The 72,089-nt window shown below is 35.1% G+C and overlaps 1 protein-coding gene across 1 annotated transcript; it reads left to right on the plus strand.

Moving 5' to 3' along the window:
* The first annotated feature begins 22,680 nt into the window (after positions 1–22,680).
* Positions 22,681–59,889, plus strand: Zpld1 (zona pellucida like domain containing 1). Its single transcript, XM_026403558.1, has 10 exons — positions 22,681–22,786; positions 36,854–37,074; positions 39,793–39,974; positions 40,941–41,013; positions 44,804–44,901; positions 46,262–46,342; positions 51,998–52,169; positions 53,250–53,358; positions 59,283–59,312; positions 59,714–59,889. The coding sequence occupies exons 1-10, from the start codon at positions 22,681–22,683 to the stop codon at positions 59,887–59,889; spliced, it is 1,248 nt and encodes a 415-aa protein (XP_026259343.1).
* Positions 59,890–72,089: the final 12,200 nt, after the last annotated feature.

Below are 72,089 nucleotides of genomic sequence, written 5' to 3' on the forward strand. Positions count from 1 at the left end.
GTTCCTGTCAACATAATTAGGCAGACTTGAAAGAGGTTTCTTAGATTGTTTTTATGTTTTCAGTCAGAGTTATTAGCTTAAAAAATATAAAAAAGTTTATATTACTGGTATTTGAAAAATCAGTACATTCCTGTGCCCTATATTTACTAATGGATAGAACACGTGTTGTTTGTTTGTGAAGTTGACACTTCCCTGAAAAACAGAAGCCTGGATTTGTTTGGTGTATAAAGTGCCAAACTCTCTCAGAACACTAAGCAGAGATAGAAGGCAATGTGGATAGCCTGTGGCTATTATTTTTTTAGTACTTACATTAGCTTTAAAATCACTTACTGTTTAGGGAGTTTGGTTCAGGGGCTGAACTTGGGTTTTAATCTTGGTTCACAATAGCTATGGGCAACTTGCCTCTATCACAGAGGTAACTGAAGACCTAAATGTTGTTAAAGTACTCTGAGCCAATTGAATGAAATGAAGTGTTATAAAGATATAGGCCAGTAGTATTACTGATGCAGCACTGTGCCTTTTCAGGGTAGCCATTATTACTGAACAGCAGATGAAGTAATATAAACCAACACCATGAACTTCAATCTGTACAGTTATCCCTAAATACGAGAGTGCACAAAGCTTGGCTGAGGCTGAAACATCTTAAAAAGTGTTTCCCAAGGTACCTGAATCCTAGCTTCTCTCTTTATTTTTCCAGTGAGAAATCATATCAGCTATTCAAGAGGAATGCTTAGGTGACTTCTAAACTGGGTTCAAGGCTCCAAAGGCTGGTAGGAGTGGGAGTTGTTTAGAAACCCCTAAACAAAAGCAGAGATTAAAGCAGATATTATGCAGCAGGGTCAGGGTCAGTGTGTCTAGCTTACTCTTCACAATTGGGTCCTGTTGATTTTTTTTTTTAATTTTAATTTTTTTTTGCATTGATGCCCTCTTAATCATCATTATCCCAATAAAACCAGTTTTCACAATGACATTCCATATCCCATTTTCATCACTCCATGAAATGTGCTATTGAAAGGGCCAGGTGTCTTTCACAAAACACAACAGGACATTGAGAGCGATGTAGATTTGCTCTCAGCCCAATCTGGGGCCTTATTTCTTACTTTATGATTTTTTTTCTAGAGCTGCAGGCTTTCCCTCATCGGCTGACGGTGGCTCGCTTCATGCATACCATTCAAGACTTCTGTACAGTATAAAATAGAAGATCAAAAGGAGGTGGGGGAAAAAAAGGAGTATGAGAGCGAAGTGAAAATAGAAGAGACATAGTTGGAAGGAATCAAAGGTCTGTAAAAGAGGAGCTCAGGTTTCATGTTGGTGATGATTAGTCTTGCAAAACCTTCTGAGTCCTGTGGAAGCATTTGCTTGTCTAAAATTCAGCTTTTTCTTTCTTTTCTTTCTTTCTTTTTAAAAAGAGACTGTTCATAATAAGCAACTCTTCTCTCATTTGAAGATTGGAATCTTTTCTGAAAAAGTTTGGTAAGGCCAGGCATTTGAACACGGTCAACTGCGGTGAACCAGGCACATGGAGGACAGCTGACTCCACAGAACCAGGGTCTTGGGTAAGTGCCCAGCTCTGAAGCCACCTAAAGTGACTGAAAATGCTGCTTTTTTAGTAAGCATGGAACACTCATTTTAAATTAATAATATTTTCGTAAATCACACAAGGCAACCTTTGGTAAAACTCTTCTAAGTGGTTGTGGTTCCAGTAATAGGTGAAGACTTGGGATGGGAAGCCTCCTAAAAATAGCAAAAGGAAATGAAAATATCTCCCTGAATTTTGGATCAGAAAGGTAGAAACCGAATTTTACTTTGTGAACTGCAATTCATCCTGAATATCTTAATGAGATTCAGAGAAGTTGATTCTGCAGCTGCTTTAATTTTGAGGTTAGTCGAAAATTATACAGCATTTGCCATACTGTTGTATTTCCAAAATAAATCCTACTTACTCTCCACTGCCAGTCAACTACAGCCCAGAGATGTTCCATTAATGGAGGCAAACAATTTATATTGGAGATTTCTTATTAGGGTTCCATTGCACCAGAAAATCTGGCTGAATATGGGTGGCATCATCTCTAATTACAAAGATGATATGATAATTGAAAATAATTGTGGCCTGGTTTTCTATTAAAAGAAAATCACTTTAACGATTCACCTTGTATTGTTAGAATTGACACAGAATATCATTTGGGAGTATAATTTGGGAGAAGTCACCATGACTCAGAGGAAGTGCTGGGATTTCCAATTCTTATGTGATCTCTAGGGCTCCTTCCATTCCTCCTTCTATTTTGCCTTTGGTGAAACTAGTTGCTTTTTGGTGTTCAAGAGGAGACCTTACTTCTCAGGATCCTATATTCAAGATAATAATCTTTTTGGTTCTCATGATTATGACATTATTTGTTTTGCTTCTTTGAACTGGCTTCTTATGATCAATTTCAAGGGTCAAAAAAAAAAAAAAGCCAGTTCTAAACTGTTGGTTTAAATAAACTTAGTAGAATCCACAAAGAAGTGGAATGTAATTTGAACACCTAGTATATTTAATACATAATTGAAAATCTCTTTATTATTTTATTTTTTAGTCACTAACTTTACCTCATTGTGACACATTTCAGAACCTTTATCTGAACTATTGCTCCTAATTAAAATTTTTTAATGTCCTAAAATGATTTTATTATTATCATAATAATTACATAAATAGAAAAATCTAGAAATATGCTGTATGTAGTTTCATTTAAGATATTTTCAGAAATGTCCTTGAAATAAGATATAGACATCATTATTCTTAACAGCCACATAATGTGGGAACAAGTTCAGGGTGGACATTGCAACAAATTTTGCATTTCTTCCAAGATAGTTAAGGCTTTCACCCACTCTTTAAGAAGACGTACAATGATTCAAAGCTATTAAACAACTGAATTTTTCTGTTAGAGAATTATATTTTAATGGTAAATTTTAACCCGCTGAGCCATGAGTCCAAATAATTCATCTAGACAAAGAGTAAATTACAAGATTTATGCTTTTACAGTCTTTTCAGTAGCTTGAGTAGCATTAAGTTCATTAGCAGAGAATGATAACCCTTTGTATCATATAAGCACATTTGTAATGTTTGCTTGCAAGGAGTTCATTTTTTTTTTGTTCTTGTTAATTTACCCAATCTGTGCTTTCCCCCCCTCTATCTTTAAATTAGAGTGTAAAGTAGGTCAAGATTACAGATTAGACTTGATCTGTTTTGCTCTGCTTTGTCTTCATTACAAAGCAGTATAGCTGGAAGACAAACACAATGGCTTTTCCCAGACATGACAAGGTGAAGTATTAGGCTGAATTTTATAGATTCAGAGTTATTGTTGATTATTATTAGATGTCTAAGTTGATTTCAAGTGAGAAGTTACAGATTTTCTAAATTCTCAAGACTTCAATGATCCGGTAAGAAAGTAACACCTTACAAAAAGCAGCCCTTCAATTCTGCCAGTTCAAGGACACCTTTCCAAATGCTGAGTGAACATCATGGTAAGTATTTTGTTGTTAATAACCAGTGACCTTTACCAAGGCACAATAAAATAATAAAAAGATGGTATTTGATGAAAGAAGTCCACTCAGAAATATATTAAATGTCTTATACCCCAGAGATGTTGCATGTGTTTATAGTCATATACTAATTATTTATAGCAAGGTTCATCAAACTTTTCCATAAAGGGCCAGATAGTAAATATTTCTTTGTGGAACTGTTATGACTACTCAAATCTGCCGCTGTAGCTCAAAAATACCCAAATGAGCTTTATTCCATATATTCTATATGTGTATAGACACTGAAATTTGAATTTCATATAATTTTAACTTTTTGAATGAAATGCTATTCTTCTTTTTTTTTTCCAAACATTTTTTAAAAGGTGAAACTATTTTTAGCGTCTGAGCCATACAAAAATAGATAGTGGGCAGAATTCAGCGTCTAGACCACACTTAACTATTCCTTTGTTTAAATTATTTATTTTCTACAACTGAATATATGATATAATAGTATGTCAAAATATACAAATATACATGGATCTTTATGGAAATATTTTTCTTGAAAAGTTAACAAAAATGTCTTTGAAAAAAAAAGCTGCTTAGTCACAAGAACAGCAAAGTTAAAATTAGATTAATAGGACAATTTTTAAAAGTTTATTTTGCTATATATGTGAAAAATCCAGATGTTAAATACAAAACCAAATATTTTTAATTTAGTTAAGACCCTTGGGGCCAAATGCAAATTTCAATGGCTTTGTTTGTAAAGTGAAGATTCTCTATAAAATGAAGCTAACGTGAAACTTTCTCTAACATTATAGTCATTAAACTAAAAATGGCATCATTCAAAAGAGTAAGGCAGAATAAGTACCACTTATTGTCATATATTAGAATTTAAAGTATGATAATTGCTCAAAGGTGATTAACTGAGAAATAGCCAGAGTTCATAGAGCTACACTATCTCTTGGTTGAACATACCTTCATTACACTGCCGAGCATAAATCTTCTTTACATTACATGAATTATACTTTCTAATTAGACTGTTTTTTCTTAGATAAGAAATATTATGGAATTGGAAATAATTCATGACTAACATTTTATTTCAAATGCAATTTATCATGATTTGGGTATAATTAGTTACAATAATTGCATAAGTTTAAAAAATTACTAATCTTTTACAGATTTTAAATCATTCATAGAATATACACATTAGGAAAATCATGCATATTTGGTTTTTTACTAAATTTATTTATTTTAATTAGGTATATATGACAGCAGAATGCATTATGATTCATTGTACACAATTGCAGCACAACTTTTCATTTCTCTGGTTGTATATGATGTAGCATCACACTATATGTGCAGTCATACATGTACCTAGGGTAATAATGTCCATCTCATTCCATCATCTTTCGTGCCCCCATGCACCCTCTCCACCCCTCATATGTATTTGTGTATTATGTATATTCGAGCTTGTGGGTTTGAATTCTGACACAGAAACTCTAGAAACTCATTTTGAATAAGAATTTAAAATTAAGGTATGGTAATATATTTCTGGTTTCTAAAATTCCTTTCTTTATCGATTCAGTCTAAATGTGTGCCATCATATTCATGGAGTGAATGGTGAACAAGAAATTATACTATTTAAGTCTGATTTTTTTTTGGTACCCAGGATTAAACTCAGGGGTACTCAACCACTGAGACACATCCTCAGCACTATTTTTGTATTTTATTTAGAGACAGGATCTCACTGAGTTGCTTAGCACCTCACTGTTGCTGAGGCTGAACTCGCCATCCTCCTACATCAGCCTCCTGAGCTGCTGGGATTACATATGTGTGCCACCTTGCCTGGCTTTAAGTTTGATATTTTTAGCTTATAAAAACTGAGATTATTTACAGGGTATAAAAAGTACGAGCTGAACAATTTTTATAAAAGCGAACAAAGTGATCAAAACCATTTATAAAGCATAAAAATACTAGTGGAACATCAAAAAAACTCAACCAATTAGCCACTTAAGTTTAAGCAATTTTTAATTCATGAGTTTTACATACAGGGATAAAATTTCAAATCAATATCCAGACACTAACTGTCATTTCCTCTCTTTTTAAAAAATTACTTTTTGTTACCGGGGATTGAATGCAGAGGCACTCAACCACTGAGCCACATCCCCAACCCTATTTTTGTTTTTTACTTAGAGATATGGTATCACTGAGTCGCTTAGCACCTCAATTTTGCTGAGGCTGGCTTTGAACTTCTGATCCTCTTACCTCAGCCTACCAAGCTGCTGGGATTACAGGCATGTACCACTACTCTCGGCCTTCGTTTCCTTTCATATTAAAACACATAAAATCAATATAAATTATTTATAGTAATGGGTGATCCAAAATGATTTAAAATTTATTGGTATTAAGATAGATTTGGAAATTTTAATTTTATTAGTGATGGAATATCTCAACAGTAGAGATTTTCTTACTCCAAACTAATTGTCTATCCATTTAAATCATTCACCTTTTGATGGTATGGCACTATCCCTTTTGTAATGTGATAATCATGTGTTAAGAAATATTTCTTGAGGATCTACAGTGGATCTCCTATTTTGCTAGATCCTAACTATAAAGATTAATATGTGCTTTTATTCTCAAGAATCCTACAGATTTATTAGGGGAGAACAAAGTGTAGGTGTAGCTTCCCCTCAGACAACCAGCAACGTCTGGAGATACCGTAGAGTGTCATAACTTGGGGAGGGGAGAATGTTTCTGGCATGTAGTGGGTAGAAGCCAAGGATTTTGTTAAATATTCTACAACAAAGAATTATTTGGTCCAAAATATCAATAGTGCCACCTGTGAGAAACTCTGTCTTAAACAGAGCACAATTTTAGAAATGCTGTAATTCTACAAGCAAGAAGGTTTGTTTTGATGGAGAAATGTCTTGAAAGAAGAGCAATGTGTGAGCAGACTCTTGAGAAGCTGAATAGAGAGACAGTCCTATGGGGAAAGGGAGCTGGGAAGAGCTGCTTTCCAGGCTGTGGTAGCAAAGTGAGCAAAGACTTGGCTATGAAAAATAACCTACTTTGGGGAACTATGCAAAGTCTCTAGTGGATAGGAGGGGTATAAGGGAATAGAAACCTGAGATTTGGCAGATGAATAAGAATTTTTCTTTTTTCTGCCATGTCATACAGTTGGGGCTTTCTCCTGAAAGGTATTGGAAATGATGGTGGTTTCAAACAGTGGTATGGCATGATCAGATAGTCTTTATACAGGGTTCATCATCCTTGGTGTGATATATCACAAGTACAAGGAAACACAAAATCCTTATCATTAGATCAGTGAAAAGCCACAGGGGATAAAGTCCACTAGTAGGAAAGAAGGATTCCCTACTTCTTTCTCTACGAATGCTCTAATTTTAATTCAATAGCTTTCACTTTCTATATCAGAACTCTATTCAAGAAATAAAACTTAATTCATTTCCAGCAGTTCATACATGCTGTATGTGCCTGACTGGCTAACCCCTTCTGAGGCTAAGCTGCCTTGTTAGTTAGCATCAGGGAGCACTGTCATTCCTTTGGAGTTTTGTTTTTCAATTCCTTCTGTGATGTCATTGTAGGAAAACATGAAAAGTGCTTACCAATTTAAAACAGACAATTAGTAATGAAATCTCAGCTAGCAAAATCTTGTTCCTCTGACTCAGTAGTTCTTAATCCTGCAAGTTTATTAGAACCACTATGGAAGAGATTTGGGCATCTGTGTTTCTTAAAACTCCTCAGGTAATTTGAATGAGCAGTCAGGGTGGAGACCACTGTGTTATTTTAGCTCAAGGAACCGTCCTATGGATATAGAAGATTAATCTACTATTTTTATTTGGCTTCCTGATGATTTTTGAAGAAGATTTTTCTCCAGTTAAAAGTTACATTTTGAGGCTGGGAATTTAACTCAATGGCTGAGTTCTCACCTAGCATAGCATGTGTGAGGCCCTGGGTTCAGTCTCTAGCACCACAGAAAAGAGAGACAGAGACAGAAAGAATTCATCTCCATTTAAAGTTAAAATGGATTTGTACTTTCTGACCATACACAATTTTCAAAGGGAAGCTTTTTCTGATACTGTTACTGAACAAGTGAGAGCTAGACTATTTCTTACATAAAATCACAAGATGGATGAGTTCCACTCAAGTAGCAGAGAGATAACTAGAGATTTAAATATGGAGTTTTTGAACAGAGATACTGAGTTCACACATGTATACTTTTAAAAAGGTCTTATTTTGTGCTGCCCAGCACTGTGGTTGATTAATGTGATACACAGTATGATATAATGAAAGAAAGGCTGGGAGTTTGTCTTCCTATAGTCCATCCTCTGTTCTTTGGTTACAGATCACATACATAGCTGCCTTCAAAATGGGGGGTTGCTAAAGTGGTACAGGGGGGACTGTGATTGTAGTGTTGCCATTATATCTCTGGAAAAAAAAGAAAAAACAAAATAAAACAAACAAAATAAAACCCTCAAAATGTCAACCCTAATCCTTTATTGACTCAACAAATAGTTATTAATTATCTGCTCTGTGTAAGACTTTTTCTTTTTCTTTTTTTTTTTCCATCTGTCTGGAAACAGAATGGAAAACATTAGAGTGGTTTAATTGTAACATTGTATCTGTGAGCAAAAGAGAAAATACTGCTGTTATTGTTTTAAGTTGTCCTCTTTAGTCTCTTGACTATTTTCCTTTACATCTTTTTTTTTTCTGCCATCAAAGATTTTCCTTTGTGAAAAAAATTTCCTCTAGAAAGAAATTCCCTTCTCAGTACCTTCCTTTTTTTTCTCTTTCAATTGACAAACAAGTGTCCTATCTGTATTCCCACTACCTCCTTGCTATTTATATACTATGTATAACAAATACCCTTCTAAGACATCAATTCATAAATAATGAATCAGACTCTATAATCCAACTTTGAGTTCTTACCCAGATCCTGGGAAATGCACATTCCCTCCACATTGTTCTCAAGGGCAATTCAGTATTAGAATGCTAATTTCTTCTTCCCTGCTTTTTCTCTCAGGCCAATCAAAACTTGTTGATGGGTGGGGAGGTTCAGCCCATGAGTATCTTTACAAGACATTCTGTCTTGCTCTAAAATAGTGGATTTCAAACTTTTTGCCTGTGACTCACTGTAAATATTTGGCATTGTGATCTAATATCTATACACATCCATAGGCAGCACATATATACACATTTCATGAAAATAGTACACCATAGTGATTTCTGATATTTTCTTTTCATTCTGCTTATTTCCATTACATACCATTCTACTATATTTCATTAAAATTGCTATTTTGACTGGATAACTGAATATTCTAGCACAATATTTATTGTGAAGTATTGTTCTGATCTAAACCCATGTTCATCAGCAGGTCTGTAGAACATTCTCCAAGGGGATCCATAATACTCTTCAGGGGTGTACAGATACTTTGAAGAGAAACAAAAGAGGGGTTCTTTTTTTCCCTATTGCTTTGGTTTGTTTATAATGAAGAGAGTTATTTTGATTTTCCAATGTCACATACAGGAGAAAATGATATCGTTTTATGTTTTTGAAAGACCTACTCCCTACTTTTCTTTAAGCCCCACTTATGTATTATTTTTTTTCATGGAACTGTCCAATAAAAGGACTAAACACTAAACAGTCATTGCAATTCATTTGGAAATTAATTATCTATTGCTGGGTAACATCTTTAGTTTAAGTCTTGGGGTAGAGACAATTTTGTCATGATAAGACTTGGTTTCTACATTGTTCTTGATAAAACAGGTAGGGTCTCTATGCCTATAAGGATTTATGTTCAAATTTGCAGAAGACCCCACTTATTAGTTATAATGCAACATTACTTGCAGTCTTGACCATAGTAACATCCCTCTATTCACTTCCTTCCTATTTCCCCTCAAGGTCATCTTATCTAAGACTGAGATTCACTGCTTGGATGGCTTACTTTGCTAACTAGGGCCTGTACCCTTTCCAGTGCTTGCCTACTGCTTCAGATCACAGAGGGTATTTTTGGTTAATGAGACAGGACTGGAAGTTATGTTTTAGAGTTATGTCTCATATTCTGAACTCTGGCTATTACAAGGCTATAATTTTGTTAGAATTATGTTCATCTCATCTAGACTCAAAATCTCATAAGCTGCCTTCTTAAGAGCTAATAACTCTCCTCTGTTTTGGAGCTCTGTTTCTCCAATCCCTTGATACCATTGACTTTGATCCTCTAAGCTAGTCTGATTTCTTCATCTTTACCTAACCCACCTAGTTAAAAGATGGAATGCCCTTTTGCAAAGTTCTGTAATCTAGTTAAACTTAGTAGTTATTTAGATTATGTAGGTTCCCATTTTTTTTATAGACAAGAGAGTTTAAGAAAGGTAAAGTGAGCTAAAAAATCACAATTAGAAAACACTATCTGTTGGTCACCTGTTTTTTTTAATTTTTATTATAAATTTCAAATATATAAGAGTTGAAATAGTCTAATCTTTAATATTTGCCCTTATTTCCTATAGACATACACTTTTTTAAATTTGATGAACCATTTTAAATCAGAAATACTGCTGTACTCAAAAGTTAAGAGCAATTCTTACCTTTTAACCACTGACTTTTAAGTAAGTATTTGATATAATGGCTATCTTCAGTGGTCTATGAATGATTTCAACAATGTTTCTTAAGTAACACTTGTGATCTAACTGGCTAAAACATTTTTGTATCTGATTTCATTGTGTTCATAAGCACCATATTCTGTAGATGTAATAATTGTTAACACATAGATAGGCTCAAAATATTAGAAATTATTATTTCAGGAGCTGTTTTTGTTATCTCCTTTTATATTATTTATAACAATCCTGCAACTACTTGGGAAAAACATTTGGCCACTTGGCATCTATCCCCACACCTAAAAAACAAAGGTGGCTCTGTTTGCTTCTCTGTATTCCTCAGAGTGATGTCGTGAAGGTTAATATTACATCTCCTGAAACAGTTCAACAAATATTGAAAGAAATCAGGAACTTTAATGAAAAGCAGGGTTGAAAATGTATTTCAGAGAGAGTAAGGTATTATTGTAAATTATCAGCACCCTGTTTTATTGTATGATTATTGCTTCCTAAAGGCTTTTAGAAACAAAAAAGTAGTCATGCAGATAAATAAATAAAATTGTAACGCCAATAGCAACTTATTTTTTTTTCTGCATAATTTTACCATTTTTATCTGTGGAAGGAAGGACCAAACTGTCCCAAAGTGGAAGGGATGTTGCTTTTCTTTAGCGCCACTGAGATTAGACTGTGAGATCTCTTGATTATTTTATTTTTTACAATGAGAAGTGGATATGAGGGTGCTTTGATCTACCATTTGCTACCGCAAAATTGTGGATAGAGCAGGAAGGCAGTAGAACATCTCCAAAGGCTTCCTTGATGCAGAAAAGTTTAACTTCTAATAAAGAAGGTGATTTTTTGAAAGAAGTCCCTAGAGAATTTATCATTAATTTTTCCTGCAGTTGTCACAGGCTCTTTACAGCTGGCGTCATCTTGGACATCCTGTAGTCTCTAAAACTTCATTTTGAACATGAGGTAACAGGGTAAGGCCCATCATAACACTTTTCCAAGAGCACACAGGCAATTGGTGACAGAATGAGAACCAGAGCTAAGACAGTCCATTGTCATATCTACTCAAAGGTGTCTGAGTACATGTGGCATGTGTCATATTACATGAAACACACAGACAACACAAAAACAAAACCACCAGCCTCTAAAAGGAAGTTGTTTGGAGTCCAGGCCACAGTTTCTGATGGTAAAGCAGTTTTTTTCTAGGAAGTCTTTCAGTACTCCTATTTCATAAGGATAATCTCCTATATTCACTTCTAGAAGTTTTAATATTGTGAATGCAATTAATAAAGCTGTTTCCTTTTGAATAAAATCTTTCTGAGGACAGAAACAAATCCTCTGTGCATTTAGTGAAGTCAAATCAGACTGGCATTTAGTGTTCACAAACTCAACTCTGTTTTCTTAGGGGGAAAGGAAGGATAGTGTATTTAATATTAAAAGTATGCATTGTCTTTGCTTTCATTGACTTTAGTTCCCATGTAACTCCTTGATATATAATCAATGAATTTTACATTGAACATGGCTTCTGATGAAAAAAATACCACTTATTCTGTGTTTACTGTAAAGCATTTATGATGCCCCATATTGGGTTATTGGAAAATATATTCTAAAATTTTTAAGAATTAATATTCAACTAAAGTTATAAATCCCCAAGCCCAATTACTCCTCTAGATTTAAAGTTCAAATTCTGAGTTTTTTAGAATTTTAGAGTTATTGTTAGGTAACTTTTAAAATCTTAAATACATAAGAACTTAATTGAGGTACTGAAAAGGAAATCCAGTATACTAAGTTTTATAGGGGGTACTTTAATATATTTGAAGAAATTTAATTATTTGTTATAACAAACCGTCTCAAGTGTTTAGGTAATGCTTGAAAATTAAAAATTATATCTGCTCAATTATAAATATCTCAGTACTATATACAATCTCAATAATATTTCTATTTTATACAAATAGTGTAAAATTTTTATTCAGTTACAGATTTTAAGTCAGATTTTATTTTAAGAATAAAAAGACTATTGTTATTTAAACAGGCCTTATTTGAACTAACCAAAATACCAACTTGCATATATTCTTTAGCATAACAAAGAGTTTCTCTAGTTTTTTATTAAATACTTCTGTGCTTACATATTTCTGGGGTAATTTACCTGAAATATATTTATCTTCTAAGAATTCTGCAACTTTTATTAGTCAAAGGTTTTGACTGGCAGAATGGTTAGATTCCTTTTCGCAGTCATCACACAGAATAACTCTGTGGACTACACGAAGACGTGATAAAATTAAACAAGCTAAATGTGTAGAATAGTGTCTTGCATGTAGCAATCTTTGTACACCACCATGACCAAAATGAAGTGATGGAGTAAAATAGAAAGATGAGAAAAGTAATATTTGCCTGGAATCTTCATATCTCAAGGCTGTGTTGGCTCTAGTGGTTCCAGCTTCTGAGAGTAAAACACAGACAATGTTGGTCCCTGGGTTAACTTTCTGTCACTGTGACCAAATTACCTGGCCAGAACAACTTAGAGGAGGAAAAGTTTATTCTGAGCTTGTGGTGGCATAGGTTCAGCCCATCATTAGTTGACTCCATTATTCTGAGATGAGGTAGAACATCATGGTGGAAGGGCATGGCAGAGGGAAGCTTCTCAGATCATAGCAACTGAGAAGGAGAGAGAGAGAAAGGGGGCGGGGAGGAAGGGAAGGGAATGGAAGGGTATGGAAGGGAAGTGGACAAAATATACAATATCCAAGTCATTTCCCTAGTGACCCACTTCTTCCAGCCACACCCCACCTGCCTAGTTACCACCCAGTAATCCATTCAAATTATTGACCAATCAAATGGATTAATTTACTTAGTAGGTTATGACTCCCATAATCTAATAATTTCACCTCCTGCATTAACACAGTAGATTTGGGGGGTATATCATACCCAAACCATGAAAAACACATTTCTAAAGATAGAGATCTCATCCTGGGAAGGAAAAACTAGTCCTGAAGATCTCATAAGAATCTGTGTGTTTCTGTATGAGAATTTGTATAGAAAATTAGTTTATATCTTGTATATACCTAAATGAAATTTTCATTATTTCTTTTTAAGTAAACTCAAATTACATGAGTCTGTTTTGCTGCCCATGGTAGGAAACACTTAGTATTGCCAAAGTAGTACTGGTTTAAAATTTAGCTTCTTTGGGAAATAACTATTAAGCCATTGTCAACATTTTCCTCATCACCCTTCTAATTTTTTCATGTTTCATGCATGGAAAGGAAAGATAGGCAGATAACAGAGCACAGATTTAAGGGCACAGACTCCAGAACCAGATTACCAGTGATCCAGTGCAATCCCTCTCACCTTCTAGGTAAGTGGCCTAAAGCTACTTAACCCTTCTGCACTTCAATGTGTTTACCTGTAAAATAGGGACAATTATAGTACCTATTACATAAGTTTTCAGCAAGAAATAAAATGTAATATTGCTAAATGTGTAGCATAGTGTCTTGCATGTAGCAGCAATCATTTTATACACTAATTATTTTTTTAAAAATTTGTCTTATCCTGGCATTGGTGAAAGTATTTATTTCATTTCCCATCTTGTGGTCCTAACTGACCTCATTAGAGGCTTCCCATCAGTTTGGGCTTTGGGTATCACCCAATGCCATTATTATGTCCACTATGGCTGACCTGACTTATAGTCTTTTTTCTCAGAATGAGAAGGTACAGTGATTTATCCCATCCCATGCTAGGGATATACATCTCTACTGGTGATTACACGTGATTTGGTACTACCAGTCCTTAGACCTTCTAGCACATTCCCAGCTGTCCCCTGACCTTGGACCCTCCATCTTGCAGCTATCCACAACTCTTGGCTTCTCAACAAGGTACAAAGCATCTCAATTTTCTATTATCTCTCTATCTCTCTTGAGGGGTTATGGGGGCTTCTGAAGGTAGTTTCCATGTCAGTGGGAAGACAACAGGGGACACTCTCAAGCCTTCTCTCTATCTATATCTGTCCTACCATGTTGCCACTCAACTCTGACTCCCCCATGTTGGCGCAGGTTCTTGGACAGATGCTTTCTACCAGGTTTCAGACCAAAATCAAGGCATATGACCCTTTTGCTTCCTGATTTTTCTTATCTATCTGGGTTATTTTTATCTCAAGTGGGGACCAGAAAGAATGAATCTAACCACTCTGGCTTTTCTTTTCAACTTTAAGCTGCTTCTTCATATGGGAAAGAGCACTAGATTTATGACATATTTTCTGTGGGTTTTATTATATACTCTGTGTTCAGTCCTCTAAGACTTGCTGTTAAAGCTTAGATATTGCATGGCCAAACTATCCTTTATCTCTAACAGTCAAAAATCATGGGTCTTTATGTCTATTTTCTGTACTTTGAGTTTAAAATAAGACTCTTTGCAAGTCAGAATTAGATAATGTTTTCCTTTTCAGATAGGCTCCGATCTCATTTCCCTCAAAAGGTTGACAGCCAAAGGACAACAGAAATGATCAGGAGGAAACCCATTCAAAATATTATTACATTACTCATGAATTCTAGACAAAGGTGTACAATTTGAGAAATTTCAGGGATAATTTTGGCAGTGTGGATGGCTGTAGAACATAATTGCTCTTTAGGATGCTATCCCTCTGAATGTATTAGAAACATTTTCTGGTCAGTACATATTTTATTTATGTAAGACTCTAAGTGAAAACCAACATAGGCTCACAACTTAAAACAAGATTGCTGTACTGCCTCTTAATATGTTTCATATTTTATGATATCTCTGTTTCTGTTTAGAAAAAAATAGGTTTCTATGCATTTGTCCCTTCTTCATCCCTCCTCCCATTTCTTTGAGGAAGAACTTCCATCAACATTCTGTTTATCTGACTTGAAAGCCATTCTTGATTCCTTTCTTTTGCTCACTCGGCACTTTAAATTCAACACAAAATTCTGTCATTTCCTGTCCTAAGTAATATTTTAGATTTCTTTATTTCACTCCACCTTTGGAATTACAATCCTAGCCCCCAATCTAAAGTGTTAAACGGCTTCTCATTCATTCTATTTAGGAAAATAATGTGTCAGGGCATCTCTGCCTATACCTTGAGACCTATCTTATGTCCCTCTCCTCCTTGCTTAGGACCATGCACCTTCTTTCAAGTTTCACAAAATACTGACCATTCTTAAATTTGGGGACCTATATAGTTATGCAGTGAACTCTACCTAGAGTGATCTTCTCCTGTCTTCATCTAACCCCAAACAATCTTTCAATTCTTATCAACCATGGAACTTCTTAGAGTATCTCTCTCTGACATCTCTCATCTAAATTAGATGACAGGACTGGGAGGATATAGCTCAGTGGTAGAGAACTACTTTAGCTTATGCAAGGCTCTGGTTTCAATTCTGAGCACTGCCAAGAAAAACAAAAGAAATTAGGTTATACTGTTACACTTTCTTGAAGCCCCCTTTACGTTTTTTTCCATATCATTACCAAATGTATTTGTAAATATATTTTTATGTGTGTGATTGTTGGTTTAATGACTGTATCCTTCTTTAATCTGTAAACACTGTAATGGTAAGAACCATGGATGTTTTCCTCAGCACTGGGCCTCCAGCACCCTAAGTCTGTCACTTAGAAATGGCTCAATAAAAATATTTAGAATAAATGAATAAGGAATGAGTTGATGCAGGAATCTAAAATAATGGAATACTATTAAGAAAGGGCTCATATACTATTAAGCAAGGGTTGACCAAGGTATGGGGTTACTTTTTCATTATTTGTTATTGGTATCCACAAATATACTTTAATTATTGGGAAGTGGGTTATATCCAGCCATAATATATCAGCATGCTGTCCCTTGTGATTGACTGACTTCTGGGCTGTGCCCTCATATATATATATATATATATATATATATATATATATATTGTAAATCATCTCTATTAAGAAAGAAATATTTTCATTGTCAAATAGTCATACTAATAGTCAATTGTCTAGTTAGAGGGGAATGAACATTTAGATAACTAGTTAAATTATCACTTTATTATTAATTTTCTATTAATTACACTTCATGAAGAATGGAGGAATTCAATATACTATAATACACCCTCGAAGTTGCTTTAGAATAATAAAGTGTGTGAGTATCCTAAAATGTAACCTAGTGAATTATTAAGAAAAAGCTTTTAAAGTGACTAGTTTAATCTGTCAGTTCCCCTCCTTCCCCAAAACTAAGGTACTAGAATAAATGTTCTAAACAAAACACTGTAGATCATTTAATCATCAGATTACTTGAGGAAACCCACTGTAGAAAGACAAATGAGGGAGGCAGGCAAAGGGAAATAAATGAGCACTCACTTTGTGTCAGAGAAAATTGCAGTAGGCTCTTCCCTTAGGAGCAGCCTTTAGCATTCATATTTCCTTATGGTATACATCAGCATCTCCAGAGCCATAAAATTTCTGAATGTCTTTTTGATGACTAAACATATTTCCTTCTTTAAGTCATTATTCTAAAGGTACTTGGTGCTTTATTCTTTGTTTAGCAAGACAAGGACACTCTAAATTAAAGAATGTTTATGTAGATAATAATGGATATTTCAGATGAAGATTTTATATTTTCATTTTTCTTTTAATATATATGTTGCCTCTAATATCCAAGTGCAACTTAGAAATAAAGAATATAGAGTTTTAGTCTAGACACTCCATCGGAAACCATGTTTCTTTATTAAAGAGTTATGGTCTCCAGTACTTTAAAACTAGAGATTTTGGAGAGTGAATCAATGTGTCCTTTTTTCTCCAGAGGGAGGGCTGTGTAACCCCATGATGCTTAACTCAGCAAGACAGTTGCCTACCTGTAAAGTGGCAGTGCTTCTTTCCCTAGGCCCTGATGGTCACTTCTGTAGCCTTCATTTCTTTAACTTAAAGTGATCTCCATTGAAAGCACACATTTCTTCTTCTCCTTTTCCTGGGAGTGTTTTAAACAGCTTCCTGTCCTTTAAAGCTTACTGAATTGCTTCTGATCTTTCCTGCAGAGTAGACTTGGATGGCTGATACAGAAGCCCTGGGAAGGAGGCTATGCCTTCAGCAGGGAGGACATACATATACAGAGTAGTTGAGTGCAGGTGCAGAGGAAGCCAGGGAATGAGAGGACTGGGGCATCACCAGTGCCAAAGAACCTGTTTTGTATTTTTGTGAACCCATTTCTAATTTTTATAAAATCAGCGTTAGTTTAGTTTAGGAAGTAGATCACTGGAAGCCTGCCTGCTGGACTCTATCTGGTCTCTGGTCCCTTCTTTCTCTCTTTGCTTCCTGGCTGCCAAGAACTGAGCAGATTTACTTTCCCACAACCTTCTGCCCTAATGCTTCTGCCTTGGAGCCAGCTGACCATGGGTCATGGGCTGAAACCTAGTCTCTATAAGTTGATTTTGTCAGGTATTTTTCACCTCAGAGAAAAACTAACAAACACATACCACTAGAGTTGGGAAAGGGAACTGGGGGCTGGAGAGGAAAAGGAGAAGGGAGGGAAAAGGAGAGGTACTGACTGGGGAATGAAATTTGCCAAATCATACTGTTCTGCTGGGTGCATGTAGAGTATGTAACAACAAATCCCACTATTTTGTATAATTACAATGAATTAACAAAAAGGAAAAAATGGAAAAGGAATGATGTTTGGTTTGAATTTGGCATTTTTCCTCTGGACTCGTAACAGTATCCTATATATTGTCCTAGACGAAGGCAATACTATTAAGGGAGCATGAAACCTTGATAAATTGTTGAGTCTATTTGTCTCAGCAAAAGTTATTTCTTGAGTAGATAAAGATACTTTTGAACATGTTCACTTTTCTTTCAGGTCACAGGGGTTCTATTTAATAAATTACTTTTCTCAGGCACTAAGAGCCACCTTTATCCATTTAAAAAGGTTAATGCAGCTTTCCAAAGTGTCTAAGTTATTCCCAGAGAACAATTTATGCACTGAAAAAATCTTTTTATTTGGGAAGTGCCTAAATAGGAGGGAAAAAAAAAGGTGAGGTACAAATTGAAGACAGAAGATTTATTGGCTTATATCTGAAGATTTTTCTCCCAAGATTTATTTATATGAATTGATTATAGATCTCTGACTATCCCAGGTGAAATTTCAATACTCCTTCCCTTCCACCCCAGATCATCCTATTATTTTTCTTGTTTTATTTTTGTTCACAGCATTTATCACAAATACACTCTATATTTAACTTATGGAGTTTGCTACTTTCTGACTTATTTTACTGGAATGTAAGTTCTACACATATTAAAACTTTTCTAATTGCTACACTTCTGCCCCCTTGACAGTGCATTCAGTAATTAGTTAATAACTGGATGCAAGAATAAATCTACATTAATCAATTCACCAAGTAAATATCAAATTTCCATTTGATCAGTGCTGCATGCATCATTTTCTGGAAGGCAGTTTCACATATGGTTGGGGTGCTTTCTGGCCCTGTCTGGCCATAAATCCTGCTTTTCACATGAGTTGGATGCTTAGACCTGGGAAATTTCTTTAACTTTTCAGGACCTTTGTTTTCTTTCTCACAGAATAAGGAGAACAAATTACCTGTTTCATGGTTATAAAATAGGTATGAAATCCTTAAAACATTCTGGTCAGTCCTTAAACATCACTGGTGTTATCATAAAATCAGTTTGTGGAAAGAAGCATATTCTTTATGCACTCATCGCCTAAATGAGAGAGTCGTGACACTTATGTAGATATTAAAAATATTTTGCCACAGTCATCTGAATCATTTAGTTCAAAGCATATTTAAACCCTACATTTTTCATATAATTTACTTTCTGAAAATTAGCATGGCATTCATTTTATTTATTTAACAAACTCCAATGAAGTCAAACAGAGTAGTGTAATAATTCCAAAGGTCAAGCTCAGTTTTGAATTCTGCTCTGCCATTTAGTAGGTCTGTGACCCTCGGCAACTCAATTAAAACCTTTAAACTTCAGCTTTCATATTAATAGTGTGAGCAAAAATAAAATCTGTGTAGTAGTTGAATATTAAGCATAGCACTGTGCCTGATATACAATAAATCTCAATTAAAAGAAGGTTAAAAGGTTATAATAAAATACAGAGAACAGTATTTATAACAGAACTGTATTAATGTGTACAAAATTTAGTGAGTGAGAGTTGGAAGTAAAATTATATTTTTCAGACTCCAAATTCAATCCTAAATAAATAAATTTAAAAATCATATTTTGGAAGAAGTTATCTTTGGAAAAGGAAATTTGAATGAGAAATGATATCCTATTTGACAGCAAATCTCTTAGCATATGACTTCCTTCATGTTGCTAAATATAAAGCACAGTGCCTATCAGTAACAGTTTAAGAGATGTGGTTGTCTCTTTAAGTCAACACTTCTGAATTTTTAAAAATTCAACAACTTATATACCATCCTCTTCTTATGCTCTATACTCATCAATTTAAATTCATGAAGATACTAAGTAAGATAAACAAAACCCTATGTACACATATCTTCAAGGTATTATCTAAAAATGTTATTAATATTGTATAATATTGGCTGTGTTAGGAAGTCTTGTAAACACCACTGTTTGCACCCAAGTCCGGGTATTGGTTGCTACATTTAGATACAGTGGAGTAGATGGGAAATGCTTCAGCTGAGATTCTTTAATAATTGCTGGAGCCACGAGGGTGGGAGGGAGGGGAAATGAGTTTCTCAGGTCACCCCAGAGTAGACCACAGAAATCAGTGTATCACTAAGCTTTTTGGCCAGGTTGAGATTGGAATAGGTGTGTCTATAACTGCACCTACGAACTAGGAGTAACCAGGACAATATGCTTTGATGAGTGTAAAGAGTCTCAAGATTGTCCTAAAGTCCTAAGCAATTATTTTTATTTCAGGAAAAAAAAAGGAACTTTGGTAAGGTGGTGTCTCCAAGTTTGCTGCTATTTATCCATACCTGAGTTTTCTATATAGAGAAAAAATGATGGAAGTAAGGTTGAACATGGGAAATTTTCAAGTTAGTAGTTTATTACTTTTATCACTTTGTTGTAACTTGTAGGTAGAATACAAGTTAAATGTATTAACTGAAAATGCCACAAATACTGCAAACATTATATAGAACCAAAATATTAATCCTGCCCAAATAAGAGATGGGAATGTCTTTTAAAAATTCCATTTATTCCCAATTTTCAAAAAAATCTCCATACTTTTTTCCGTATTGGTTGCATTAGTTTGCAGTCCCACCAGCAATGTATGAGTGTACCTTTTCCCCCACATCCTTGCCAACACTTATTGTTCTTTGTCTTCATAATAGCTGCCATTCTGACTGAAGTGAGATAAAATCTTAGAGTGGTTTTGACTTGCATTTCTCTAATTGCTAGAGGTGTTGAGCATTTTTTCATATATTTGTTGATTGATTGTACATTATCTTCTGAGAAGTGTCTCTTCAGGTCCTTGGCCCATTTATTGATTAGGTGTTTTTTTTTTCAGTGTTTAGCTTTTTGAGTTCTTTATATACCCTAGAGATTAGTGCTTTATCTGATGTATGATGGGTAAAGATTTGCTTGCAAAATGTAGGCTCTCTATTCACGTCAAAGATGATTTCTTTTGCTGAGAAGAAACGTTTTAGTTTGAGTCCATTCCATTTATTGATTCTTGATTTTAATTCTTGTGCCAAAGGAGTCTTATTAAGGAAGTTAGGGCCTAATCCCACATGATGTAGATTAGGGCCTACTTTTTCTCCTATTAGTTGCAGAGTCTCTGGTTTTATTCCTAGGTCCTTGATCTACTTTGAGTTGAGTTTTTTGCATGGTGAGAGATAGGGGTTTATTTTCATTTTGTTGCATATGGATTTCCAGTTTTCCCAGCACCATTTGTTGAAGAGGCTATTTTTTCTCCGATGCATGTTTTTGGCACCTTTGTCTAATATAAGACCCAGCTATATAAGGAGGCTGATTCATAGTGGGATAGGGAGAGGGAGCATGAGAGTCTAGAAACTCCAGCATCTTCTGGGGATAATTGGGACCCATCATAAGGAGCAGTGGTAGGGTATGGAGTAGATACTAGATATGTGTGGGTGCAGTATTCAGAACCAAGTTGCTCTCTTCCTAGCAATCTTCCAGAGACTCCAAAATGTCAGGGCTGTCTTATTTTATTTTCAGTGTCTTGAGAAGCTAGACAATGATGGTATAGATGTGGTCAACAGAACACAGGTGTGGGTCAGCCATTTGTGTGAGCCTCCTGTTTATAGACTGTCCCAGGAGCTCAGAACTAACCAGAGTTATGTATGTTCTTCCCAAAGTCATTACACTTATGACTGAGAAGTATGTTATAATGCTGAAGGAAGCAAGCTCCTGTTGACATTATTTTTTTCAGTCTATTTTTGAGAGTAAACTCCTGCCTTCCTTTCCCACATCCTCACCAACGTGACTTTGTTCACCATGAACTTGCTATTCTAAAATGATGACACAGAAGCAAGATATATTTCCTTCCTTTTGCTAAAGACTTGATTAATTATTCAGGGCAGATCTTTAATGACAGCTAAAATACCATTTTCACCCTAAAACCCAAGCTTTTAAGATGCACTCAATTGTTTGCATAAACCTTTACAATTTTATTTTCTTCTTGTTTTTATGCATAGACCAAACTACCAACCTGAAAGACTTTTTTCCAGCACACAAACTATGCTGTGAGAGCAAGTTTTGCCCTTCTGGAAAGTGTTTTAACTAATCAGGCCAATAAAAGGGCATCCAGGAAAAACTTACTAAGTATGAGACTGACTGGTATTTTAAGGATTAAAGATAATTTCCATTTATTTGTCCAACCTACATCAACATCTTTAAAACCAATTTCCATCACTTTTTCCTGAGTTCCATGTTTTCACACATTCACATCAGACCTTATTGCTCATCAAGAGCCATTATTAAAAGATTCTCATCTTCACCCATACTTTTTTCCTGGTCTCCCTTTTGATTTACCCATGTATTTCCTGAGAAAATTATACCCAAACCATTGAATTTTGAGAGGCTGGAGTCGTCTTGAATTCCTTTGCTAAGAGATTTTTTTTAAATATTACTTGGTCATGAAAAGATTGAAAATTCTCTTAGAACTGTGGGTTGAGTGTTGGAATCCTCTGACCTTAAGTATGTTGATATTACAAATGACCAGCTGTCTCTAAATTGGTGAGTCTGCCTCACTGTGCTGCCAGATGTTTGGTTTGAGTTCTTCCTATTTATAATACCTTTTTTCTGTTTCAGACATTATGATTTATACCTTAGTTTTTCTAGTACAAATGTCAGACTTTCTTACCCTTAGCAAACTGAAGCTGAATAATGAAAATAATATTAAAATATCATAACCAAAATCTGTGCTTTTGTTTTTGTTAATTATTTCTGATAATTCATGAAGCCTTCGGTGAGCTTTGACTACATGGCTATTTGAGTAAAACTTTATAATTTTATTTTCTTTTTGCTTTCTGTGCATGACACCCTTATCCAAAAGTACATTGAGATCAGCCTCAGTCCTTCCAGCACCTTGGAGTGAAGGCTGGTGAAATCCACATCATAAATAACTCTTTTCTAGGTGCTGCAATGGAACAAATATGGTTGCTGCTGCTTCTAACAATTAGAGTGCTTCCGGTGTCTGCTCAGTTCAATGGTTACAACTGTGATGCCAACCTCCACAGTAGATTTCCTGGTAAGTTGGAACCTAATCTATGCACTAATTGCTTCTGAAAGGAGTGATTATGTTAAAACAGTAAATCATTTAAATACATAGGGAAGATGGGGGTCTCTCCTTTTATATTAAGCAGATATTAACAAATGCAAATGACAAGAGACATTTTTCTGGAGTTGTAATTTATACCCACATTAACATACAAAGTGTTCATCAAAGTTAATATTATTATAATGGCTGTTCACAAATGTAAAAAATATTGACTCATAGGTAGTGAAATTGGGAGAGGCTAATTTCATTCAAAAATTTGCTGGAGGACGTTTTTATCTGCAACTAGATTTATTTAAGAATAATGGGTAAGAAAATGACTGTGAAATATTATGTGACACCTTCAAAATACTCTGTCAATGAAATGTTGGTCATCATCAAAGTACACAGGTCAGCTACAGAATGAATTTCACAGAAACCCATTAAGTTGTGACAGACATGAGATTCTGACCCTATTGGTGGACATATTCCCCAGCTTCCTAAAATCTGCACTCAGTGAGAAAGTTCTGCACATTGCATTAAAGTATTTGTCATTTTATATTAACTAGAGTTATAGAACCATGATTCAACAGTTATAAAATAAAGATTAGGGAATCAGAAACTACTTTTCCATGTCTGTCGTGCGAACTGAATACCTTTGGCCATACTGTACTTTCTCTAAATCTGCCTAAGTCCTGTGCTTGGAGCATGCTAGCACAATAGCACACCTGCGTGGAGCAAAGGGCAGGGAGTTACAAGTGAGATTTCTACCTCAGAATAAATCCTAGCTTGTTTCTGAATGATGTCCTAAGCCCAGACCAAGTCCAAGTTTGTAGCCTGTGAAGTAAAATAGAAGTCATGGTGGGGAGCACTTAAAGGTAAGATTATAAAGTGTGCTAAGAATCATTAATGGTTCTGAATATCATAAACTAATTCTTTTTTTACTTGTTTTATTATGGAAAATTCAAGCATATAAAAATAGAGATTTTTTTAAAGCCCTCATACTTATCATCTACCTTTATCAATGATCAACATTTATAAATTTTATTTTCTCTCTCTTTCCTCATCACTTCCATCCATGGAATATTTTAAAGGAAATTTATTATTCATACTTCAGTGTATATATCTGATGGACAAGAAATTTACTTCATGTATACACCCAATATTTTTAATAATTTCTTGGTATTTGCTAATACTCAGCTAAGTTGCCTCTCATTTGGTTGCTTGTTCAATATATTTCTGAGACTGGATTTCACTGATTGCAAACCCATGGTATCATTCAGCACATTCCCTTTTGTCTGTGTATAGAGCTAGAGGCTTGGGTAAATGCAGGTTCAAGTGTTTTGGCAAGAATGCTTTGTCTATCATACCATGTAATGACAGTGTTCTGCTTTTATTTTGTAGACCTTGGAGAGCCACTGGGTCTTTTTTAAAGATACATTTTAAGAGGTTGAATGTGCTCATGTTTTTTTTTTTTTTTCTTTTTTTAGAAAACAGACAATGGGAAAAGTGAAAAAACAAAGAAGAGACTAGGAACAAACTGACTATGAAGGCAGGGTTGGTAGGAGCAGGAGAAGGAGGCAAGTTCATGAGGTCCTCAAGCTGGACTCAGCAGGACTTGAGAGGGATTGGATTGGGAGAGATAAGAGGAGGGGAAGACCAGAGGATGCATTGAATTTGAACAACTGGGTGTTGATACTGTTAGATGACACCAAAAATATAGGACACTTGCATGCTTTAGAAAGGAGGTTTGGGTTTGGAAATCATATAGCTTATAGGTGTTTTTTGTTTGTTTGTTTGTTTGTTTGTTTTTAAGAAAGAAAGTATAGTGGCAACTTCTATCCAATAGTAGGAAATATGTACCTAAGTCTGAGAAAGGCACAACTGAAGATAGCTATGTGAGAGTAGAATTCCTTGTTGCTATGTGGGCAATTAATAGAGGACAGAAAAATAAAGGGCTTCAAAAAGATGATATAGACAACTTTTATGGTAAAGGAAAACGACAATCAATCTGAATCACAAATTGAAATGAGAAAAGTGTATTTGAGACTAGAGACTCCTGAGTGATGGGAAAGCATTCGGAGATTGGAAATACTAATAAGGAAATAATTGATGAAAAGAACAAAGAAAATACAGAAGAGATGAGTGATGCAGGTAGGGGAGTCAACCTTGGCAAAGTTCCAGCTGTTTCTTTGATTTAGGAGAGAAGGAACAATGAAGAAACAGGCAGAAGGAGTGAGAGGTGCTAATCATTGTCCCCTCCTCAAGCAGTGGGAGCTGGTGGCCTTCAGAGGAATGGGGCCAGAGGCCCATGAAACTAGGAAGGGTGATCAAGACCTGTTCCTGTGATGTGTGGGGAGAAAGCTAAGATGTAGAAAGTTTGCTCAGCAGAGAAGATTTAGCTATGTTCCAGTTATATGAACATGGATGTGCGAATAAAACATATTGAACAACCAAAGAGTGACTAGGATAGCAAGTAGAAGTGCTTATCATATGGAGAATCTTTAAAAATGATGGTAAAGTGTTCATTTATAAATTTGCAACAGAATCACATTGGATAGTTAGAATATGTGGATTCTACAACTTTGCCCCAAACATGTATTGGCAGAATCTCTGAATGTATTGATCAGATGAACTAGTGTATATTATGGTTAAGAACAAATGATAGGGTATTCGGTTATCTTCTGGTATCCATTTTTCCAAGTAAAGCACAATTGTATGCTGGGGAAATAGGATTGAAAACAAAATCTTCTCCCAATCCCCAAATCTTCTCTATCAAGGTGGTAGATAAAGAAATACTTTTATCATTGAATAAGCATTAAACTCAGAATGTGATGCACATCACAGGCAATAAAGAAAAGATTGCAAAGACAGAAAGAAATCTCACCCTTTTATATATCCAAGCAGATGAAGCCCATTATATATATGTTTTCAAGATTAGCAATAACTGGTCTTCAAGTAAGACGGCATGACAGCACCATTTGTCACATATCCTAGATCCACCTGGTAATTGGGGTGACCATCTGTGTTAGCTTATTGGTTTCATCCAGTAGAAAAATTAGCTTCTTATGTCTTTATGACAGGAGGTAATTTTGTACTTTGAAGCAAGGCTCACACTATGCCTGGCTCCCATCTTCTTACTGGGAGATATGGGTGCTATTTTCCTTAATGTTTACAGTTCTAAGAGATGGTTCCCTGGTCCTTGAGAAAGACATCCTGGGTCATAAGGTTTATGAAAGTCCTATCTTGGTTTCAAAAAGGATTTATATATATTTCAAAAAGAGAGGAAATTATTTACAAATTCTAAGTTCTCCAAAGTAAATGCTTTAAGAAAAGACAGGGGGAGGAGTTTTTTTTTATTTTCAACAGGGAAAGTCAAACCTCTTATTTTAATTTGAATTTTTCTTTACAAATATTAGCACTTTTGGGGCTAATATTTAGTATTATCTGGCTCTGGCAACAAATAGCCAAACTTTCCTAACATGTATACAAAGATACCCCTCACACCATTGTTATAATTAAAGATTTATATTTAAAAAAACAAAATTCTTAAAAACAAGTACAATTAGAATTTCCAGAAGAGGATTTAAGTTTTATAGGTATTACTTAATACCCATTTTTTTTGCATGTTGTGTTCAAGAAGAACAAAATGAACAAATAAAGCCTAAAGGTTAATTGCTCATTGCCCTCTTGACTTTTTGGCTTCTGTTCCACTCGGGATCATCTGTGATGTCATTAGGAGCTCCACAAGCTGCTCAGACCCTGAGCAATAAGGCAGAATGAGAATGAGACTGGCAAAGGAAAGGGGCTATCTAAATGCAAAGCAATGTTAATAATGAGGAGAGTAATCATCTCACCCTATCTGACCTTTGCTGTTTCTTGGCATTAGAATTATTTTCTTTAATTTCCGTGGCATTTATTCTTGGGCCAAGATAACCCCTATGCTCTAATTCATTTAAATTTAAAGAGATACCCTCTAACTCTAAAGGTAGTTAACTCTTGCCTACCAAAGCCAATTGCCAGGAAAAGACTCATTCTTCACTGAAATTATAGTTGTGCTCTTCCCTGAATAAAACTCAAAACAATTGACTGTTGGAGTACCAAAAAGCTATTTGGCCAGGTAAAACCTACAGATAAATGCACTTGGACACTGTGATTAATGAATGTCTTTTGGCACTAGCACCTGATTTTGGACAGCAATGATGTAGGAGACTTAGTCTAAACATGCAGATCTCTATAGAGTTATTTAATGATACAGATATGACCAAGGGGCAAGTGGGTTTTTGGTGACAGAGATTTAATTGCCTGACACTGTCTTATGATGAACTAAAATGTTATAAGAAGCCCATTTTAACTCTGTGTTATATAACTTGTAATTTGGTTTCTATTTAAAATAACACTAATAAGGAAGGAAGCAGTATGCTCCATATATTGAATGGTAGGCATATCACAGAATTCTCTTTTACTCCTCTCAACAAATACACAATGTTTTTTAAATCTCTCTTTACAGTAAGGAATTGAGGATTAAAAATTGCTTCTAATATTGCAAAACTAGTAATTGACAAAGCTATAAAACTGGAACACTTTCTATCAAATGCCAAAGCCTAAAAATAAACTTTGAATGGCAGTTTTTTAAAAAATGATGTAGGGATGGAGAAACCTCCATATTTAAGAATCTGAAGTCATGTAGCAGGGCAATTTGTTTTCCTTTTCAAGACCTGTTTGACTAAGATAATATATGGTAACACCTACTAATATTTCAATGAAAAAAAAATTTAAAAAAATTGCAAGGAAAATAAAATCAAAAATCATTAATTTAATGGATAGAATTCATAGGTGGGTTAGGAAAATGAACTAATTTTGTGTTAGACTTTGCTTAACCATTGCATTGTTCTCTGCCCAAAGATGAAGTAAACATGGAGAATGAAGTAACTGTCCCAGGGATATATCCTGGCCCTCTGTGCAGACAAGAAAGGCCTGTTCTCCTACTTGCGTGCTCAGTGGCACTGTTTTGGCCTCTAAGTTGTCAGGAGTAAGCCTGCTTTCTGTCTTGCACCTGTGACTAAAATTTCTGTCCAGATGAAACAGAAGAACTGATTCGAGCGGTGATGATTGACCAAATTCTGAATAATCTGTAGTGATAAAGTGTAGTGAAGAGAGCAGTTAGCAAGTGCAGTGACTGGATAATTCAGGGTCCATACTCCACTGTATTTTAATGAAACTATTTATTGCATGAATCTTATACTTCCTCTGTACAAGTAAAACACACACACACACACACACACACATACACATATTATTTTTTCCCCCTGTCCCTGAAAAAGTTGACCAAACTTTTCTGGTTCCAAAGTGTGGAGCAGCTAGTATGATTTTAAGTATGCAAAGTTTGCCTCAGATTGCATATGAATTTCTCACAGCACTGAAACAACAGCTTGTATTTGCTAACGAGAAACAGATGTTGTAATGAAAAACTAAGGTGACAAGAAACCTGTTCAATGTAGAGAGAAAGCTTGAATTCCTAATCCACTTCAAATTCATCAGCTGTTGGTATTTTGCGTAGATGAAATATCAATACCCCTTTAGGACTTCTTGCTGTTTTAGTACCAAAATCTCAATCTTGTATAAAAACTTGGTGGGAGGAAAGATAAGTTTAAAAATGAGCTAGAATAATGCACATAGCATCTGTTCTTAGTCAATTTGTAAGCTTCTGTAGTACAAATATCACCATGCTCATTTTAGAAATAGAAGCAGAAAATATGTATAAATTACTCTTAGAATCTACGGAGATGGTATAAATTAGTATTAGAATGTTTATTGGAGCTCAGGAAGTACATTATTGCCATATGAAATTTTCTATGTCACTCTTCAGCATACAGAAGTTTCCTACTATATTGAATAGGTTATTGTTTGTACTATCAGTTTTAAACCAATATTTCTCTTAAATACCTGTGGATACAGTATATCCTGTTTACATGATCCTTGCATCTAAAAGCATATTGTCTCCACCTGCTCGCTGTGGACCCTCACCCCCAGGGGTCCCTGTGTCTTTTCCTTTATTTCAGAGTCCCCAGGGCAGCATCTCACACATGGCCAGGAAGTAGACACTTCCTGGGGACTCCTTGGCTACAGAGGCACAGGCACTACTATTGCTACTGGAGTTTCTTGTGAGAAACTCCTCCACTTGGCATAGCTGGCTTTTGAAGTGGGCCATTGTGCCTCACCTACTTATTAAAGTGCTGTGATTGTGGAATGGGGTAGAAATGCAAGCAGGAGAAGATGGATCCTCTTCCCACTTCTGTTGCACAGGTTTCCATGGGAGCACTGAAGTAGACTGACTTAGGCTCCATTTCACAGACTTTTATGAGATCTCTTTCACTGAGATTTAAAACCAGTTAAGTTCTCAGACAAGGAAGGGAGTTATGCATGATTTATGTCTCTCTCCATCCTGTCCCTTTTATATCTGAACTTGTCCCTCTTGTGAGCATGTGATCATACAAAGGTATTTGATGGGTGTGCTTTACCTCTCCAAGTGGAATCCACCTAAGAGCTTCTGTCCAGTCAGAATACATAGTTGTGACTTAATGAATTGACTGAAAGACTTGTAACATCAGCGTCACCTGGGAGTTTGTGCAAAACAGAAACTCAGGGCCCCACTTCATATCTACTGAATTAGAATCTGCATTTTCACAAGTTTCTCCAGTGATTTGTTTGCACTGTTAAGTATAAGAAATATATTTAGAGCATGGTATTCATAATGGTCTTGCTTGCTTTATGAATGAAACCACAATGTTTGGGTCATCCCCACCTGGCAATTATGTACTTGTTCCTGCTAATGGTAATAGAAATCAGCAAAATATATCACTGTTAAGGGAAAATGTTTAAAGTCATCAATACAACTGATGTAACATAACTACTTAACAAAACTAATACCAAGACTTTAGTTTTTTAGTTAAAAGACTAAAATTCCTAAACAAATTGCAAACATCTGCAAATTTCCTAGATTTAAATGGAGTTTTTTAAAGTTACAGAAAATTTGGTGATTAAGAATATTGATGTTCATTCCAAAATTTGAAAACAGAGGAATCATCTCAGGCATTTGGCAAAGGACAGAAAGGAAATATGAGCTCTGGACAGTCAAAATGAACCCACCTCAATTGTGTGTATATTCTCAATGTGAATCTTGGAATTTGATATTAAAGAGTTAGACATCATGAACACTGTTTATGAAAGAATCATAGTAAAAAGTATTTTAGTACATATCTGCTGCGTACCAAAACGCAGAGTTCTCTGTGAGTTCATAAGCTAACAAGAAAGCAAATATCCACTCCCAGATAAAATGTAAGTGATATAGTAGACTCACAATTCAAGTGACATGGGACAGGACACAAGAGGATGATTGCACTCTATCCTGATAACTAGGGGAAGTCTCATTGAAAGGCAACTTTGATACAATTTTTCTGGTCTCAGCTTATTTTTATTTTTACCTGAATGCTCTCATGGCTAGTTTCAAAGTTGCTATGGTTAATTGTTGAAAATACTGAGTATTTATAATTCTCAAATTTATGTTTTTTACTTTCTTTCCCTGACATTTTATACTCATATTTCCAACTACTTGCTCTACATTTATGCTTGAATGTCCTCTCAAAAACTAAGCTCATCAACTTTCTCATCCTGACTTCTTTGTCCTGAGAAATAATTCACTCAAATGCCCGACCATAGTTAGAAACCCGACCATAAATGACACACCTTCTCTTCATTTTAATTAAATTCTTATCAAATTTAGCCAGTTTGAATTACTCCATTCCTTCCTAACAATCACCTCCCACTGTACTCTACCAAGACAGGGTTTGGTACAGTATATTTGATACTGTTCACAAGCCTTTACCATTTCCATATCAGGCTTAGTTGCAATTGGCTATTTTCCTCTGCCTCCTCTATTAAACCAAAGCTCCTTGAATACTGGAGTATCTTGTTAATGTTTTCATCTTCTATTTGGCACAGAGACTTACACATAATATGTATACAACAGGTGCTTTACTTTTGAGTAATTTGTTGACATGAAATGGCATGTAGTTTGGGACATTTTGAACCAAATTTGGGGGCATTGACATCTTTGTGTTAAAGAACATACTTGTGAAAATTGTATGATTAATTGAATTGATCTGTGTGCTTATTATTCCATAACATAATAAAAAAATTTAAACCATCTAATGCTAGTGAAAGGAAGTATAGGTATCCCATTAACAGTAATTAGATAAGGTGAAAATGTTTCCATGAATCAAAATCTAATAGAATCTAGATTCATTAGGATGTTGCTGGATTTAAGCAAGTTGACTTTGAAATTGTTGAAAGAACAAAGTTAGTTATGCTTATCAGATAGATGTATGATATGCTTAAAATATATTGTCTGAAACTGTGTCTCAAGGAGAAGGTGGGAATAATGTTTCTAGGAATAGGACAACCAGAGATAAAGAAGTTGTGCAGTATCTTGATTTACATATATGGAATGGGATCCATCTCCTTGGAATCCCATTTACATGGTAACTTTATTCTACGAATCACAAAGGCAGAACACATTTTCATACATGATAAAGTAGATGGTTGGCAGTGTGACAGCTTATTTAGAATTAGCATAATTTTAGAAAATGTGAGACAGACTGACTATACCACTTCCTGATAGATATATGAGTGGAGTATAGAACATTATTTTTACCAATTTGATTGAATATTGTATTCTAAATATTTCTATAAAAATAGCTTGGATAAAAATTTCAGGGCAATATATTGCCATTTTGGCAATATAACTACATCAGCTCTGTAAGCAGTTCTGCAGCTTAAATGCATTTGGTATCTTTATACCTAAAATATTAAAAATCATCCTCTAAAGATATGTATTTCTTTATATTTTTGTCATTAACTTGTACTCATTGTTTAATACTCAAGTATTGTACTAAGGAATGTTTTAACTCAGGCCAGTCATGGACAGTAAAAAACTCAAAATATTTAGCTGTTGAAAGCAATGGTTATCTCCGTGGAGATAACCATTGCTTTCAACAGCTAAATATTTTGAGCCACCATTTGACCCAGCTATTCCCCTTCTCGGTCTATTCCCTAAAGCCCTAACAAGAGCATGCTACAGGGACACTGCTACATCGATGTTCATAGCAGCTCAATTCACGATAGCAAGACTGTGGAACCAGCCTAGATGCCCTTCAATAGATGAATGGATAAAAAAAATGTGGCATTTATACACTATGGAGTATTACTCTGCATTAAAAAATGACAAAATCATAGAATTTGGAGGGAAATGGATGGCATTAGAGCAGATTATGCTAAGTGAAGCTAGTCAATCTTTAAAAAACAAATACCAAATGACTCCTTTGATATAAGGGGTGTAAACAAGGACAGGGTAGGGAAGAAGAGCTTGAGAAGAAGATTTACAGTAAACAGGGATGAGAGGTGGGAGGGAAAGGGAGTGAGAAGGGAAATTGCACGGAAATGGAAGGCGATCCTCAGGGTTATACAAAATGTCATATAAGAGGAAAGGAGGGGTAAGTCAAGAGAATACAAATGGAAGAAATGATTTACAGTAGAAGGGGTAGAGAGAGAAAAGGGGAGGGGAGGGGAGGGGAGGGGAGGGGGGATAGTAGACAATAGGACAGACAGCAGAATACATCAGACACTAGAAAGGCAATATGTCAAGCAATGGAAGGGTAACTGATGTGATACAACAATTTGTATACGGGGTAAAAGCGGGAGTTCATAATCCACTTGAATCAAACTGTGTAATATGATGTATTAAGAACTATGTAATGTTATGAACGACCAATAAAAAAAAAAAAAGAAAGCAATGGTTATTCAGTAACTCTGAAAAAAAAATCTCTTCTTTTGGCAGAAATTGTCCTTTGACAACATGAAGTATCATTTTTTTCCCCCTCAAAGCCTTCTAAATGGTAAAGTTTAGCTGGATGAATGTCTCTAGTATCTACAACCAGGAGAAAAAAAGAAAAAAATGTGTTTCTCTCTGAAGGCTAGTAAAAAGTCTTTAGAAAACTGGTTTAGAATGGATTTGAACAGATCTTTTTTCTTACACTGCACAAAGCCTTTAATTCGTGACCATATCTTCAGGTGGGATCAGCCTACAGCAGATTCAGTTCCAATACAGGGGTTACAAGTCTTCAGTTGTAAAGCAGAAAGCAAAAGAGAGCTTTACATTTGATATTGCAGTCATCTCCATTTGTTAAGGTATTCTCAGCATCAGCTAATCCCATCCAACAGAGGTGAGGAAGCTGAAGTTTGGGGCTGGTTTAAATTAAGGATAAAGGTACCTCTTTTCGGTGACATATCTCTTTTTGGTGACATATTTATTGATATGTATTTACTTTATCATGCAGTGCAATTAAACTTGTTCACTGAGCCTAAAGCAAATTCTCAGTGAACTCTCTAATAGCTGGGGATTGGATTGGACACTCAGGTAAACATTTTGTTACCCTGATGAAACTGTTTTTTAAGATCACTTTGTAAAAGTTTCCTCTGATCTTTCTTGTGCCTACCACATGGTCTCCTTCCCTGTCATTTTTCCCTTTACATATTAGATCCTAATGAAAATGAAATTGTCTGGCTCCCAATCAGCCTGAGCATATTTCATTATTCACACTTCCCCTTACATAGCTGACTTCTGTTGATACTTCAAACTAAAATCAATGCCATCTTCTTCAGGAGGGCATTCCGAACCAGCTGGTCTAACTAGGTGAGCTTGGCTTTCTCTGCCACCTGAAAGCTCTCTGGATGGATCTTTCTATCAATGTGGGCCACGTTAATGTGTCTCCTCCTTGACTCAGATACACTTCAGAACAGACATAGGACCACTACTTCTCTCTCTTTTCTGATTCTGAGGATTGAACCCAGGGATGCTCTGCCACTGAGCTATATCCCTAGTCCTTTTTATTTTATTTTATTTTTTTATTTTGAGACAGGGTTTCACTAAGTTGCTGAGGCTGGTGTTGAATTTGTAGTCCTCCTGCCTTGGTCTTCCAGCCTCTGGGATTATATGCCTATACCACTTTGCCTATTTCTGGATGACTAATTTTTAAACCCTCAGTGCAATCTATTGTCCAGTAATTATTGAGTAATTAAGTAATTACTCATGGAGTGCATCAGTGAATATAATAGCTTTGTTGTTGTTGTTGTTGTTGTTGCCTTCTGTGACTTTCAGTTTACTGGAGAAATATACAAATGTTTTAAAAACAATATGACAATGTAAAATAAAGTGGCATACTTTTGATTTGTGATCAGGGGAATCTTTGGGAAAAGGAAATGAAACCTGAGACCTAATAGATGAGTAAAGTTACTTAATCAAGGCTTGGGGATAGAGGAGTGTTTCAAGCAGAAGAAAGCACTGTATAAAGATCTTGAGCATAAAGCTGTGTCATGATTTTTTAAATGCTCACAGTACTTTACTGAGGAGTAATGTATACCTAGTAAAATGCACCAATCTGAAGTAGTTTATACCATCTTAATGCAGTTTGAAATTTTAACATTCGTATACATTTATATTACCCCATCCAGAGGAAGATAGAGAACATTTTTATCTTCCCTCAAGTTTTTCTTGAGAAAATTCCACCCTAGGGGATAACCACTATTTGGACATCTATCACTCTATCACTCTGTGGGATGCTTTCAGACAACTGAAAGACACTCAGTGTAACAGATACAGGGAGTAGTGTGGTAGGAGAAGGAGTGAGAATGCAGTGCTGGACAGATGGCAGATCATGAAGAGCCTTGAGAACCTGGCTCAAGATGTGGACTTTGAACTCAGTGAAAAGAGTAACTGTTGGAGATCTGAGGGAGAAGTGGACATAACTGCATTAATGTGTTAACAACTGTACTAACCAAAATGGTTGAAAGTGGAGGTAAAAGAACCAGTTAGGAAGTTAATGTAATGTTCCAGGGGAAAGATAATGATAATGGGCCCAGGAATAGCAAGTAGATGGAGAAAAATCAATGAGTTTAAGATGTAGTTTAAAGCTTACAGATACTCAAAAAGCATTTTTTGAAATGAACTATACTATTTTAGGAAAGAATATCACTTAGAAATCATAGTTACACTGCAACAGTTAATGTTACTAAAGGGTATAGATATTCCCCCCCCAATTTAAATGCTATGTATTATTTTTATAGTGATAAAATGTATTCTTAACTAATTTATCTCATTTTTTTTACTCATAAAATGAATATTGCTTGAAATTTTACATAATACCCAGCCTAGTATTTGCCTTTTGTTTGGGAAAAAAAAATTCTGTCCTTTTCTTATGTATAATTACAATGAGTTTAAACCTATTACCAAACATAGAAATTTATGTACAAACTTATTTACAGCCTCAAAATATGACTCATTTTGCTGGCAAAAAAATGTATAGAGAAGAAATATTCCAAAGAAATATGATTTTGAACACTTCTACTGTTAAATTAGGGCTGAATTACTTAAGCAAATTAATTCTATGATAAAAATCTTGATGACATTTAATTATTTCTTAGTGAATTTCCTATCATTTGCCCAAAATATGTTTTATTTGTTTGGATTTCAACCAAGGTAAATTCTCCAAATAGTCAGTTCTTCTTTGTTTTCACATTTTGAAAAGCTGAAGCTTGCGTCAGCGTCTTTATTTAAAGGGAAAAGCAGAGTTAGAAGGTGGTGAGGTTACTGTACTGGGTTTCCTAGCATGCAGTAACAAAATACAACAAAGTTGACTTAAAATAATAGAAATTTATTGTTTCATGGGGTGGTTTACAACATTGGAAATTTATTGTCTCATAGTTCTGAAGGCCAGAAGCTCAATATCAAGGCAGGTCCCTGCTCCCTCTGGGAGTCTGGGAAGCATCCTTTCTTCACTTCTCAGCTTCTGGTGGTGTGCCAGGACCCTCCTGGGTGTGCCTTGCTTCTGGATGTATGGCTCCAACCCTGTCTTTACCTGGTGCTCTCTCTCTGCCTGGTCTCCTCATAGTAGTTCCTTTTATAATGACATCAGAGTTATTCAATTGGAGGCCCTCTCCACTCCAGTATGACCTTCTCTTCATTTCACTAATTAAACAACAACTCCATTTCCAAAAACAATCCGAACAAGGAGGGGTTAGAATTTCACTATAGTTTTGGGGGTGAGGATACAATTCAATTCGTAGACGTCACCAAACTGATAAAAGTGAAATCTTCAGCCGGTGAAGAATCCCAAACTCTCTATCATATGTGGAAAAATAATTAATGAAGTTATGGAAATCTTGTGTGTGTGTGTGTGTGTGTGTGTGTATGTGTGTGTGCGCGCGCATGTTCACTCACGCTTGTGCTCTATTCTACAGACCTGGGATAGCTCTTATTCTTGGAGTCACAGAGAACAATGCAAATTATGCTTTACATTTCCTGCCTACTTCATTCCTTTTTTTTTTTTTGGCATGCAAAATCATTAGAATTTTCTTAGAGCATGGTATGCATTTCTGTTCATAATATCAGCACCCTATTTCTCATCCCCTTTGTCTAATGTGATTTAATACAGGACAAATAAAAAGGAATTCCTCTAATTCCTCTGGATGGCTTTTGTTTTTACATTCTGGATGAGTTGTCAAATACCAAAGTGCCTAACAATTTGGTTTAGGGTGGATTTTAACTGCTTCTTTTTTCACTTGGGAAAATGCATCATTTGTACTGAATTTCATTTTAGACAGGTGATCTGAATAATTCAGTTACTCTAGTTCTGAATTTTCTCAGTAACCTGCTTTTTTTTTTTCCACTCAATTCTTTCAATAGTACTGGACAGACATTTAATGCACATCCACTGAACAGCAAGCACAAGGAAACAGAGGTGAACTATAATCCCTACACTCAAAAGGGCTCTCCTAAAATAGCCAAGTCAAAGACTATTTTTCCTGATCACTCTTCTAATAACTTGCACACTGGTTTACGATATGTTCAAGTTTAGAAATGAGTTAGACTAAGATGATAATAAATGTATCATGGTTTGAAAAATTTATTCGTGTACTCTACTGTGCTTTTTTATGTTTTTGTTTCAGCTGAAAGAGACATCAATGTCTACTGTGGAGTGCAGACTATCACGATGAAGATTAATTTTTGCACAGTACTTTTCTCGGGGTATTCTGAAACGGATCTGGCACTGAATGGAAGGCATGGGGATTCCCACTGCCGGGGGTTCGTCAACAACAACACCTTTCCAGCAGTGGTCATTTTCATCATCAATCTCAGCACCTTGGAGGGATGTGGAAACAACTTAGTGGTAAGATTAGTGTGACACTGTGTGCTAGGTCTAGGGTCATAAATTTTAAAAAATCTCACCATTTCATGAAATAATCAGAAGCCTAGTCTATCTTCCAAGAAAAAATTGTGATAAAACTGGACACATCACTTTCTTTTAACTTCGAAGCTTGCATTCCCAAGTATACAATTCTCCCTTTTAATATAGTTATGTTTATAGGGCCTTGAGGGTCTGAGGTCAGCTGTGCCTCTCTGAACATTATTCTTTGGAGTGAATGACAACCATGGGCATTTCTCTGAAGTTTTTCATTAGCTCTGTGCTTCATGGAAGTATGTGGTCATGCAGTGTTGCAGTGAGTTTGGCTGTGAACCACTTGGCCTATTGCTGGAGTGACCTTGTTCTGAATGATTAAAGATAAAATGAGGAATTTGAACTCTTCTTTTACTCTTCACTTTCATGTTCACCAGTGCTTTATGCAAGAGGGCTGCCAGTGTTGCTAGTGTGAAGTTCTTTCTTGTGTGGGACTGTCCTTAGCATTTCAAAATGTTTAGCATAGGCGCTCGCATTCTTACATGGAATGTTACTAGCACTCTTCTCAATCATTTTGCAATTCAAAAGAGTGCTTTGAGGTTTTCCATACCAAATGAGAACTAGCAGTCTACACCATTCATTTATTTGTTCATTTGTTGAACCAAAAATAGAATTGAATAAGGAATTATTTTTCCAGAGAATGAAAGTTAGTTGAAGTGAATGTATTGTGATGGGGGTATTAGTCACACTGAAATTAGGTTTGTACTATTTTTTTTTTACTTTTCTTGTTTAGATTATTGGTAAATCCTACCAAAGACAGAAACTGGGATGTAATGTGCATGACCACTTTGCCCACTAAAAAAGGAGGCCTTGGCTTTTACTCTTCACAATTATTGTTTGGGATTAAAAGGGAAGCCTTGGTTATTCTGAGGGTATGGTTTCTAAGATTTGGTGGGAGCTGGAAGACAGGGAATTTAATTGAATCTCCTTCTTTATCTTTTCCCAAAGGGCAGTTAGAATATTGTGCCCACGACGGCTTCCAAGCCTGCAGGTTGGGTATTGCTGACTCTTTTTATTAAAAACGTTTATTCATCTCTCTGAGTTGTGTGCAGAGAGGTTATGAAGTGGGCCTAAGGGAGAGAGAAGCAGGTTGATTATTGCATGTCTTGTCTCCTTGTGGAGGGAGGGAGCCCACTTGGAGACATGGAGACAGCAGCACTCCCCTCCTCCGACCACCCTCTAAAGCCTTTCCTAAGGATTCAAGTCACCTTGTCCAGCTGCCTAGAAAATAATCCAGGAGAAAAACCAGGAAAACTGTTTCTTTCTGGGTGTGCTTTCACATTGTTTTTAAGAGCTGAAGAATTCTGATATAAAAATTACTCTGTGTGTATGTGTTTGCAGACAGAATAGGTATACTTAGTGATCTAGGCCAACAGTGGGAAAAGAGGAAGTTTTGCTTATTTTTCATCTTAGATGTCACCAGCTTTGGAGTCTGTTCCAAAGGCACTCTTCCATGAGAAAAATTAAGTAGACTAGTAAATCACTGGATTAGAACAAAAATCTTTTCATTCACAAGCATTTTTGCCCCATGGATGAATTAGCTAGATGATTGCCTCAGATTTCCCACGTGCTGTAAGGTTCACACGTGAAGTTTATCTAACCTATTGCTGGAAATTAAGTATTGCAGGTATCAGTTAGAACTGGTGAAAATACTTCTTAAGTGCCCTATTGTATTTGTCATGGTGGGAGAAGAAACTATATCTAAAGTTCTCTGGTCTGAGGAAGATCAGAAATATTGATTATTCCTAAATTGCTGGTTCTTTGATTTTAGTAGGATTCTATAATAAAAAGAAGGTTGAGCAGTCCCAAGAAAATACACACAGAGAAAATATCTTCCTCTAACTACTGGAGTTCATTAACTCTTTCCCCAGAAGGGAATCAGAATCTCCATGAACCACAGAGGAAGAATGCTGGGAAGAGTAATCCTCAGAAAATGTGGGACTTTTTTTATGGGTTCAGAAATTATTTGTGAGGCCCACAGTGCTGGTGCTGGTTTGAAAATGTGAAAGTGAACAGGACCCAGATAGTCCTGCTCACAGAGAGCTCTGGGGATGTGGAAGGGTTCTGCCCAGTGATCAGGATGCTCAGGTGCTGTACCTGCTGCTGTGATAGAAATAAACCCTATAGGTGGGGGAGTCAGGGGCAGAGGATGTTAACCTGGGAAGATGAGATCTTGTGGAGTAAGGTATAGCACGGCCAAGTCGGGAGGGGAGAGGCAGTACAAGGCCTGTCCACAAAGGCCAGAGCAACAAGAGCTTGGGACAGGAGCAATATTGCTAAGAGTGGGAGCCTGCAGACAGGACACTAATGTGGAAACAGGGTACAGTTAATAGGGAGGACCATTCACACTATGCCAGAATGTCTTTTATTTACTCATTTTAGCTTTCTGGATATATAATCTTTTTCCTCTCTCATTAATAAAATATGAGTCAAGTGTCTGGCAAATATGAAGGTTTCATTTAGTTAAAAGATGTTTAATCACTTATAAATAGCATTATGTTGTATAATTTAAAAACCACAGCATGTTACAGTAGAACCAGAAGCTAGAAATGATTTCATCTAATGTTTCATCTGCATATCAAATGTATCACTTGTGATACATTTATATATAACCATTGAATCACTGAACTTGGTCTTCCATTCTCACAGGTGTCCACAATTCCTGGTGTCAGTGCTTATGGAAATGCAACTTCAGTACAAATAGGAAATATTTCAGGATATATTGATACTCCAGACCCACCAACAATCATCAGCTACCTACCTGGACTTCTTTACAAATTTAGCTGTAGCTATCCACTGGAATACCTGGTTAATAATACCCAGCTTGCTTCGTGAGTTCATGTTTTATTCTTGCTTTCTCATATTATCCTTGTGTTTGGGTCATTTTTTATTTTTGAAAGACTTATAAAGTTAGCAGGATTTGTTGAGAATAGCCAAACTCAAACGATGTAATGAAAGCCATATTAAGTCTGATATCCATCCACTGATCTGTCTGCCTGTCTTATATTTTCCTTGTTCCAGTTGCCTAAGATCCAGGGCTACTTGAATAGTTCTGACGGCTCTGTGGTGCCTCCAATATGTAGGGCATTTGGTTACCACATTATTGGTCCTACCTGTCCTTCTGCTATACGCTCTCACTCTTGGGTTCTGCTGCTCCAGATGACAGAGTCTCCATGACTTTTACAGAGGTGCACAGGCACCTGCAATTTTCCAAGAATGTGGCATGGCCTACAGACAAAGAAAAAATAATTAAGAAAAAAAAATTACTGATGTAGAAGGAAGCATCTCACACTCAGTCCTCCAACCCTCACACAGAACACATTCCTCAGCTTTACTATCCACAGAAATCCATTCATTTATTCAATCAATATTTATTATACATCTATTTGCTGATGCAGTGTTCTAGCCGTGAACAAGGTCAAGCAAAATTCCTGATCTCAGAAACTTCTAATGAAATTGATAAAAGTGCATTTGTATCAGATTCAAGTTCTATGAAATAGTTGTTTTTTCTTTTTCTTTTTTATTTTTGCAAAAAGTCTCATATACATAATGCAAAATATAAAAGATCAGTTTATAAATAGAAAAGATCATAAAGGACAATCTGTCCTTTACTTGGTCCTCTTTGCTTTTTGATTATCTTTTGATGATTTAAATGGTACACCTACTCCAGGCCTACTTAAAAGTATGTCAGACTTACTCTAAGATTTTCATTGCCTGAAATCTAGCATTCAGGTTTATAACTAAAACTTCTAATTTAAAATCCTACCATTGCTTTCCCTCTTCTAAATCTGTTTTAGGTCCTCAGCTGCTATTTCTGTGAGAGAGAACAATGGAACATTTGTCAGCACTTTGAACCTGCTCCTTTATAACGTAAGTTGATGGGTGAAGGATGTTATTTTGCTTTTCATTGTTTTGAGGAGCCATTTATGTGAATGGCTTTTATATAAAAATCTACTGAAAGTCATATTAACCCTACTATATTTTGGTAACATTTGCCCACCTTTACCTCTATTTTCATATATCTTAGTCATAAAGGTACAGTACAAATTCCATTACATTTTCTAAACATTGATAAATGATTTAAATTTTATATAATGAATGTGATTCTGTAATAGTTTATCCAAGTGTCTTTCTACATTTCTTTGTATATTTTTATTTATGTATATACCTGTGTGTATAGCCATGGTCAGGGTCAAGATTTGGGGAACAATATTTTTGTGATACAGATGTATGGAAAGTCTGAATGATACTTCTCTTGGAGACATACTTGGTGATGAATGTGTTAATATTTTCAATATGGGTTTTGGTGATGACAATTCTGTCACATTTGAAATAATTTGGATTGACGACACAGCATTGTCTAAACTTTTGTCATGTAAATATCGATAGTGGCAGCAAAATGTGAAAAATACATGGATTTCTATTTATAACTGTAACATTAATCCCCCAAATGTTATTTTCATGTTGATTAAAAATTTTTATTCATACATTTTAAATGCCTGATTTAAATATCAATTTTTCAATCTATCAACCAACATTTTTGTAAATTATGAATCTGATTTTTGCATTATTATTCATGTCATCATGGCACTGAGTTATAATTCATGCAACTGATTTAAAAGTCAGTGCTTTATACTTTGAATATAATGAGCTATAAATATTGTAGTAGGACATTTTCCAAAGGCATTTAAAAAAATAGTGTTTATAAGTTTGTATTCTGACACCACAGAGTTCTAAACAACAAATTAAAATGTGTTGGAATGAAGATTGCCTTTCTGTCATTTCTAAACTTTCCTCTGCAAAGAGAAGCTGCCAAGTTACTTGGTTCTATAATACTCAGTAAACATGTGCCCATATTCAATCCTGATATGGCCAAATATTTATTACTGTAGTGAGCAATATTTATGTAAATAACCTTAAATTGGAACATTTCTATTGTTTTATAAGTGTATTCTCTGAGGTAGAATTGAGGTAACTGGTTTGGATTCAATATTATTCATTATAATTGAGATCAAGATGAGAATTCCCAGTCTTTTAAAAAGTGGAACATACATCCACATGGCATTTAATGATATCCTTATATTCTGTGAAATTAAACTATCCTTTTACTAGAATAGCAGAATATCCAAATGTAGGAGTGTGGCTTCGAGGATAAGTTTATTAGAAATGGCATTGTAGCCCTATTGCTAACATGACATCAATTCAGAGTTCTCGGAATCTTGATGCTAATTAGAAGGCTATCATTCAATAATAACCTTCGTATTTTAAGTTTACGGTAAGAGGTAACCATTTTTTAAAATTTCAGATTATAAATGAAAAAGGTGGTGCCAAAATTCTCATTTTAATCAGTTTGCAATAAATTATTATTAATGGTTGAATTAAAAAAATAAATCAAACTTTAAGTTTTTACTAATTAGGTATTGAATAAAATTCAATAATTTCCAACAAACTAATTTAATTTTTTTAATTAATGGATTTTTAAAAAAGTAATTTTAGTCTTATGTAAATTTGTCCTTACACATAATTTTCTCTTTTGCTTATGTCTTGTGTTAGTGTGAAATATGTTACAATTAATGAACCAGTGGTGATGCATTATTGTTACCTAAAACCATAGTTTACATTTAATTTACTCTTCATGTTATATGTCATATGGATTTTGTCAATCATATAATGACATGTTCATTATTGCTGCTATCCTACAGAAGTGTTCTTCTGCCCCAAACTAGTTTTTTTTTTTAACAAAGTACCATCATAGTATTTTGCCATGTTGGAAGACATTAAAATATTAGCAATTCACAGTAGAGAAAAATTATAATTTTACTAATTTATCCCAAACCATATTTATTATTTCTTTGGAAAATAGCATTTAGTTATTTACCCTCAGGAATGATGAAAAGTTATATTACATCCTAAATACAGCACTCTTATTCTCTGTTTTGTTATTTGGAGAGGAAAAGTTGGATCCAATTTAGATGTAGCACAATTTTTTATTCTTATGTTTACTAGAATATAGTAAATTTACTCAGTAAAATTGTATTTACAAATAGTAATAATTTATTGTCAGTGAAATTTCCATATATTAAGGTGGTTTGAGTTGAACTGTGCTCTTATGTTTGTGCAAGGTAAAAATGATTGCTTCTCTTTTGAAATGGAAAGTAAGGATGTCTTGCATTTTGAAGTGCACCTAAATCTTAGTATTTTCTGAGTGGGTGGTGAAACAGCAAATATGAAATAGGGTTGTGATAATTATGGATAGTTTTTAAAAGTTTGAAAAAACTAAAATAGATACAATTGATTTTAGCAACTGTGTAGTACAAATAAGAGTAGATAACTAGACCTCTTAGGAGCAATTACTGGATAAAAAAGAAATTATGATTCATGATTAAACTACAATGGGATCACAAATCATTTGCAAATGGCTTCACAGTATATAACTTGTATAAAAGTAAGCATTCTTTGGGACAATATTGATAAAACATAAAATGAAGCAGCAGTCTAGTTAATGAAGTGCAGTTTACTTAGAGACTTTGAAAGAGGGAACCAGAAAGATATTAAATAAATATACCAACTATCTGACATCTTTAAAGGAATTGTCATCATTTATCACAGAAATATAGGAAATAATTAGAAATACAGAAAATAATATAGAATGTTAACCATTTATAAGTATAATATATAGTTCCTCGTTTATCTGGATTTATTTGGGAATGAAATGTTCTATATGAATACATTTTTTTTCAAAAGCAAAGCATACAAAGTATTGTTAACTTAATTTAAAAAATTCAAACTATGTTGCTCTTATCCCAGCCTTCTAAAGACAGTAAGCTTATATTTTTTCTTTTGCTGCAAAACAGCAATAAATTTAGAATTACTAAATTTGGGGAAAACAATTATTCTGTAACTGGAATGATTTGGCTGTTAAAATTTTGAGATTTTCATTTTTGCATTTTACAATTTTCTGTTTTTTGATTTTCAAATTATAGATGCCTCTTCTTAATGTCTAATGTACTGCTTTAATCTATTAAAGATTGGGAAGTGATATAAATAAACTCCCTAGGGTTGTCTAAAATAAAGGTAAATAAGTTAAAATAGGCCTTTTGATAAGTAATCACTAAGAACTTTGGTGCAGAAACTCTATGGCATGTATTTTGAACAACTCGGAGAATGTGTTGGTCTGTTTTCTGGTTTTCAATTAAATTTCAAATTGCCAGGTAAGTGAGTTGAGGAAAATGCAAGATTACCATAGGTTTAAGATCTACCAACCCAAAAGAAAGGGCTTAAATCAAAGCAGGTATAATTTAAATAAACTAAGCAGTAGCCTCTTTATAATCTAAAATAATGGAACACTAATTTGGATAAACTGAACATTGGCCATTGAATATTAAACAAACTGAATTAAGCCACTGTCAATTGGATATAATTTAAACACAATGGACATTAGCTATTAAACTATGGAAACAAAAAAAAAATTATGTATGGAAATCAACTTGTTACCTGAATATGGTTTAAGAGAACTTCTGCTAAGAATCAGAATTAAATGAATCCTTTTTGGAGGTTGTTGTATTGATTTACCTGTTCTTTTTTTCGTAACACTGTTTTAAGTGGTAAATGTGCTATTGTTGGGAAGCTAATGATACATTATTTATTACTTCATTATTAGGATTCAACCTACAGTCAGCAATTAATTATCCCAAGTATAGGATTACCTTTGAAAACCAAAGTGTTTGCAGCTGTTCAAGCCACTAATCTGGATGGAAGGTATTTTCAAACTTGTCTTTGTTGGCTAGAACATGTAAGTCTCCTGAGTCATAAAGTTAGCTTATTCATTTTTAAATTCAATTTAAACACTACTGTCATTGCCACACCATTTAGGCATGCTTATAAAAAGAAAGAGCAAATTACAAAGTCTAAGGGGTGACACTCATTTTATGTCATTAATTGGAAAATAACATACCTCCTTCCCATAAAGAAAGGAGGATATGACTGGAAGAGGGTGTGGGGAAATCTTAGGGGATGCTGGAATGTTCTATATTTTCATCAGAAAGATGATTAACCAGACAAACTATGACTATTTGTGAACACATTTGATTTGTATGCTTTTCCATATATATCTTACTATTTATCAACAAACAAAAGAACTATCCTCACAAGGATCTGGGCTGAAATTATATTAAACATCTGGTCAAAAAACGAAATTAGTTAGGTTTACTGTAATTCTTATAAAATTCAAAGTAATCAAAACTGAAAGGGAACTCAAAAGTTGAAGCTCTAATCTTGTCCTATAAAAATATAATCTGAAATGGTTTATTTGGGGCTTCTTGTGAGCTATTATTTAAACTGCATTCTGAAGAGATTGGTAAAATCTAGAAATTTGGTTCTTCTCTACCTTCTTTCTTTGTTTTTAATCATGAATATGTGTGATTTTTAAAAAAATTGTCTCACTGCATACAGGATGTTTTCCCCATATTAATGGTATTTGCTTCCCATTCCAGAGATGTTATGAAATAATGTACAAACTTAGTCCCACTCTGGCCTTGGGCAGGAGTATTTGCCTCATGGCTTTCTCGTACCAAGTGCCTATGGTAAATTCCCACTTCTACCCTACTGATTCTGACACATCATTTATGCAACAAACTCATTTGTTCTACTTGTTGATATAATATTCTTTGTCTTATGTTAGAGACAGTAACTTCTGGAAACAAAGTAACCTTGTTCATAGTGAAAAATGACATCTGTGTACCTGTGTAGTTCACTTTGGGGTTTCCTTCTTTCAGACTTTAACCATTTACTTGCCATGTTCTCTCTCTCTCTCTCTCTCTCTCTCTCTCTCTCTCTCTGTGTGTGTGTGTGTGTGTGTGTGTGTATGTGTGTGTGGCATTAGCCTCAACCTATTTTATGTGGGGATAACACTTAGTTTCATATTTTTAAATAGCTCAGTTTAGAAGAAAATTTTAATCAACAAGAAGCTTCTGCAATAAGAGATAACAAGTAATAACAAGTAATAAAAAATTATTCCATGGTTATGATAAGAAATTTGTTCATATTTATTTCCCTTAGATTAATATCCAACACTCAAAAGAGGATTTTGACTCTAGATTATGTTTGCCTCTCTCTGCAGATGGAATGTCTTAATGGATTATTGCTATACAACCCCATCAGGGAATCCAAACGATGACATTCGGTATGACCTCTTCCTTAGGTAGGTGTCTTAAATTGTGTATAGATACCAAAGATCTAGTTATAGATGATTGAAATGGAAAACCTAGGTCAGACAAACAAATTTCAGGATATTGTTTTAAGCTTCTGAATTTAAAGTTTTAGATTTTGGACTTTCAGTCCTTTAAAACTATAAGTATGAAAGTTGAGAACAGTTTTCAACACAAAATGCTGATAAAGCTATTGTTGGATGAGAATTTTAATTAAGTTAGGTCCACCCAAAATGTTTTATTCATGTTTAGGAGATATGGGAATATTTCAGTATCTTAGGAAAAGCATGGTTGGATATTATTTGCAATAAGAGAAAGGCAATGGGAGGGTGTTATTTATCTGCAGCTAGACCATCTCATCATATGTCAAAAGGAGAGCAAAATTAAAGTAGTGGTCTGGATAATTTAGATCCCCAAATGCTTTATCTCATTTATCAGTATTTAATATGAAAGTATATAATATAGCCTACCACTCCTTTTTTTTTTTATCAGAGCCAATAGCTTCATTTCCCAACAGACAGTGATAGAGTGAAAGTAATCTACATCTGGGGAAAGAGGACATTGATCATAAAGCCATTCAGTCATTCCAGTTCCCTTTCAGCATTTTTTATTTGACAGAAGAACAGGCTTGAGAGTTAAGCAATGTCTTCTAAGCATGCTTATAAAATGCAGTTGGCTCAGATCATTGCAGCTTATTGACACATGATGGGAGTAATATAATGAGAAACCAAAAGAATATGTTTTATTGCCTAATCAAGGTTAAGATGATGTTCAGAGGGTATGGTCAAACTGACACTCTTACATATCCTATTACTGGAAGAGTTGATATGGGCAAGAATTTTTTGGGAAAAAAATGTTAGTATGCATCAAAAGCATTAAAGGATTTCATATTGTTTGGATCTATTTTTTATATTTTATAATATTTATGATGTTCTCACCTATCAGTGTTATTTAAGATAGTAAAAAATGGGAATTAACTGTATATTCAGCAATAAGAAAACAGCTAAGAGAATTATGGAGAACTAGCAAATTGAAAGTTCATGCAGGTACTACAATCATATAGTTATTTATTAAATGGAAAAAGATAGTTGGTCCTACTTTATTTACCCTTTCTCTTTTCATCTTCTTGATACTTCTATCCTTGGTAATATATAATTCCTTAAAATTTAAATGTATTAAAATAGGAAGGGGAAGAATTGGCACATGCAATTACATATATAGTAGGCTTTATTTAGATGATAGAAAAGACTGTAAGGAAAAACACTGAACAGTTCATAGTGGTTATTTATAAATGGTAGAATTATGCATCATTTGGTTTCCAAAGTTTCTACAATAATTAAATATTGATAATATGGAATATGGTATGAAAAGTATGAATTTAGCATGAATATTATGAATATGGTGGTAGCTTATCCCTGAATCTTCTAAAAACACACAAACAAAACTTCCCAAATGTCATTTTTAGTGAATCTAAGAAAGAAAAACCTGCAAAATTTGCATTAATATTGATAAAAAGCAGTAAAGATGAGGAGAAAATGGTGCCTAGAACCTCAGTGTTCATAAAGTGGCAGATTTCACAAAGTGGCAGCAAATGTGCCCTTGTAAAGGTAAGGGGACCACTTGAGACGTCAGGGTCCTACCTATGGGGGCAAGGATGGTTACTGAACCTGGGGAACACAGGGCTGATGGCAGAGCCTCTGAAATGAAAAATTCAGCTATGCAGTTTCTACAGTGTGGACAGTTTATCTGTCATAGTGAAATAATTCTTTAATTTGGGGAACCCTGAGGAAGGCCACTCCCATTCCATGTTTTCTTAGGAATCCTTTGAAAATAGCAGGTCCAGAGACATCCAAATCTTTCAAATACAACTGTTAAACAAATACAGCCATTTCCTACAGTATTTCAATGTAATACAAAAAAATGTTGAAAATGGCAGAAAAGAATTAAATTCACCAGAAACAAACAAAAACACAGTCAGCAAATACATAAGATTTGGAATTTAACATTCCTACATTATTTTTTTTAAATAATCAAAAATTAATCATCTCACAGATTTTTTTTTTTTGCTGAGAAGAAACTTTTTAGTTTGAATCCATCCCATTTATTGATTCTTGATTTTAATTTTTGTGCCAAAGGAGTTTTATTAAGGAAGTTGGGGCCTAATCCCACATGATGGAGATTAGGGACTACTTTTTTTTTTCTATTAGATGCAGAGTCTCTGGTTTTATTCTTAGGTCCTTGGTCCATTTTGATTTGAGTTTTGTGCATGATGAAAGGTAGGGATTTAATTTCATTTTGTTGCATATGGATTTACAGTTGTGAGAGAAATAGCCTACATCTTGGGAGCAAATCTTTACCCCTCACACATCAGATAAAGCATTAATATCTAGGGTATATAAAGAACTCAAAAAGCTAAACACCGAAAACCATAAATAACCCAATCAATAAATGGGCCAAGGACCTAAACAGACATTTCTTGGAAGATTATATATAATCAATCAACAAATGTTTGAAAAAATGTTCATCATCGCTAGCAATTAGAGAAATGCAAATCAAAACTACTCTAAAATTTCATCTCACTCCAGTCAGAATGGCAGCTATTATGAATACAAACAATAATAAGTGTTGATGAGGATGTGGGGAAAAAGGTACACTCATACACTGCTGGTGGGACTGCAAATTGGTGCAGCCAATAGGGAAAGCATTATACAGATTTCTTGGAAAATTGGGAATGGAACCATCATTTGACCCAATTATCACTCTCCTCAGTCTATACCCAAAGGACTTACAAACAGCATACTACAGGGACACAGCCACATCAATGTTTATAGCAGCACAATTCACAATAGCTAAAGTATGGAACCAACTTAGATGCCCTTCAATAGATGAATGGATAAAAAAATTGTGGCATATATATACAATGGAATATTACTCAGCAATAAAAGTGAATAAAATCATGGCATTTGCAGGTAAATGGATGGAGTTAGAGAAGATAGTGCAAAATGAAGTTAGCCAATCCCAAAAAACCCAAATGCTAAATGTTTTCTTTGATATAAGGAGGCTTATTCATAGTGGGATAGGGATAGGGAGCAGGGGAGGTTTAGACAATCTCTATATAAGACAGAGAGGTTGTAGGGGAAGGGAATGGGCATGGAGTTAGAAATTATGGTGGAATGTGATGGACATCATTATCCAAAGTGCATGTATGAAGACATGGATTGGTGTGAATATACTTTGTATACAACCAAATATATGAAAAATGGTGCTCTATATGTATAATATGAATTGTAATGCATTCCACTGTCATATAAATAAAAAATAAAAATAAATAAATAAATAAGTAATCATACTTATTAAGATAGAATTATAAGAACTCAGGTAAGTAAAAGGACAGAAAATGGTAAAATCATAAACATCTAAAAAGGAAATTTGGATAACCTAAGATGGAAATAGAAAAAATAAGTACATTATAGAAAAGAAGACACAATTAGAAAATATTCAAGGGAGCACAGATAAGTAGAATGCACAGCATAAAGCACAGAAGGTGAAAGTATGAAATACAAATAAAAGGGAACAAATATCAAGGATAATATAAAATGAATTAAATTACAAAACATACAAATAATAGGTAGGTCAAGAAAATTCCATATATGTGTAGTGTGCATAATTAGAATTCCTCCTAAAAAAGCCAAAATAGTAGAACAAATTATATGTAATAAATTTGTCATATATAATTCAGGAATAGTTATTATTAGTTATAATTCAGGAATTGTTTCCTAAATTAAAAGAAAACTTACATTGATATAGTGAAAATATGCTCTGGGTGAAATCAAAACTTTCATAAAGTGTAAGCTAGGGGAAATTGAGAAAGACATAGTAAGAAACACAATAAAATTTAATCTACCTCTCAAGAAACTTATTATGATGGCCTCAAATTAAGTGTGGAGAGAGAAGATCTTAATGACATTACCAATAACTTCTATGTTGAGAGGTAGTAAATTAAAAAAAAATACTAGAAAATAGATGTCCTTACCACTTGGAAGTCTGAAAACTCATAACTAAGACATAATAAAAAATGGAAATAAATTAAGAAAATGTAGATTCTTTGAAAAAGCAAATTAAGTAGAATCCTAAGCTAATGTGATCAAGGAACCAAAGAATAAGTGGCAGGTATATAATAGAAAAATACCAGTGGAGGATCAACATGAAAATGAGGAGGGTGTGGTCCTTTCAGATGTCCTGATTAGAAACACCTTTAGAATTATTAATGGAATGTGATATTAGATAAGAATGGACATGCACACAAATACTACAAAACAGTGAAAGAACAAATCTCAAAACATGCGAGGGATTTAGTCTCTGATAGAGGGTACCACAGATTAGTGGGATAGACAAGGAATTTTGAAAGGGCTTTGGACAATTGATAACCATGAGAGAAACAATAGTATCGGATCTATATTTTGCTCAATATAACATGATGAACTCTAAATAGATTGTTAATTCAAATGTCAAAATACAGTTTTTAAAATAATAGAATAAAGGAAGCCTGCAAAATACCTCTAAAACTTTGAAGTAAAGCCAAACAAAAAAGTAAACCAACTTTGAATTTATTAACAAGTCAGCAGTCACTCTTCCTATTGCATAAAGAATGTATAAGAATCAGAAATACAGTGGCCAGCACCAGAATGTGGGCAAAGGATAAAAACAGTTTTCATGTAAAGGGACAAAATGGCTCTAATATTTATGAAAAGACACAAAAACTCATTCACATCTAGAAAAATGCAAGTCAAAATTATATGTGATAGTTTTGTTTCACTATCAAATAGAAATCCAAACTGGTAGCCATACGCTTTGCTGATGAAGCACTGAAGAAATTAAGATTGTTTTCATAAATTGCTGCTGAAGTCCAAAATGATATAACATTTATAGAGGACACTGTGGCAATATCTCTTAAATGGTCTTAGAAATGTATTTAATAGATAACATTTTACACATGTTCAAAATAATGTATTTCAAGGCTTTTCATTATTTATTTGTTTTTAAAGAGAAAATTATTTTAAAAATGCAATAACCTAAATAGGGAACTAATTAAATAGTTCCTAGCATATGTACATGCTGGAATAGTATACAACTATGTAATAGGAATGAGTTGGCTCTCTAAATATTAATATGGAAAGAGCCCTAAGGTACAGGACTAAATTAAAAAAGAAAAACTATCATTTGTTTAAGGAGGTGGAAACAATAAGAATATATTCTTGTGTTTCTGTTTCATATAGCCTGAAAATCTGCAAAAATAAACAGTTATGTCTGTAAGGCTTTTTTAAAAATATGGTATGATGGGATGTTTGAGCAGTGCAAAGATGGGGGGGGATGACTTTACTATTTACATTTTATATTAGTTGGTTATTTTAATGTTATGGAAGTATAATCTTCCTAAAATTTGGTATATTTAAATTTATGATCCAGGTTACTCTTGTCACAAGTATTGAATTAGCTTATGCTTTTATTAAATATCTATAAAATGGCATGGTTCTGTTAGTGCATAATGTTTTGGGGTACTTTTCATACTACAAAGACTAATTTACAAGTCTCAGTAGATTGGTACCTCGTCACAGTGATGTCCTCTTTTCACACTCCCTGTATTATAGCTGTGACAAAGATCCTCAGACCACCGTCATTGAAAATGGCAGAAGCCAGCGTGGCCGGTTTTCCTTTGAGGTGTTCCGATTTGTGAAACACAAGAATCAGAAAATGTCCACTGTCTTCCTGCACTGCGTTACCAAGCTCTGTAGAGCCGATGACTGCCCCTTTCTGATGCCAGTAGGTTTTGAAGCAACTTCATTCTGAATTGTTGGATTAATCTAGGCTGAAAGGTTATCATGTGGCAGGATTGAATCTCTGTGTAGCAAGTGGACATGCATTTGGTCTAATGGATTAAAGTAGGATTTATACATCCATCCAGCAAAGATCTATTGAATGTCTACTTTGTGCCAAACATTATACAGGAAATACAGGGATAAAGCATTTATGAAATCTTAATTCACTTAGCATATCTTTTAGGACCATGAGATAGAAAAAGCAAGAAAGCAGACAAATATGGGTCTCAGTAAGAGGCAGTACTCATCACTGTGACAAGACTGAGAGACAAGATTAGAAGGTCTGGTGGAGGAGATGAGCCCTAGATATGACTCTGAAGATGGATGAACCCCAGAGAGGCAAAGTCAGAGACCCTCCATAGGAAAGGAGGCTCCATATGAAAGCCACACACACTAAAACAGGGCAAGCCACCATTAAAATATAGATCCAGTTGCAAGTGAGTTAAAAAAAAAATCTAAAATTCTCTTCTGATAGGCCCCCTAGGGTTAAAGCAATATTGGGGAGAAAAATGCAGGTAATTTTTTTAATTCAAAGTAACTTTAATATGTTTATATTTATGCTCAGTTCATGCATAAATAGGAAGCTATTTCTTTATGCACATTGATCTCTTTGGTCTCACCTAATTGTATCGGATGGAGGTAAATGGAGAGTCTGCATTACCTTGGGTCTGTGCTCACCAACATTTTAGGGAAGAATTTATTAAAGGCTTGAGAGAGATAAAAGTTAAAAAGTCTGATAAACACAGCTCTTTTTTTCAGGAGAGCCATTGAGCTATGTAAATTAATGAGGCAGCGTACAATTGCTGGGGAAGGAAATCAGAAATGTGGCCCAAGCCAGGATAAGAAACACTGTAGCAGTTATATACAAAGTAATTAAATAAATGCACAGAAGGAAATGAATAAAATTAAACATGTGGTATCTCTTCCAAAAGAATCTGCTTTCCAAATGGCCATAAAGAAACAATTTTGTGCTAGTGTGGAAATTCATTTTACTTCCTTTCATTTGTTTTCATTAACAACTCAGATTTGTGGCCACAGAGAAAGGAGAGATGCTGGGAGGAAGACAACCTGGAGCCCCCAGAGCACTTCAGGCAACGCAGTCCTCTCCGCTGGTCCCATCATTACCCGGAGTGGTAGGAGAGCACTTCCTTTCCTATGTAGTAATAGACCGTTTCTAAAATGGCTCTGTACTTGGCTTCTAAGGAGAACTCAAAGTGGTTCCTAAACAGCACTAATTAACTGGGAGACAAGATAAACTGCTAAGCAGCTTTAATTTCACAGTAGTTTCATGTTTACTCAGCTTTCACACAAAGGACAATATTGTCCTCCCTAAGTTTTTCCCTTCATATTCATTCTCTCCCTCTCTCTTTCCCTCTCCCTCTTCCTCCCCTCTCATCCCTCTCCCTCTGAATCTGTCCTACCCACCCTGTCCTGCGTGATCCATGACCTCACCTACATGGACTGCACCCACTGGCCCCTTACCATCTGGTTTCTGGTTGGGGTTCTAGAAGTGCTGTCAGCAGGTGGGTGGGCCTAGAAATGTGAAGTCCACACTGATTCTGTTAGGTCACTTCTTCTACAAAACTGCTCCCTCTGGGTTTTGCAAACCCTTCCCTTGACTCACACTCCAGGGAACTTGACTTTCTCTGTGTCTGCTCTATATCTTTGTAAACAGTCCCACTAAACACTCCTTATATTGCCCAGCTTGAGTTCTGTCTGTTTCCCTGCAGGATCCCATATATGATATACCTCACCCAGTGCACTAGTTTATTCTCATGAGTTTCTCTGAGGGAGAGGGCACAACTCTTGTATGCAGCATACATCCTCATGTGTATAGGTATTTGCACACATATCCTTACACTTTCAGCAAAGGCATATAGATTTAAGTCAGTGTGAAACCAGCCACAGCCAGATAGTTTGGATAAAATAGATGTATGGAAACAACACTGAAGTTGAAAAAACTGGTTCTGGTTCTAGCTCTGCACCCCCCCACACCCCCGCCTGCCCCATGTGTCTTAGAATTTTACTTCCTTTCTCTGGGCAAATAATAAAAAGTAGGCATCAAAGATTCATTCTACTTCAGTGGTTCCAAATTTGTCTAAAAATGGACTAATTCTGGTTCAGATTATATGCTGATAATGTGTTCTCCATTTTATATTTGCTGTACGACTGATGCTGTTTCAGTGAGATTTTCTTTTCCTTTTCCCTTATGCTGCCCACCTCACAGTAAAAAGAAAGTTTGCCCCCAATCGGCAAATAATTAAGAAAGAAGTGGATTTGGCCTAAAAAAGCTCAGGCAGTTTCTTTAATTATTCACTTCACTGTGTTTGTGTAGACATAACCTTATTTAAAAAGAAACTAATAAGCCTTTAAATAATGCAGAAGTATATTAAATTTGAAATTTTGAACTTAGTCCCTTCTCTCTGAGGGTTTGGTGTATGCTTTGAATGACTTGAAAATGACTGTTTTGGGGTTTGTTAAAGACCCAATTCTTATCTCTATCTAGCTGTAAGAAATTGTTCATAAAACTACATTGAATGAAAACTCAGTTCTTATTTCCAATAATTAGGAATGCTTTGAGGCAGGCAAAATAAAGAATATTTATATTGATGTGGAGAATAACTAGAGTCAATTTGCTAATGAGAAAAGAACCTTGAAAGCGACATGTTTTCTGTTCAGCTTGAATAGATGGCTTTTCCTTTTGCTAGCTTCTTATCTGGAACAAATTTAAGTGTTACAAAATTTGAATAATTTGTTAGTATAAGATAATTCTTAGAAAGGCTCCCCAAAATTCTAAGACTCCCAAATCCCATAAAGTTTATTGAGTAGAAATCTTTAATTCCAGCATAGCTAACCCACCATTCTGTTTTGTAGAGTTCACTTGTCTTGTGTCCACCTGCCAGAACAGCTATGCTAAAACCTCAAAGAGCTAGCACGATTCCTCCAACATCCTGCTTGGATTTCTTGCTTTCCAGCTTCTCACCTGTCTCCACCACAAGGTTGTCACCTGTTCACCAACACACTACTGTTACCTCTGAGTCCCCTCAGTTTTTTCCACTGGCAAAGCACCCAAAGGATCATGTTAAAGCCTTCTGGATCCCCTTGTGTCTTCCTTCAGTCTCCTTGGATTTATTTTTTATTAATTTGGTAAATAACAGTATATTGGTGTTATGATTTGAATGAGGTGTCCCCCAAGAGCTCATGCGTCAGTGCAGGAATATTTGCAAATGAAATTATTGGATTGTGAGAGCTGTAACCTCACATCATAGTCCATCATAATCTGAATGAATGGACTTGGTGGTAACTGTAGGCAGATGGGGAGTGGCTGGAGGGAGTGGGTCACTGGAGGTGTGCCCTGGAAAGGTTCATTGTCCTGGTGGTCCCATTACTCCTCTTGCTCTCTGTTTTCCTGGCTGCTGTGAATGAGGCCAGGGCCTTTCCTCCATGCCTGTCCATCATGATGTGCTACCTCATCTTGGGCCCAGAGCAGTGTAGTTGGCCATCTATGGCCTGAGACCTCTGAAACCATGAGCCTCAAAATAAATTTTCCTCCTTTTACTTGTTCTTATTAGTTATTTTGGTCATAGCAACTAAGCTGATTGAAACAGATGCTCTTCACTTTTGATGATCACTGTGGATTCACTGCTTAGAGGTCCATACACAACAGTGTTTATATTGTAAATCTATGGATATAATTGGATACAATTATGGACTGTATAATATCCATGCAGTTCTTTTTTTTCTAACTTGCATAAGAACATAGAATTCAGAATGTCCATCCACAGGCAAATCCTGTGTAAACTTAATGTTCATCTAATGACCAAGGTTACCCTCTTTGCTTTCTCTCACTGTATTTTTAGCTTAAGTCAGCTAGAATTTATCTCTCCAGGTCCTATGGCCAATTTCACATGGACAAGTCCAATTTCAGGCTTGATTTGCTCTCTTCAAATATCTCTAATACTTAAAAGTTTTGCTCTATTTACTCATCGAACCACGCCTTTCCCCTAGATACTGACTGAGGTCAAGTTTTCTAAGTTGTTAAGCCTTAGAACTCCTGTTTTTTTTGTTTTTTTTTTTTTAATGCAATCAAATCTACTTTGGTTATTTTTACCCAACAGTGTTAATACTCTTTTTAGTTTATTAAGAAAAATTCACATTTTTTAAAAAGCAAAAATTTCTGTAGTGTTCTTATTTAAATTCCAAAATATTAAAACAAACAGATTAAGTATAAAAATGCCTACTGAGTACAATTCTGATATAAACATTCAGAAAAAATAATACCTAATTATTTTTCAACATATATACCTGTGGAGAAGTCCAAACCAAATTCTTGTAGAACTGGTATCATTGAGTTTATGGGTAATTAATAATTCATATGAAGCCAGGTGTGGTGGCCCATGCCTGTAATCCCAGCAATGTGAAAGTTGATGCAAGAAGATCCAAGTTTGAGGCCAGCCTGGGCAGTTTAGCAAGACTGTCAAAATTAAAAAAAAAAAATTAAAAGGTCTGGGAAATGTAACTAAGTGGTAGAGTGCCCCCAGGTTTCATCCCCCTTAACATACACACACACACATTCCTACACACACACACACACACACACACACACACATTCACACACACACACACACTCACATAGATAAATAAATAAATAGATAGATAGATAAACAAATAAATAAAATTTATATGAGCATAAGTTCAGGGATTTTTTACTTAAAATAGATGGTTCATTTTACTACATAGGTAATTAAAAGATTTAAAACAAATAGTTTGCTAGAGATTAGAAGGGAGTGATATTTATTGTATTTTTCATTTATCTTAACTTTTTATATGAGAACAGAGAATGACACTTTGCCATATCTGGCTTTCCAACAACTATGGCATTGCTGCGATTGCTTTTCTCCTGTGAATCCTCAGATAGTATTCTTTGAAGAGCTTATTAAGCTTAGTATTCCCATCTGTTCTAATTCCAGAAGCCTTCCTGTGCTCCTTTTAGCATATATGCACTTGGCAAGACTAAGTAGGTATGAGAGAAAACTGAAGAGTGTAGTGACAAGAGGCTCCTAGGCAATGTCTACCTACCCTTTCTGGGCTGGACATGTCTCTTATTATGATGATGAAAACATTTGAGAATGTCTGAAACAGCAACCAGATGTAACAATTCCCTATGTCCGAATACAATTTCAAACCATATTCTAATACTACATTATTTGATTTTGACCATCTGCCAGTGGTTGGATGCTTTTAGTTTTTCACTTGTGAAACCTGAAGCCAGTGTGCTCATTTGACCTGTCCCAGCACACAGGAAGATTTTGTCCAAAGCATAGTCCTCGTGGGTGACATCTAGGCTATTGTTCCTATAGATGTTGACAGTAATTTGTGGAGTAGAGGAGACAGTCTGACTAGTATTAACCTCAGGATGTAGAAAACATTAGGGGACCCTGTCCAAAACACTTTTTTTCTTATTTGAGACTCTTAGTAGAGAGGTGCTTTCTATTCTTTAATAACAACATTTTAAAAATAATTAAGTGAGATTTATTTTTAAAAAAGAAGAAAACTTTTAAAACAGAAATTTGGGGCATTATATAGTCTCTCCTGTTCAAGTGAAGCAGCTTATCTTGTGAAAAGAACATATAAATTTGTTGGATGAATTGATCATAGTTCATTCATTCCATATATTTCCATGAGAAGAAAGGTCTCTATAAAGTAGTGTTGGTTGGAGGTTAAGACCTTCCTGAGGGTGTCCTATAATGAATATATGTGTTATTTTTCTATTTTATCCTATTGCAAAGCAGTGTACCATTCTAAAATATCCTATGAATGAGTGCCATATTAATTTTGTACACTGTGCTTCAAGATCAGACAGCAGAACTATCATTTCTGCCAAGATTCATGTATCTGAAAAGAAATTGCATTGTAGTTTTATAAATATCTCACCAGGTTATCCCATTAATTACTTCAAATACTAATCCTGGAGTTTATAGCTTGAGGTGTTGTTTTCCATAATCAAAGATATTTTCTACAATTGGCCAATTTACATTATTTTTTAAAAAGGACTAAAATGAAGCTTTAACTTAACATATGTTTGCTTTGCCATAGACACTGTGACAGATGGAAGTCTCTTCATCTGTAAAATGGGGGTAGCAATAACATCTAAGCCTTATGGCTATCATGAGGATTAACTGTGATGACATGTGAAGTAGCATTTTATAAAATGTGTGGCATTACATATGCATTAATTGTGATAATATTTATACTTCAGAAATAAACAATCAGCTGCACACATTTTGTGGTTCAAATAACACACACAGACGCATATACACCCACATGTTAACACAAATATGAAATTAACTGGTTATATAAGCTCAAGGGTTAATAACAAAATGATTACAAATTGGACTACAAATATCAAGAAACCAAATGAAAGCGTTCATTGCATCTATTATGATGTTTGCCAAGGAAAAATGAAAAATCAACAACTTCAATCTTGTACTTAGCAGATGCAAATAAAACTACAACTTGAGCTCAGGAGTCATGTTTTCCTTTCATTTAGTTATTAAGTGTGAATTTATATTCTTGGAACTTAAAATGATGTTTTTGCAGATAATGTTGGGCAAATTGGCAATACTTAAAACAGAGTGACACTAAATAATGAATATTTCCCTATAACAGAATAACAAATGGCAGGTTATAGGGCCATAAAAAATGTAATAGCTGTTAACGGTTACTGCCCCCACTAACCTGAGTGGAAAGATAATGATGAAACAAAGTTGGCAGGAAAGAATACAACACAATATATTTTGCGATTATATTTGTATACGAAGGGCAATGGCAGGCTATGGGCTCAGGGAATAGACTGATGATGAAATGTAAAACATTTGGAACAGAAAATGGAAATGCAGAATGGTTTAAGGAGGGCTTTCATTTGTACCTTTCTGGTGCAGCCTGTGAGTGGAGGTCAAGGGAGATGTAGGTAAAAAGTTTTTATGGAGTCAGAATTAACAAAAGTAGATATTCAAAGAGACTTTGTCACTTCTCTTTCCCTTTTTCCCCCCCTCAGATGAGACTCCAACCAACAATTCACAGCTTGGTAAGATAATTAACATGTATTATAAACAAAAGGGCTATGTTTTAATTTTTTTGTGCAAAGTTACAAAACTGTAAGCTACTAAATGTAATGAGCTTTAGTTTTACAGGTTTGCTATATTTTACGTGACATTTGACTGAGGAGTTTTGAACTCATATGTGATCTGCTGGTCAATTTTAATAGCATTTTATAGTTTTGGGGGGTGTTCTTGATGGTGATATCAGCCTCTAACCCATGCAATTCTTTGGGAATTGGGTTGAATTATAGCCAAATAGATTAGAGCATAATCTAGTGTCCTGCTATTATTGTACAAGATGTTGGTGGCAGATGTTTTGCAGGTATGGATTGAGGGAACGTGAGATAGATGATATGGGGCCTCTGCAACTGTTTGTTGTTACTTGCAGGCTCCCGGGATGTGCCTCCCTTCCAGCTGAACACCGTCACCAGTGCGCTGATATCAGGAATCGTCATTCTGGGAGTCATGAGTTTTTCCCTTCTCCTGTGCTCACTGACCCTTCTACACAGAAAGGGACCCACCAGTTTGGTGTTGAATGGCATAAGAAACCCAGTCTTTGAGTAAACATGACAGGTGCAACTCTGGGAAAGCTTCACTGACTATGGTGTGTGTCTGCAGTCAGTGTTCTTCTGAGTTGAATGACAGCCAGCACTTGATATTTGTAGATGTGATAGATTACATAGTGTAGCTTACCAGCATGATGATAGTGAAATAATTTTTATTATATTTCTATTGTCACTTATAAACATGGTCAACCCTATTTTTATGGCACCAATGGACATAATGACAATAATTTTTAAATATTCAAAACTTAAATCTCACAGTATCAGTCATATTTCATTTCATTTCAATTTTCTTTTGGTTGTTGCTTTAAGAATGAAAGGTAGGTATAGAAAAAAATAAAATATATTCCATTTTTCCCTCTACACATTAAAGCCCAATGCAATGATATTAGATTTGCATATTTGATCCTAAAAATGACAGGTTTTTTTGTTTTATTTCACATAATTCCAGCTTGGGGGTATATATTAATTGGACTGTCCAATTTGGATGCCTGAGATTTAACTATTCACTTTATGACCTCCTGTGTTTGGGGCTGATTTTCATGTCTGTTAACATTCACTAAAAAATAATACAAATGAAAAAACCAAACTCTTGGGAAATGTATTTTAACCTGGGACATTCATTTGTGTAGAAAATAATGAAAATAACTTCCAAAGGATACTAAGTGATCATATTAACTTGGAAAGGAATAGGCTATAATGAGTTTTCTCTCTTGATTCATATGAGACCATCAGCACCGTTAACTCTCTTCACAGGTAAACAATTCAGCTGTTGCAGCTGTGTTTAGAGCAGTCAGCAACCTTGCAAAGGTTATTCTTTTTGCATTTTGTTTTGTTTTCTTGTTTGCAATTCTGTGGACTGTGTGCAGATACTTGGCAACTGCTTGCAAATACTTGGCAACTGCTCTACCACTGAGCTGCACCCTCAGCCCTGCAAATGTTATTCTTAATTTAAAAATCATTACATAAGTAAATAAATCATGTTTGTGGGAAGAGGACATTGTCACCACCACATATGCTTGGAGTTCCTATAAGGGTTTCTAACCAACCATATTCTTTCCCCCCCCTAGAAACAAATAGAAAATTTACATTAAGTGTACTTTACAAAAATTTATTACAGTCTATGTGGGAAAAAGCAAGTGACCTTCCTCCAGGTTTTTTTTTAAAAATCCACTCTTTTTTAAAAATTCTTTTTTTATTTGTAGACAGACACAACACCTTTATTTTATTTATTTGTTTTTATGTGGTGCTGAGAATCAAACCCAGTGCCTCACACATGCAAGGCAAACACTCTACCAACTGAGCTACAACCCCAGCACTCCCTTCCTACCCCAGTGTTTTATGCCAGCCAAACCAAATAGTCTAGAGAGGACTTCTTTTTAAGGTATCTTCATATAGATGTCATAATTGCCATGGAATAAACAGTATTTTCCTGTAAGAGTACATGGTGAGACCATTTGATCCTTTATCAATTTTGTAAAAAATAAAAATGCCAAATTTTAAGTAGTTTACACTTTAATAAAAAAAAAATCAACCTTCTATTTGTTCAAGTTATTCACACAATGAGCAAATGAAACAATTCAATGACAAAACCCAAACTTAGCATATGCAGCTACTAGAAATGCTGTGTTAACTAAATATTGCTGTAATAACTAATTTTTATTCAACATTTGTGACCCATTGTTCAGGAATTATTTTACTATGAAACATGCAAATAATTATACAACTTTAGATTTCCTTCACATGAGTATCTACACTGAGTTAACAATTAAATCAATCACCAAGTCAAAAACTACTTTTTCTCCAATTTACCTGAATATTTCAGGGCAAATGTTTATAGTATGATAATTAACTATATAATTGCCTTAACTTTTCTATTTCATGGTGTAGACACAAAATAAATGGGATCTAAAACGTCTCTGAATAATTTCTTCAATATTAAAAATGTTTAACTCACCTAAAAAGCCAATCTCTTCTTCCGTGTTACTTCAAACTATCTTTGAAGTGACTATTCTGAACTTTTATCTGTGTTAATATGATTAACTGACTCTGCTACTAATGTGACCTTATATGTACATGGATAATATTGAAATATTCTGGTAAATCTATCTCAGATAACTTAAGTGAATTGCCATTGATCTGAAGATGAAGTTCTACCAATAGGATATTATATCATTGAAGCTAGTTTGTCAGTTTGATTTTTATGCTTTGGGATGGCTACTGTTTCAGCTGTTGACCTTTTAAATCCTATACTCCATTTGATAGAACTGAATAATGGACACATATCATTTTGGAAATAACTTAAGTCTCATTTTTTTCCACCCTTTCATCAAAAATGGCAGAATCAGAACTGTAATGAGATAAACCATGTTTGTTTCACGTAGATTTAAATAAACCTGAAGTTATATGTAGTATTTAGTGAATTTTCTGGTAATTGTAGTATGACAACCTTACAAATATATGTGCAAATGTCCCTTCAGTTTTAATACCTCAAACTGTTTTTTTTTTTTTTTTTTTTACACTTCAGGGGTAAGGTCTGATGACATGTAAAAGATGATTGTTTAATAAAATAATTAAAAATGAATATTTTGAAAATATTGTTTTATTAAGATATCTACTGTCAATATCCTATTTTATTTTCACAAATGTTGAGAAGATTTAGTATAAAATAAGCTGCCTATTTCAAGATTGTTGATCTCTGCAGGTAGATAAAGTCTGTCCTCTTGATACTGAGCTACATGGCCAAGGCTTATACAGCCTTACATCATCTAAAGAAAGAAACTACCCTCTCTTTGAGCTAGAGCTCAGACTCTAATGGAACCAGTAATTTTAAAACTTGGGTGGATACAGTAAACCTGGAAAGAAACATAGCTCAGCTTCTTCCCAGAGTTTCACAGCTCTCACAATAGTCCCAGCAGGATCTAGCTATCATAGGAGGGTGAGTTGAGAAATGACACAGTGTTGAGGAGAAATCCTTTGCCTGGTGTAGGGATAGATAACCCAGTCGTACAGAAGTGGGAACTACTCTGAGCACTCATATATCAGCAATTGGCTTTGGGAAGATTACAAGATCTGCTGGTTCATGGGTGGGGGTGGGGTGGCTTCTCAGTGGTGGAACATGTGAGGTCACTTTAAGAAGCTTCACAGGTGGCAGACATCAAGCAGTGAGAGCAGAGCAGGGGAAGTTGATGGGAGACACATGCTCATGAACACATATGAGGCATCATTTGGGGAATTCCCAGAGCACTTGACAGGACAGAAAGGATGAAGGTGGTCATAGATCTTTTGGGATTGATGTTCTTCAGTTATTTACAAGTCAGGGAAATAAAACCATACAAATTTGTAATTCAGAAAACAAATTAAAAAAAAAACTTGGGTAGTAAACAAACAAATACCTGGTGTATTAGAATATATATATATATATATATATATATTAGGCTTATGTAATTATGGAGGCTAAACAGTCCCCAAATCTGCAGTTGGCAAGCTAAAGACCCAGAGGAACTGTGGTTCAAACTGGAAAGATGGCAGACCTGAGACCCAGGAAGAACTGATGTTTCAGTGAGGAAGGAGGGGTTCCCTCTTACTCACAGGAACATCAGACTTTTTGTTTTATTCAGACTTTTGATAGACTGTATATATCACACTGCTAAAAAAAAAAAGCAAATAATGAATGAATAAATAAAAGTGTTACCAAATTTTTCAGTACAGTTGAATAGGTTTTATAATATTGTAATAATAGTGTAATATGTTGATATGAAGATTCATGATCAGAGTCTTAATTTACATTAACATAATAATATGGATCAAAGGAAACAAAGACAAGAGTTATGAGTAGGAGAGCAGTGATGTGTTCTGAAGTCATGCCAAATTATTCCACAACATCAGGACAGACAGGGTTCAAGTAGGCATGGTCTGAAGTACCCATTGGATCCACATCCTACAGGGTTGGCATGGAAGGTGCTTGTACCCAAGAGAAGAGAAATGATATTACCAGTGATGACACATTAGAACAATGCAAAGCATACAACAGGGTAGCAGAGATAACAAGCAAAGGTAATAGGAAAGTGATGGGGATCGGGAGGAGAACCTGCTTCTTATAACTAGCTTGCAGGCCGGAGGACAAACCAGATTGTTGATAGCTGTTACCCACATTCCACATGATGTTAACCTGTCTCCTTCAGAGGTCTAAGGTAAGTGGAAATTGGATTTAAAAAATTTATATTTTCATACATGTAAGAATATATTGCCTGATAATTCATGGACAAACAGCATCAGTCTCTGCATATTTGAAAAACATGAAAAGAACTAAAATGGCCTTGATTAGTACCATGATTGCTGAAATAGCAAGGAAAGAATAGGTTTGGGGGTCTCTGCTCATCATACTACACACAATATTTATAAATCTCTGCTCAGTAATCTTTGTTTATAAAATGCTTTTTATTCTAGGCAGAATAAAAATGAGAACTCAGATTGCTATCTGCATAGTTCAAACCTCTAATCCCTTTACCTTAAGTATCTGGATGTTTCCTTTTTTACTTTAATTGGCACATAATTATGTCAACTCTCCTTTTCATTTCCTATGTAGAAAAGAGCAGAGCTATCATGGCATGTATCTTCAATCAAAAACAGTGTGGCCCAAATTCCTTGGTTAGATTTGATCAGTTGCATAGCTAGACTAGCATCGCCAAAAGCAGAATCTGTTACTGAGTAAGCCTGCTGGTTTGACTAATCAACTCACACTGGAAATCCAGGGAGAGTTGCAGTTAGACAATTTCATGCAACTCTTAACTCAGAGTTATACAAGTCCCGAAGCTATTTCTCCTCCTGAATGTAGTTTTGGAACTTATTTTTTAAATAGTAGTGAAAAATTGACTAAAATGAAAGCTTTCTGTAGAGCAATTATACTTGTTTAAAAGTAATATTTACTAATTGGTAATTAGACTTATTTAAAGGCTGTTGTTTTGCTCCCATGTTGGTGTGGTAGGTCAAAGAAGATGGCAGATAATAATGTTGAGTGTCTATTGTGAAAGGAATCAAACCCAATAATCCTTCTTGAATCTGAGAAAATCTGGGAAAAATCACGGGTGCTTTTCTGGGGTCCCACTTTATTCTCTAAATACAATGCAGTGCAAAGGTGATTCACTCATTAAGAGATATATCAAATTTTCATGCTTTCTTTTCAGTTAGTGGATACCCACCCAGCATTTCTTTAATTTCATAAATTAGTCATCACAATGCTTATAGCATTGTGCCATGATGATTTCAGGCATTCTCTTCAACCTTGTTTTCCTTTCCTGTAAATAAAATTAGGTGTGGTGGGAAGTTTGTGTGAATTCTGTTTTGACGTACATCTAATTTAAGTTAGAAAAGGGTAGAAGTGAGGTTTGAAAAAAGAGGCCAAGTGGATGGCAAAATGTAAGAGAAGTTAGAGGTATCTGCAATCTTCCCTTTTTAATTTCTGGAACTTTTAAACTTATAAGAAAAATAAATGAAGTGACACAACAACCACAGGTGTTCTACCATCTTGGATTAACAAGTATATGTATTTTGTTTTAATTGCTTCAGATATATGGAAAGAAATTTCCATGTAAATTGAAGTCCATTTTGTCCCCCATTCTAATCTAATTCTAATCTAATCCTTTTATCTGTGTGCCCAGAAAAAAATCACTGTCATAAAGCTGGTATGCTTTCTTCCCATCTATGTTTCTGTGTTTAGTACATTTGGATATCTTCCAAACAACAAAGAGCTTTATGTTATCATATTGTGCATTTCTTTATCATACAGCATGTTTTCTTTTTTGCACCTGGAATTTTTAAGTCAGCAGCTTGCTACTTAAATCTTTTTATCCGGATACAGATGAATTTCCACTGTAGAAGGTGAAGATTGTTACCTTAGCACCCTAAGTGACCTTTCTGTGCCTACTGACATGATTCTTTGTTGCCTGTTTTTAATACCTTCAGGTTGATAGGCTTAGGGAACACAGGCTGGTTACCTTCATACATTTCTAAAGTAGTCATTTACAGATCATCTCTTTTTTTTCAGTTTGAAAGATAAATTTTACAAGATGTTAAAAACTTATATTGCTTTTCCTATAGATTGCCAAAGAACATTTACATTACAGTCCCAGATTTCTTGACCTCCTTGAGAGATAAAGGAACTGTAAATAAATAACATTAAATCCCTCTTTATCTTAGAAAATAGTAAAATGGTAACAATATCACTTTTTCTAGAAATTATGAGTAATAAAGTCTGTAGTACAATTGAAATCTAAGTACTTATCTACTAGAGGATTATATATTTCAGCAGTTTTTAAAAAATTTTATTCTAATCTTAAATATAAAATTTTAGTTTATGTGTTTTTATTATAAAACAATGACAGAAGGCATTATCTTCATAAAGTTCAAGTTTGATCTCATAATTTTTTGTATAGTTGGTTTTTAAGAAAATTATTAATCAACTTATCACCCAACTTTTTCTGTGATATTTTTAATCTCTGTGTAATATAAAGAAAAAATAGAAAGGAATATTTGTTATCTGTAGATACTTTTATATTTAGTATATATTATAATTACCTCAAAAATAAATGTAATTTTCTTATAAGAGTTTGATTTACATTTTCACTTAATAGATCTGAAACACAATCTGCCTTCCAAGTTTGATTAGTTAATTCACATTTTAGAGTCATCACTCTTTTACTGTCCTAAGAATTTCCCTCAACCAAGTTCTCATTCACCACAGGAGACATGACAGAAATGAAAAGGATGAGGAACTCCAGATTTGCTAGAGTTGATCGAAGTTCTTCACATTTCAATTATATTAGTATTTGTGAAAGAGGAAGATTGAAGAAATCTTTTTCTTTTTAACATTGATTAACATTTTTAACTTTGATTATCAGTTAATTTATTCAGCATTGGTATGATTTTATGGATAATATACCAATAATAGCAGATAAAACCATCAAAAACTTGACTTCATTGCATAATAAAATTATAATTATTTTAGATACTATTTACATGTGTAAGATTACTTTGTTTCATTTATTAGAAAATAAAAAACTGTATTAGTTAGAATTACATTCCATTGCAAGTAATAGAGACACAAAATAGCAGCAGCTTAAATAAAATAGAGGTTTCACGTAATTGTCAAGCTGCTGGTATGACAGCCCTGCTCCATAAAGCCTGCAGGGACTGAGCTTCCTTCTTCAGTTCAATGTTCTTACTCATTCTTTTGGTCCAAAATAGAAAAACAACAACAACAATACTACAAAAAAAAAAAAGGCACAGAGAATATACCATCAATGATTTTAAAAAATACTCCTAGAACTTGCCCCAGGACACTTTTATTAATGCTGGCTGGAACTTAGTCATATAGTCACTGTACCAACAAGGACATTTGGGAAGAGTCCATGGTGGGTGTCCATGTGTCCATCTATCATCAGAGGATCTGACCTATGCTCACGGTCCTTGAATAGTCTCATCTTTTTCTCACAGCTTTAAGATGTTAGATGCATTGGGTTATGAGCAAGGATACTCATCACCTCATCATCATTATGGGAGAAGAATGAGATGCCACTTAAATGCTCTCAAATGCAGAATGCTTAGATATAGCAGGGTATATTTTTGTAATATAACAATGAGAAGACACTGAAAATCAGTGAAAAAAAACTATACCAAATAGAAAATATGAAAAGAAATATGAAGCATATAATATGAAAAGAAAAAAGCAGAATACATATATACTCCCACTGAAAAATTAGAAATTGAAAGAAGTAACTGTGGTCAACATGGAAAAATAATTGGTTGTGATAGTAGTCTTATATTACCAGAAAGCATTTTTAGTTGTCTGATAATTGAGGAGGAAAATTTTTTGTTTATATTATTAAGAGAATTATATTAATTCTTTATTTAGTTTCATTTACTGGGAAACAAACAAACAAACAAAACTTTGTAGCTAATACAATAGGCCCACACAAATAAGCAAACAAATTTCCAAACTTTTTTTCTGATAGTGAAAATGGGTTTCTTTTTTCCTAAACAATGTTAATATTTTACTCAATATGCAAATAGTCTGCCATGCACCTAAGATTGCACAATAGCAGCATACTAAGCACATCTTGAGAACTCAGGCTCCTACTGACAACAGTGAGAAAGAGCTGACTCATTGTTTTTCATTTGTGCATTTGCTTTTCCCACATCACTAGCATTCATTTATGGTCACAAAACCAGCCTCACACAGAAAAGAAGTTTATACTCTGGGAAATGGTTGGAAAGTGGCATCTTTATTATGTCAACAATGAAAATTACTTCTGCCCATGCTCTCTGGAGCTGATGGCTGGAATGTTCACAAACAACATGCAGGCATTTTTAATCTGAGAAAAAAAATATCCATGCCAGTGACAGGTTTTTTTTTTCTTTATTTTATTTTACAAATAATCTGTTTTCCTCTTGCCCTTTGGAGCTGAAAAAAAAAAAAAAAGCTGCATGTAATTGAAAGGAAAGTGACCACAACACTCGGAGTGACCAAAAGATCTTTATTGCAGCAGTGCAACAAAGAGAAAAGAAGGAAGGAAAGAGAGAGAGAGAAAGAGAGAGAGAGAGAAAGAAGAGAAGAGATGAACAGGGAGAGAGCAAGAACAAGAGAGAGACAGAGTGCACGCAAGAAAGATAAAGAGCAAGAGAGAGAGAGAGCAAGAGAGAAAGAGAGCAAGAGAAAGAGAGCAAGAGAGAGGGGGGCCTGGCAGGAGGGAGTTTTTATAGCCCAAATCTAATGGGGCCTCTGGGTCTGCAAGCTGCCTTGTTGGCCCAAGGGGGGTTGAGTGCTCAGCCTTGAGCGGGACTTGACACAAACAGGTGATAAAGGACCAGATAGAGGGGGGTTTGAGTGCATGGGCTATCTTGCAGCCAACATCTGTTCAGCCTGCCCTGCAGACAACACAGTTCAGCCTGCTCTGCACCCAACAGTAATGAATGCTATTTGTACATGAAAGCAATTTCCAGAATGAGTGTACCACTGCCTGGTGATTCTTGAGTGAAATGCATGGAGAAAGATATCCCTCAGATTATGCCCTTCTGCTGAACACCACCCATTTTTTTGAAGTAAATAAGTAACTATTTCTTACACCTTTTCACCTCACTTCATCTTCATGTCAGATCAATGATAATTGCTTTGCTGACTCTATACATTCCCTCCATTACCTATTAGGTACCTCTTAGAATGGGTGATTTTAAGTATAACTCCATTGTAATGTAACCATAATTCCTGAGTCCGAAGAGAAAGACTGGGGCCACTTCCTCCATTAACTGTTCACATCAGGACCCTTCCACAAAATGAAAACCAGCAAAAGAGACTTTGTACATAGCCAAGGGGATTGAAACACAATTCCCAAGGCTATGGTTTTCTAAACTGTCAACTGTATACAATTCAAAAAGGATCCCATATTACCTCAGCTAAATATCATCATTTGTCCCCCCTTCAGTTGGAATTAAAAAGACAACAGTAAAGTATAGAATGTCAGTGTATTTATCTTCTGCTCTTTAGTCAAAATACTTCTCCCAGTATCTAAACTGTACCAACTGTAAATGGAAGAAAGAAAGCAAAGAATAATGTGCTGTTTTAAATGTAGATGGAAGATATGATGTTGAGACTAAATTTTAAAAACCATACCAAGATATATTCATTCCACTCTCACATTTAAATAATGCTCACATTAAAGAATTGTTCCAAAGGAACTGTCAGAATGAAATAGTCAGTCATAGCTTTCCCTCGCTCAGCTTTGACAACTATAAAAGTCGAAGGCTCACTGTGAAGCTATGAAAATAATTTTTTAAAAATCATTTGCAAAACATGAGCAAAACCTTATTTCTCTCTGATTATTGGCAAGAAAATGAACTAGTCCTGCAATATTGATGAAGTGAATCTTTCTAGATTATATGGATTATGCAGGGCTATCCCAAGAAATCTAAACTGTGTAGAATCTATGAATAAATTGCAATATTATAGACATTATTGTTTTTAATTTTGATCTTGCTTTTATCTTGCACCTGATGTTTGCCATTAGTGTGACTTCTGCCTTGTTACCTTGCTTCTAGGTGGAGTGGAAGGGGTTTGAAAGCTTCAGCTGTGCTGTCAGCCTGCCGTAGTTTGAATTCCAGCCCTGAGACATATATCTGGTGGTTTTCTCATGTATACAGTGTGAAAAATATTAGTAACATCACAAGTTCTTCTAAGGAATAAATTATTACAAGGTGTTTATAAAACAGCTGAGATACAGTAAGCATGCAATTAATGTCAGCTTTTATTATTCTTGTCATTCCTCAGCCCCATTGTGATTTCACGTCTCTTCCTTACCCTGTTTGTGCCCGAAAACACAGTACTTAGGTGGAAAAAAATCATGCATGAATTTATTAATTCAGCAAGTACATTAGAGGATCTGCCAAGTGAGAGGACTTGAGCACAGAAATAGCCTTTGCCTCATGATTTAGAAGCACAGACTTGCATTTATTACTTGCTACTCCCCCAAGTTAGTTTTCTAATCTGTAAAATGGTGATAATAATTCCTTTAGTAGGTGTGTTAGAGTTTGTAAAGAGGAGATAATTAGATAATTAGAGTTTGTAAAAAGTCGATTAGAAAGAATGTTGGAAGATTCCTCTTTTGAGTACTTTGAATGGTACCCTATAAAAGAGGCCCTGGGGAGCTTGTTTCCCTCTTCCATCAAGTGAGGATGTGAATAGAAGGTACTATGTATGAGCAAATGGGCTCTCATTAGACGCTGAATCTGCAGATGGCTTGATGTTGGACTTGCCAGGCTCCAGAACTTTGAGAAATAAATTTCTGTGTTCACTGTGATTTTGTTTACCAGCCCAAGCAGGCTAAGATGAAATAACATTCTGTGCTGAGAGCCATTGCCAAGTAGGTATGACACATGGCATGACCCAGGTCATTTGCAGTGACATTGCATGTAAGGTGACCTTGCTCAAGGACCAGGGCGGATCCGGGTTTAGGGTGGATCAGGGTTTAGGGTGCTCCTTGGGTTTAGGGCGGTTCCAGGTTTAAGGTGTACCTGCTGGGAATAGGGCGTATCCTGCTGCCTCAGGCGCACCCACTCCTTGAGTTCCCGTTGAGTTCTCATTGAGTTCTCCTGAGATTCAGAGAATATTTGGGATTCAGAGCCTGGTGGAGTACGTGAATTTTGCCCAGAACATGGATTTCCCCGGATTTCCCCAGAACGTGTGTGTAAAGTGCCGGTGACAGTTTGAGAATAAAGAATTGCTGTTTGAATCTACAAGGTGTGTGGTGGCTCGTGATTTTGTGCCCAGCCAGACTGCGGCAATTCTGAAAACAACAACTCAATTTTTGAGCAAGTAGGACATTTGGTCCTCATCAATTAGAGAAAGTGCCAGTTCATCTCTGCTCCAGGTTGCCTAACTGCTGGTTACTGCAAAGCCAGTTTCTGGGCCAATGAAGACAAATGTGGCCATGGTAGAAGACCTTTCTCTGTTGGAGTGATGCTAGGACTTAAGTTTGCTTGTTTCTAAGACTCATCGCCATCAGAGCAGGGAGAATTCTCTGGACGTTTGTGTGTCTGTTGAGCTACCCCCTTTCTTATTACTGTCATCTTTCATGACTGGACTTCAGGTCAGATTCCTGACCTGTTCTGAACTTCTGCATAACCCTTTGCCTTTATTTCCATCTGTCACTACCCATGCCCAGTATTAACTGGAACCAGCATCTACAGTGCTTTTTGACAAAAGCTGTCACCAATGTTGAAAGGTTCCTCTTCTGAGTGTTTTCTATCATTTTGCTTTTGGAATTTTACACTAGACTAAGTTATGTCTGCGTCTCTCTGAGGTATTATTTTGAATTTTGGATGGTTGATCAGCCCCAAAAGTTTCAGTGCCTATGGGTTCTTATCCTTGGTTTATCTCAGTTTGTTTTTCTTATGTTAGAGCCTGCTGAGCAGACTCAGAATCTCTACCAGCTTGGATTTGGTGGTTAAGATATGGAATCTTTTGAAAAGAAAAAGTCATTTCAAACTTCTTTAGACAGCATTTTAAGAGACCTTATCCATCCAAATCATAAAATTTCTAAGATGGCAAGCAAAAATATTGTTAATTAAATGTTTAATCTTTAGTATAGCTAGCATATTAATTTTAAGTAGTTTTAATTTATAGGATAGTACAATTTTATTTATGTGCAG

This window comes from Urocitellus parryii, chromosome 2 (genome assembly GCF_045843805.1).
Source record: "Urocitellus parryii isolate mUroPar1 chromosome 2, mUroPar1.hap1, whole genome shotgun sequence".
Taxonomy (NCBI): domain Eukaryota; kingdom Metazoa; phylum Chordata; class Mammalia; order Rodentia; family Sciuridae; genus Urocitellus; species Urocitellus parryii.

Coding starts and splice junctions, on each gene's coding strand:
- Zpld1 (XM_026403558.1), top strand. CDS start 22,681: ATGGAACAAATATGGTTGCTGCTGCTTCTAACAATTAGAGTGCTTCCG. Junction 41,014..44,803: donor TGAACCTGCTCCTTTATAAC/GTAAGTTGATGG, acceptor CTTCATTATTAG/GATTCAACCTACAGTCAGCA. Junction 46,343..51,997: donor CGGTATGACCTCTTCCTTAG/GTAGGTGTCTTA, acceptor CCTGTATTATAG/CTGTGACAAAGATCCTCAGA.